Source organism: Polyodon spathula, chromosome 5 (assembly GCF_017654505.1).
Source record: "Polyodon spathula isolate WHYD16114869_AA chromosome 5, ASM1765450v1, whole genome shotgun sequence".
NCBI lineage: Eukaryota > Metazoa > Chordata > Actinopteri > Acipenseriformes > Polyodontidae > Polyodon > Polyodon spathula.
Window position 1 is genome coordinate 40,534,563 of NC_054538.1, and position 72,089 is coordinate 40,606,651.

The window sequence follows — 72,089 nt, forward strand, 5'->3', positions numbered from 1 at the left end:
CTGACATAACATACATTTCAATAAACCTGCTGAAGGAGAGAAGCTGAGAAAACTGAATTCTGTAACTTAAAAACTACAATCAGAAAAGAAACTGTCAATTTCAGTAAAATAAAAGCATGTTTCTTAATGTACTGTAAAGAAGCGGCCTGGCACAGTTACCTGATGTTCGCTATCCATCACTTTCTCACGAATCATTCATTGTGTGCAGTGATCTGGGAAGCTGAGAGTCACATCATGTAATGGTGAAATGATGCTACTTCAAACCTGTGCTCCAATTAGATAAACTCATATCATAACAGTAGGACAATTTGTATTTAAATTACCACTAAGGAACAGTGTGGGTACAAACAATCACATGACTTTGCGATTGTTTTTATATTTTTTATTGACATATCCTCGGTCATAAATCAGTTATGCATTGGGTCTTCCAGTCAATTTCTTCTGAATTCACAACATCAGCCAATAGGCATGCCGCTCCTAAAGTTCAGCATTCTGTCCTACCTACTCGCTCCAGGACATGTTCAGAGGGCTGGGAGCACATTTACAATACAGCTAATTAAAGACTGGAGTAACTGCTTTCAAAATATGTTCCTGTCCATTTCATTGTGACTTTGACAGCAGCTTAAAATGTCACAACTTAAATCTGATTGACAGGATGATAAATCCTTAATTAACATTACGTTAATGAACAGGCACTCAAACAAAAAAGTCTGAAGACATTTCAAAATGCTTGGGATGCCCTGATGTGTGTTTCAATGGACAATTTCTCTGGCAGTTTCCCTGGATTGAAATGCGAGTCGAATTGGCAGGAGAGCAGTGTCAGTGGGTTGCTATGATCACAGCCTCGTAAACAAAATAGCTGGATTTCTAGACATGTTGGAAGCACAAAATAGAATAGACGTAGGACTGATTTAACTTTAAGTGTTTTAAATAGCAATGACTCTTGCTGCCCTGAATTGCTTGAATGTAACAAGGAAACTACTACTTATATTTAGGAAGCAGTGTCACTATGCATATTAACACATGATGCCATATATCTCGCTAGAGTAAAAATATGCTGAGTCACAAAAGTTATAAATGTACCAGAATGTACTTTATATTCATCAACACCCCTGCACTAGCTTGAGTTTATTATATTTATTTTTATATATATATATATATTTTTTTTATATATATATATGGTTAACACAAGAGTGTGTAACTTTCATTTACAAAGGGTGCACTGAAAGTGCATACAGCTCACCCACACGTTTTGCTGAGGCAAAAGCCAGCAAAAATGCAGTCTTTAGAGACATGAAATTCAGATTCACAGTGTGGAGTGGCTCAAATGGGGCTTTTGTAAGGGCTTTCAGCAGCACATCAAGGCGCCACAAGGGGAGGCTAGATGTCCTGGGAGGACGCAGCCTCCTCGCACCCTTAAGAAACTGGGACGCCAAGAAATGGTTCCCAGGCGATAACCCATCTATGCGCATGTGACAAGCAGATAGGGGGCCTTCCATCATCTAATAGTTTCTGGAGAAACTGTAAGATAACTGCCATGGAGCAGGTAACTGGGTCCTGGCCCTGGGCCAGACACCAGTCTGGAAATAACTGCCACTTATACACATATTGTGACCTCTTAGAGGGAGCTCTCGTGTTCTGAATAGTGGCAATTGCCGATGACAGATCCACCCCCAGGGGGATCTGCCTCGGCTGGCTGTGCAGGAGTTGCACCAGGGTCGAAAACCAAGTCATTCGGGGCCACCGAGAAGCTACCAGAAGCACTGCAGCTTTCTCTAGGAACGCAGGAGCAGTAGTATCGGTGGGAAGGCATATAGGAGACAAGCAGGCCACTCGTGGGCCAGGGCGTCGACTCCTAAGGGACTATCGAGAACCAAAGAGAGCAGTGTGTAGATTCCCGCGAGGCGAACAGATCTACCTCTGCCCTGCCAAACCACTCACAGATGTGTTCCATCACCGCCCTGGGGTGGAGACGCATTCTGAGCCCAGGGGACCTCCTCTGGAGAGGAGATCCATGGCGTGGTTGAGTCAGCCCGGTAAGTGGACTGCTCGAAGAGAAGCCAGCTGGGGCTATGACCGCAGTAACAGTGAAGATGAAGGCTCAGAGATCTCAGGCCGCCCTGGCAGGACTGGGATATCACCAGCCTGCGATGTCTGTCTCGTTGCGGGTGAAGCGCAAACTAATTGAACCAGGCCTGGAAAAGGAGAAGGCCCAAAGGAAGGGCCTGCGAGGCAGCTGCCATCAACCCCAGCATGCGCTGACACAGCACCATGCTTACTGTTTCCCTCAGCTTGAGTAGGGAGAGGTAAGACTCTATCACGGTAACTGTCTGAGTTGTCAATGTGGTCTTCATAGACACCGAGTCTAGGTGAAGGCACAGGAAATCCGATTGCTGGTTGGCGTGAGGCGGCACTTCTACAGGTTCATCCTGAGACCGAGGCAATGGAGGTGGTCTGTGACCAATGCTGTATGTGCAGCGCAGACGAGCCAGTTTTCTAGGTAATTCATCAGTCGAACGCCCTGCACCCGCAGCTGAGTGCTTAAGGGGCAGTAGGGGAATACGAGAGCTAAAAGCAGGCACCAAACCAACCAAGCTCGGTGATTTTGCGACCCACGCTCATTGAACGTAAAACTAGAGATTCAGTGAAATAAACCCCGGGAAGGGGCAGCCGCCAGCTTCCTGTGCACAATTAAGGCAACGGAGGGTACAAACACTGAATTAAATAAATTAAGAAAGTCGTAAGAACAACTTTACAGTTACGTTCAATCCTGATCAAAGCTGAAAGCAAGAGAGGCTGAGCTTTCTATGCTCTGCAGTTATTCAGCACCCGAGGGGTGGGGTGCTGACATCAGAGCTACGTAGGCCTAAACGCAGCTTTTATATTACGCTCAGCGTAATCCTATCACCTGACGGCAATACCCATTAGGCTATTTTCAAATTGAAAGAGAACAAAATATTTCTCCCACTCTTTGATTGGTTTTATTTGTATAATATTTGGGGGTGGTAAAATGTATAAGGAAAGACTAAATTAGATGTTTGTTCATCAGGCTTGAGTGCTTCATTATTCATGCTTTTGAAAATCACCTGTGATGTTTGAAATGAAAGAGGAAAATTACCAAAGTGCCCTGTGACAGCTGGCTCTCCAAACAGACCTGCTTGGGTTCTTTTCCCTTCTCAAATCACAAATGACACACATGAGATTGAAAGAAATGTGCAGCAGCGCTATTTTTTAATAAACAGACATTAAAACAAACAAAAACGGAAACAAAAACCTAACTCCATTTTGGAGCACTAACTAAACATTCGTTACAAGTTCCTAACTAGCTCACAGGACGGATACGCCGTTTACCTGTCAAAAAAACACACAAAATACAAACTCACACAAGTTTCACAATACCTTAATATGACTGCTCACTCACACAGTCAGGCTCTTTTCAGCAGCCCTCAGCAGACTGGCTGCCTCTCTTAAATACCCTGCACCTGGCTAATTTACAATTACCACCAGGTGCAGGGAATAACTAAACAATAAAACAATCACTCAATTAAACAATTAAATAATTAAATTTAAAACCCTTAGCCCATTCACCCAAATGTGCATTCTCACAAGGTTTTTAAGCAGGGAGGATTTTAACCCCCTCCCTGCTATCTCACATGCCCCTAATCTCTTTTCTTACTATATGAACATATTTATTCTTGATACAACTAGTAACCTGATTCAGTCCTGGCTTTTATTTCCACAATTCTATTTTTTTTTTAATGTTTTGAAACTGACAAATCTTCTGTGTATGGTTTCTCATGTCAAAAAGCGTAATATTTTTTTTTTTTTTATTCTTATGCAGTTAAGTTCAACAGTGAAATTAAGTGAAAGTACTACCTGAAAACAGTACTTCCTCTTTTTGTTTGCTTTTTTAAAGATATGAAAGTATTATTTCTAATTACCTCAACTAATGTAACATTAATTAACTGGTTGGATAAAGAGGGCTAGGTGGCATAGCAGACTTAGAGTACCGTATTTTGTCTCTGGTGGCCTGGGTTAGAAATCACTGTACTTATTATGCCACACCACAAAACATGAGACCCAGGACTTCAGATCACGACTTGGGTGTAGCAGGGTAATGAGGAAGTGCTCTCATGATGCTTATAGATGTAAACAATTATTATGACCTTGTGCTTACTTTAACTATAGCCTAGCAAAATTGCCCATCGCAGGCTCTACCGAGTTTTAGTTGACTGCGACGGGAGTAATGCGTCCCAAGCCAAAGGCAATATCATGCGGTACAGCCTTCATCAAAAGGGTGCTATAACTATTAGAAAACTACTTTTCTCAATATTTTCTTTTAAAAAATGAAATAAATACACTTTAAAAGCTAGATTTACCTTGAAGTTGTAATGGTTCCTCTGAGAAGTTTTAGGAAAATACCAGGATCTCAATTTGAAAAAAAAAAAACAATCCAACAAATAACTTTACTAAACAAATAACTTTTTACTCTTCAAAGTTGCTTATAGTTTATTTGGACGGTACCAGATAAACTATATTACTGAATTGTCCGTGTCTCCGTTTGTTGTTGTTGTAAGATGCTGAGCTCCAGCTGACAGGCTGTGATTGGCTGATTTGGCAGTTGCAGGTACAGGATTGGTTGCTTTCGTTGGTGCAAAGTATTGATTGGCTGGTTTTGGTGGATAACAAAATAAATTGTGACTTTGTTTAGTATTTGTTGTACGGTAGCTTTCATTACGGAGAGTCAAAATGAAAAACTTGCACAGATTGATTTTGATTCACAGCTGAAGCTGTGAGGTTCCAGCAGGCATCTACCATCCGACAGAAGCTCGCTAGAACGGAAAGCTGATCGGCTGATGGTACTGAATTGTTTTCTAATAGATGTTATTATATATGGAGAGTTGTAATCTCCCATAGAGCTTGGTGAAGCTTACAGCTTATTATTACCATGTAACTGTGTGTAATTGATTACAGGCCATGGCAGTGATGTCATCACCCTGTCAGAATTCTAAACAAACTGAGAAAAAATTGCACTCAAGATTTCTAGCTGTCAGTGAGGCTGAGGTAGATATATATAATAAAGAATTAAAAATGATGTATACGTGTGTGTAATAAGCCTTTTAAGGGCTTCTCTGGGCTCTGGGACATCAGAGGCCACTCGACCTATGGTCTTGTGGCCTATGATGTCCCATAACCCCTCGAAGCCCTTAATAGGCTTATTATTCCCTATAGTTAATACTCTATTTTCCATACCTGTCAACTTTTGAAAATAGAAAATATGGAGGGGTTTTGGGGTATGGGGTGTGGGTGCAGTCTGTGATACCTTTTTTACTGTTTCCCCTGTAGATGGTCAATTGTGTGCGCTTGTCTTGTGCACTGAATGAATGTCTGGCACAGGGCTCCCCTGGGTTCTAAACCCTGCTAAGAAAAGACTGGGATTGCAGTAACACAGACCAGCCATGACTTTTTAAGAAATTAAAGGTTTAACATAAGGGGGTTTAACAGTATTTTGAGTAAAATGGGAGAAGTGTCCAAAAAATGGGAGCGTCCTGGCAAATAAGGGAGAGTTGACAGGTCTGGTTATTCTGATCTCAGGTCGCCATAACCCAGTGTCAAAATAGCACACGACTATACCAGCCCCGCACTACTGACCCTCACCTTTCATTGTCACTAAATTCACACAAAATATTTGGAAAAGGAAATTAAAATAGAAAAATAAATAAGGGATAGACTGATAACTAAGGGACTGATATTTAACATAAGATGAATAGAGAGACATTTTAAACTGTGGGTATACAATGTAGCTAATGGGACAGAATAGCTGATGATAAATACATTCTCACACCATTTCAAAACCAAGACAAAAGAGCACCAGGTCCATTTTCTGACAAAAGGGATATCAAATGGCTTTTGAATAGGAATACTGTAACTTCAACATCCCCAACACTTTGCTGAGTTAATAGTCAAGGGAGTTCGTAAAACATGGTTCAAAAAGTCAAAAGGAGTACTCGCGTTGAATAAACACCCAAGCAAACAACATTCCAGATTGCTGTGTGAAAGGTCATTGACTTTAGTGAATAAGACACATTTAAGATTTAGGCTAATTAAATATCAACATATCATTATACTAGACACTTTCAGGGTCATCAATCCCAAAGCCTCAAAGATCCATAACTATGGTATTAATTACTGTGGTTCTTGTTTGTCATACTGCTCTCTGACCACCTTCAAACAACTTACATTGATTGTTGTCCAAAAGGTTCAAAACGTCTCAGTAATTGTTCTGTGAATATCACCATGACACCATTAGCAAACTCCGATTATACATCTGACAAGCACTGGTTCAAACAACCAAATATTTCCACACAAGGGATCTGACAGGGATCTTCACAAACAGATAGTGATACTCCACCCTGTTAATGAACAGTAACACCAGAAAACATTTTTAATATTCAAGATTATAACAATCCCCTTACGGAAATATCCTATAGGAGAATAACAATGTGCAGTAACCTATTACAAACTGAGCAACTGTAGATGCAGCCATTTTAGTTGTTCAGATGTGATTAAAACAATGCGCCCCACATACATTTATCAAGCATGTAACATTTAAAAAAAAATAAAAACCTTTCACAGAAACATGGGGTGTTTATCAAATTGTTATGTCATAAATGAGTGTCCTCATAAAACGTTAACATATAACAAGGAGTTAAATCAAATATCTCAACTAGTCCAGCTCTCCTGAACTGTTTTCATCTGTTACACTTCAGGACTCTGAAGAGGACAAGGAAAAATAACACCACTCAAAATAATAATAATAATAATAATAATAATAATAATAAACCATATAAAAGTTATGAAACCATAATAATAATAAACCATATAAATCTTCAAATTACGGGGCTGAATTTATAATTGAAAAAAATGGACAGCCAATTACCACATTTTAATTGCAAAATATACGACTGACCAATGTCATGTACATTTGCAATACAAGGGTACTCAAACGTGTAATAGGTGAAACACATTACAAATATAATTTGTATTATCGACTGACTATTTTTTAAATTACTTTTCAATGTATTGTAGCGTTCTTATAGGAGGCAGAAAACACGAGAATAAAGGACAGACAACCAACAACCAACCAATCACGGGCAAGACACAAACGGCACCATACTCAAGCTGCATTGACACAGACACCGACCGGGGCAAATACGCCAGCAGCAGGAATAGTATCACGAACAGCGGGAAGGACAGACACACACAGCAGGAATTAGTGTACGGGTCGCTACAGTATTTAGTGCAATGTGTCCTTACAATATACAGCTTATCTAGCATATCAATTTGTGTTTGTTTGTTCCATCATTTACATATAGTATGTATGAACGTTTCTATCAAAGAATCGAGAACACATTTCTGTAAAACACTGTTAAACATCGTAACAACAACCTTTTCAGAGACTAGGGGACCACTTCATCTTACTGCACGATTACATCACATCCGGTGAGGGATATATTAAACTGGTAAATGTTATCACTTTCCCAGGATGGATAAGTAATCTTTTCGATTTTTCTGGAACGCAATGTTTCACTCAGATCGAAACAGCAAATTACCCATATTACTTTCCATTTGGTTGCACATGGTATTGAGTTTACATACGTTTCAGCCGTTTTAAATAAACACATTATCAGTTTGTAACAATCCCTTACAGTTGGGTGATGATGAAGCGCGTTTACTTCCCGACAAGATGGTGTTTGTTTCAGTGTTGGAATAGCGAAGTGCTGTGTTTCTTAAGGTAGTCACAATGCACTATACGAAATTCTCGCAAAATTCAATCATTACTAAATATTGAAAACAGACACATTTGCATTCGGTACAGACTCGAAAACCAGTGATTTACAAAACGCAAACAATAACATTTTACCTATCATATTTTTTTCCTAGGGATAGATAGCTACGTTGTCCTTAGGCAATGCAACAACGAATGGACTGTGGCAAAAGTTACATTCAAATAAGTATTGAATCTTGAGAATAAACCATAACCCTAACCATACCGATACGACCATTTGCTTTGTACCAAAAAATTATTCGAAACTTATTTCTTTAAATATGTTTTATTAAATGTCACATATATTATTATTATTATTATTATTATTAATAATAATACTTAGTGCGACGCTATATTGTAGGTTTTTGTACCTAAATCTTAATGTCCTAAATACTGTATCCATTTTAAACCAGCTTTGGTTTCGAGGTAACCTACAACTATAGCTTCAGTGCGATTTTTTAAATATAGGGCTTAACGGTTGAATAAGACCCCATTTACACAATTCAAACTTCTTATTGTTGGTATAATTTGTAGTTTGAAGCAGATAGGTACAGTAGTTGAACAAAGCTGAAATTAAATTGTCATCAGTTTCTGTTTCTAAGTATGGCATTAGATTTGTATTATTGTTTCCCAAATTGTGTATACAGTTTATTCACTGTAGTTATGCACTACTGTGTAAAATAGGTTTCATTGATCAAACTCAGCAGTAGAATACAATAACTTATTATACTTTAGATAGATACACCTTACACTTACTGGTAAGGTTATGTAAGAATTCTGTCTGCACAAAGAACTACCTAAGCAATTATTAATGCAAAAGACACAACTATTTGATTTATTGGCGGGTGTCACACGAGTCCAGTTCTGAACTTGGTATGGGCATTCTTTAGTTAAGGATAGCATAATCTTTTGAATGACTTCTGGCCATTGATTGTTTAGGCAAGGTTATATCTTTAGAACCACTTGCCCAACTTTGAGAGAATTATTATTACAAGTATGATAATGTAGGTGATAGTGACAAGAAATTAAAATGAATGTAGGTACCACACACTTGAATACGAGACAGAGCCTTCATGTTCTCTTTCCCGGCTCCACAAATTAATAAAATGCACTGGGTAGTGGGGCAGGCGTTCCAAAAGTTATAGGAATTTGTTTAGTTTTCTTTAATTGGTCAGTTTCATGTCAAATTGATATGAAGTGCAGTTATCTTAAATTGCCAAGTGTATGACATCATGTATAAGGACAACATAGACTTAACTGTCCATTCAGGATATTGTTGTGAGGAGAGACAGTTAACTGTTTGCTCTGTGGACTCACACAGAAATAGCTAACTACTTGGTAATGTATACAGTATACAGTAGTTAAATATATACTTTTTCTCACAGTGAAAGGATGTACAATAAAACAATGCAATATATTTTAAAGAACTAGTCATAAACCAAAGACAGGAGATGCAATAATTCATGTTTTAAGCTTCAATTAGCTGTAGGCCCTACTATATATATATATATATATCGATATATATATATATTATATATATATATATATATCTATATATAGATATATATAGATATATATATATATTATATACATATATAGGTTATGTCTTATTATAATATCGAAAGAATCGATATATATTGTAAAACAGATCATTGTTATGTATTACAAAAAGGTGTGGGAAAATTATATGCCCATTAAATAAAACAAGGAAATATCAAGTCATGTTTATTTTGATGATGACGGTAGATTGTTTACATGGGGACTTTAAGGAAACTGCATTGAACTGGGAAATGTCACTGCTTTTAAGCACAATAAAATGTGTATACTGTTTTGAAATTGTGCGCATTGTTAAGCTGAAATATAATTATTTCTTTAGAATTGTGACCATCTTGCCTAATAGTGAACAGAACCATGACAGCAACCAAGCGTGGGGAAAAACCAGAAATAATCACTACCAGAAATGATAATACTGATATAAAAAATATCCAAGAAGAGATTCAGTCATATGATAAATGTTAGTTTTTGTTATCAAGGTGTGTATTTTTAGCTTTAGGGGCCATCTAATGTACCTGTGATATAAAAACTGATTGGCTTACCTTAGAAGATCCAAAAGTTTGACAGTACCCTGAAAACATTTCAAATATATCTTGATCCTGTCTGGTTAACAAAGCATTATTAAAAATGTTAATATAATTGTTTCTATCAACAAAAAATACTGATATCAGTAATCAAGTGACATGTATATGGGGGTGTCTTTACATCTGTCCATCTGTACAGCGTGTCACTGTGGTAGTGTCCTGATATACTTGCCTCAGGCGGCAGAGGAGAACACACAAGAGACTGAGGTCGAGAAATTGACATTGTTACACTGACACAGGCACACAGGATTTAATTAATAAACGTAAACAAAAAGTAGACAATAGTCATGTGACGCTACCTGCAATGATAGCGCACAGAACGGTACAAGACTGTACAAACACTAAAAATAAAACACAATGCAACAAACTATAAATTAAAGCTGCCGTGAAAACGGCAGGCCTTGCAGCAGCCCCGATCCTAGGGATCGCCATGTTTTTATACTGACGGTCCGCTGAGACACGCCCACCTGCCTGCTGGAACAGCTGATTGCTTTCAGCTGTCAATTAATCTGTTTACACATATCCATATTTACAACAGTTAATCTCAAATACACATAATTCCCCATGTGCACCCTGTCACAGTCACACTTACATGTTTGTACATTTATCGAAAACTGCTTATTAAATTTGTGCTGAACCTTGTTCATATTGTAGTTTGGTTGTATTATTTGCTCTTTCTGTAAACTGTACTCTATTTAAATATCAAGTTTGCATTGTAACCCTGTAATGCCCTGTAACACCTGTAAATCACCTTGTATAAAGGCATCTGCCAAATAAATAAATAATAATTGCACATATATCTTAACACAAGAAGTTATTCTACATTGTGTAAATCAGTAATTATAACACACTACCATATTTACTGTATTCCTTATTTTGCTCTGATCTTATTTTCTACTGATTTTACTGTACTTTATAACTGCTCTTATCTGTAATGTGATATTCTGATTCTACAATATGACATTTTGTGATGTGATGCTTTGTACTGTCATATTTTGTAACAGTTGCAAGTCGCCCTGGATAAGGGTGTCTGCTAAGAAATAAATAATAATAATAATAATAATAATAATAATAATAATAATAATAATACAAACATAAAACTTGATTGTCATTTCTTATGTTATACTATTTTGTATTGTACATTGTAATTATACAATTTTCTGTCATACCGACAGCTCTTCTGAATTTACAGCTGTGGTGGGGGTGGGGGTTACTGAGCCCTTGCCATTTCTACATAGCTTGGTAGACTCCCGTAGCAATACATTTTAGGCATTGCCAAAAAATAAACAAGATATTTAGAAAGAAACCAAATAGAGCAAATAACATTTTACAGCACTAATAAAACCCCCTTCACACCCTTGTTATTTCTAATCTAGTTTTATCTTAGTCCCTGATGGAATTATAGCAGACTGGTGCTATGACTCCTCAGCTGTGGCCCTTGGTAACAGTCAGCACACAAGCAAATAAAACTTGAAGGGCAATGGGAACGGCTTTGACATAGGGAATTACACACCACAACCTAGATCCCTAGGGCACAAGTTCATATTTCACATATATTAGTGGAATGCAAGCAGAGCCTGCATGACAGTTGCTAAGTTATGGTACTTAGACTATAGACTGAAATTACTTTCACTAGCTAGAGACACTGTACTCCAAGAAGGTGATATCTGGCTCCTATTTAAGGATCAATATCATGGTGTAACCTTCATGGTGTTGTACATGCATTATTTTTCAATTCTAAACAATTTTTACTTTATCGAAAAAAGCTTTCATTCTGCGTTTTACCATTCCCTCGTTTTCTCATTTCGGAGTGACCTATCTCCTGTTGGTTTACCTGAGTGAACTTCCAATTTAGGTCCCAGAAAATATTCCATCCATCAAAGTGCTACATAAAAATAACATTGAATTGTTTTCAAAAGACTGCAAAAATCAAGGCTTACCTGCTGACTGCAACAGGAATAACCTGTCATACTGTTACCTTGTCAGTGGAAGAGAACACCTTAGCTTTTTTACAATGATTAGTAACTGTGACAGAGACAGAATGATTCTTGTGATAAATCTCTATCCCGACCTGTGAGGATGTTGTATAAAGGGAACAGACTGCCCTGGACAGGATGGCTTGACAATTCGTTGCCAGGGTTAGGTGGAAGTCGGCCATCTGGAAAGGGGGCTCAGCTGCGGTACATTAAGTCATCGCCCCAGAGGGAAAGCAACGTGGCCACGGTGGATTGGAGCAGAAACGTCTGCACTCGCTAACCAAGGGGACGTGACTGAAGGTAAAAATAGGGAATGTAGCTAGGTGATCTGTTCCTTTGTTTATGGTTAATAGAACGCTAAAGAACAAGCAAAGTATTACCATGAGTGTTTAGTGTTTGTTTTGTCGAGTCTTATTGTACCATTTGTTATTTATTAAGACGACTAACACGAACCGGAGCTGTCGCTTAAGGCCAGCACAAACCCGGACAACACTGCACCATTGTTCAGGGATTAAAATTGTATTTCACCACAAACACTGCAGCACTCACTCTGGACTTGTGACTGTGTCTGTGTTTTGTGTGTGTGTTTAACTGTGTATATTATTTCAGGACTGCAACCCGTTGTTTATTGAACTGTGCAATACACATCACTGTGTATTGCCAGCCCTCCATTTCTTTACTGTTGTCATCAGATTTTGGATTATAAAATAAACCTCCATTTCACCAGTACTTTGCTGTTTGTCATTCTCTTGAGCACTGCATCAGCTCTACACCTCCACACTGCAAACCACTTGCCATAGTAACACTGTACGTTGAATCAGATATGTTATAAATATTTGAAAGACCTGTGGTCCTGACCACAGTTGAGAAAAAAGGATTAATATTGGCAATATAAAAGATAATGTGTAGTCTACACTTACACCAGTCAAATTATTATGCTATAGCCCTAATAATAGTAAAAAACAATACATGATTATAAAAATAAAATGATGAGCAAATACAGTGTGTAAAAGTTAAAGGGAGCTCTTCTATCACAGTGCACTGCTACTACCTGAAAGAATGAAAATGCTAATTCTGAGACTGCAACCAGAAAAGCAAATACCACCAAGCTTTGGGACATTTGAATTGCAAGAAGCAGTTGATAATGTCAAAAAAGTACTGAAAGTTATTTCAAGTGATCCTGGAAGATACAGTAGTAATTGATGTGATACTGGCTCTTTAAAGATGACGTACATGGAACTACTTTTATGTCAGGATGAAAGGGAATGTACAGTATGAGCATTAATACTGAAAAGCAATGGGCACAGTCAACTGCCTAGACTCATCCCACTGGCTCTGATCTTTGGGTTTATCCACCTCCCCCTATTCAATAGAATAAGTAGGGTTAAACCTGGTTTCACCTCACAATGTAGTTATTAGCCAAGCAGCTTTCACAAATGTTAAGTAGGTATTGTAAATCAGGTCTCATTTGTTAACCAATGATTAGGATGTTATTTATATACTTGTATTAAGTGTATTGATGTGGAAGTACTTTAAAATATAAATCCTTTAGGTTTTCACTGTTAGGGGTAACAGCAAATATAACCCTAATACAGTATATCACTCAAGACTTTGGGCATGCTTACATAATGTGGGTTTACAAGAACAAAATTTTGAGTTGTCCTTAGCATATAACACAGCCTTTGGTAGGGTACACAGTGCAGCCTTTGCATGTGTGGAAGTCTGGTTTATAGAGATGTTGCTTAGCACTAGTCTTAGACTACCTTTGTTAAAATAAAATTATGTATTGTTTAGTCCAAGATTTGTGCTAATCATTTTCTTTGACAGTAGCAGGGATTACTCCATCAGAGAAGCAAAACTATACAAATAATTTAACATATTGCACCTCGTAGGTCAGGCAGTCATATCTATATTGCACCTTAAGACTCTGCAAATACAGATATACTATATACATGTATTCTAATTGTAATATGGAATATACTAGAATTGAATAAATTTGTGATGACCCTATGCATTTATAGGGGCCATAACGGCTTGCGACTTACAGAAGCAGATACTACTGCATCACTGTAATGGAAATATCAGTTTTGGTTGGAAATTTCCCTCCTGATCTGTGAGGACACAAAATAGCGAAAGGAAAAGTCTTGAAACAGGCTGGCCTGACAATTCATTTCCGGGGTCGGGAAGTCTGTCAGCCTGGATGAAGGAGAGACACTGCTGCAGGAACGTATTGACCTGGAGGGTTAACAAGGTAGAGAGCTGCAAGTAATAAAATCAGCTGCAATCGTTTGCCAAGGGGTCTTTTCCTTCACTTGGGTTTGCGCTTTAAACTTTAAGGACTGAGAGAGATGTAATAGTGACTGCTGGAGAAATTAAAAAGAGAAACATAAAAGAATATTTGTGAACGTTGTTTGTTTGTATTGTCTCTTAGTAACTGTCTGTGTTTATTGAACCATCAGATAGCTAACACATCTGGAGCTGTCGCCTTGGGCCAGCACAAGCTGGATAATCACTGCACCACTAGTCACGAAATAACATTGTTTATCACCCACCACGAGTACCACGCACCCAGGACTGGTGACCGTGTGCCGTATTATTGTGGGGCAGATACGCCTGTGATTATTGTTTGGGACTGTAACCCTGCAGTTTTCTCTTTGCAATACACATCGTTGTGTATTGCCGGGATTTATTATTTGGTCGCCCCGAACCGGATTATAATTAAAACCACTTTCCTACCGGATTACAGTTGTTTGTGATTACTTCTGCACTGCACCACTTCTACACCTGTTCACAATCACCAGCCACTTTGCCACAGTCAGCCAGCGGGAGCTGCTAGCAGTGGTGCATGTACTATGCCACTTTTGCCTCTATCTGTACGGCCGCCTATTCATCATACACACCAACCACACCTCACTACAATGGCACCCTCAGGTTCCCGAAACCCGAAAGACAGGTAGAGAGCTGGATTGAGGTGCTACAGAGGTTCGATATCCAGTTTGAGCACCAGGCTGCGTGGCCCCTGTGAAGTAGCCCAGTGCCGGTACTGTGCGTGGTTGGAGGAGAAGAAGGCACACTGCAGCTCTGTCAGCACGGGAGCCCTGTCCAGGATTTGGAAGCAGGGCTTTGACTAGATGCAGTTTGCAGATCCGGAGTTAGGGTTGGTGATCAACTGGCTCGCAGAGGGTCGTCGCCCCACCTGGACCGAGATATTGACATTCGCCCCGACGGTCAAGGTGCTCTTTGGGCAGTAGGACGCCTTGGGACTCCTGGAGGGGGTGCTGTGCCGGGCCTTGGTCCATCCGGTCACTGGCCAAAAGTGCTGGCAGTTGGTCGTTCCCCAGTTACTTTGGGAGTGGGTGTTGAGGGCCGTGCACGGGAGTCCAGGCATGGGGCATTTCGGGGTGGCCAAGACCCTGCATTGACTGAGGGACCATTTTACTGGGGGCGCTGTCGGCATGACGTAGAGACCTACTGCCGATGCTGCGACACCTGTACTGCATGGAAGAGCAGTTGCGTGCAATACTGCAGCAGCACCAGATGGGGGCCTCTCTGTGAAGCGTGTGGCCATTTACGTCTTTGGCCCCTTTCTGTGATCGAACCATGGCAAACAGCTCGTATTGGTGGCAATGGACTATTTCACAAAAAGTCCCAACGCTTAAGCCCTCCCGGACCAAACTGCTGCCATGGTATCTGACACCCTCCTGGAGGACATGTTCAGCTGGTCCGGTGTGCTCGAGCAGCACCACAGCGACCAGGGGCACTACGCCCTTACACCTAACTCGCACCAGCTGGACCAGAATGCCTGGGTTTGCCACCTACCCCTGGCATTGCTCGCCTACCGGACGGCTGTGCAGGAATCTACGGGGTGAACAGTCGTGTTGTTGATATTTGGTAGGGAGCTGCTGAGGGTGGCCCCAAAACAGTGGCTGACTTTGACTGTGTCCATGACTTGCAGGACAGGCTGGACCAGGCCCATCAATTGGAAGCAGAAACAGAAGTTAGATGTTAGAAGCCGGGGGCAGAACTTTCAACAAAGCGAGTGAGTGTGGGTTCACTGCCCCGAAGCAAGAAGGGCCTGAGCCTGAAGCTAGCCAGCCAGTGGATTCGAGGGCAGAAAGTCGTTCTCCACCGAAACCGGTTTGACCCATACCAACCTGGGGTTGACATGGACGGGACAACTAATATGGGGGGAAGGGGTTGGATACCCAACCATCACCAACCAGTCCACCGGTACCCCTCCACCGGACCCGCTGGCTGCCAAGGAAGCTGGGGGCCCATGTCCTGGACTAAGGCAGTAGACGTAGGGGAGTCTGTTGCCATGTTCATGGGGGTGGGGGAGGGGCGTTAAGGGAGGGCGAGTGAGTGCGAGTGTTGGGAGAGCCTGAATGGGGCTGCGGTCCCACGTTAGGTTGGGGTGGGGGTCTAGAGATTATAAAGGTCCAAGCAGGGCTGTAGTCCAGTTGTCTGAGAGAGAGAGAAAGTACAAGTGAGGTTACTAGTAAATGTTGACGTGTTCCAGAGCAATAGAGGAATTGTGCAGCCGGTTTTGTTATTTTGCTCCCAGTTTCCCTTCCCTTGCTTTTATTAATTTTATTTATTTGTAAAACAAAATTGGCTTGAGACTTAACGAATTCCACCTGCTTCAGCCTCCATCCTTTGAACCCTGAAAATGTTACATTATATACAATTATAGTGATGCCTAGGCATTTAAAAAATAGATAAATAAAACATGTAGTTTTATAATGTTGACATGTAATTGTTATGTTTAATTATTTATTATTTCTTTCATTCTTTCTCCGCTCTCTTGTTCTTCATTGCGAACACACCATCACTGTGAGCATGAAATACCGACTCTTTTATGCAGCTGTACAGAGACGCGATTGCTAAACAATAATTCACTTGAATGCTGACACAGTCTGCAAGTGAACTCATTTTGCACTCCCCGTGCCCCCATACAAATACCCACTTTAATCTGCATGTGAAGTGATTGTGCAATCCCTGTGCCTAAATACAAATATACATTTTAAATCATGCTACACAGCCCACCTTATACCCCTTGCACCAATACCCACACCAACAATAACACCCCTCATAAAACATAAAGTACGTACAGCGGTGGGACACCCTGCCACAAAGCCATATCTACTAAAGGAAAACACTAAGATTAAATATTGAAAATACGTATTTTTTAAAAATGCATAAAGAGGAGTAAACTTATTTACACAGCATATCTCAAATGTGTTTATTAAATAAGAATAACTAAATACTGTTAAAATAGTTTTGAGTCAGTGTACTGTAGTTTCGTAGTTTCCACTTCAACTTAAGTAAACTTCAATTCAAATCTTCAACTCCACAGTCCACATGCAATGTTAATTGTTGTTCCCATATAGCCCTGTAGCCCTCATCTGTCCAATCCTTATTTAGGATAATGTAAATTATTAATGCAGTTTTGCGGTCTTTATAGTTTTGTTTTGTCATTTTTTGCTTCACTGTTAAATACATTTTGATGCAAAATTATTATTTCACAGTAAGCTGAAAATAGTGTATTATCTTTATTATAACTGCATTGTTATATTACGTATACAATATATTCATTATGCTTTACTGCAGACTGGTTTGCTTATTTTTTTTACTTCCTTAACACATGTTTTTCAATAAAATACAGTACTCCATATAACTTGAAATAGGTTGTGAGTTGTGACAACCCATTTTAACACGATGTGCACAAAACTATACATAATCAAAAATTGGTTATTTTAAATGCTTACGTTAGCAGGTTATGCAACATCGTTAAAGTGCATTTTTCTTTTCTTAAATAATATTATCAACATACAGTATAACTTGTATTTATCATGTAATGTATAACTTTTATCACTGCTGGATGCTATTCACAGTCAAAATATTTAAAGTGATGTAGAAGACATTCCTGGAAAGCCAAGGAATGTTCTTGTACTTGTTAGGAAATTACACATTCAATCTGATGCCAAAGAATGTTCCTCCACCACATAGAATTGAAACAGTATGTTCAATACTAGCTCAGATTAAACATGTTTAAACCTGTTTTGTGCTGACACTGGCATTGAAGTAATTGCATGGGTAATCAAACTTTATATTTTCAGGTATTTAGATGACAACGGCTGGACTGAAAAACAATATGTAGGCTACTTAAACTCTTTCAACCCTACTGCACAACTCAAAATAAAACCAAAAGTAAGACACGCGGATTTATACATCAATGTTCCAGAACTTTCCAGCACATATTCAATAATTAACGGACCAACTCTTGCGTCACAAAAAAAAAAAACAGCCACGCCAATGCCTGTGTCATTTGGAAACTATATCCACTTTTCAAATATACCTCCATAAAAATAGGCTATGTTAGTATAATAAAACAACTTATTTTTTTATTAAGCGAGATATGGATATTTTGTAAGAGTACTGATCATAGTATGAAAGAAAAAACAACAACAATTTAATCAATTTCAACCTTAGATAAATTACTTTAAACATCGTTAATATTAGAAGTGGCAAATAATTGCAAAAAAACACATAAAAAACAACAACTAAAAAGAAATTGTGATGCGGGAATAAATGTTACTCGTATTTCTTACCATTATAAGGCAATATTGCTCACTTAACAATAACACACACACAAAATACAACAATAATAATAATAACATTATATAATATATAATATTATATATAATAATAATAATATTACTGGCTCATGTGTTAACATAAGGGGAACAATATTCTGTTGCCTACTGTTATTTCAAAACACACTTTAGTTATCTTGTATTTTTATTGACGTTACTAATACAAAACTGTAAGAACAGCAAAAAATTAAAAAGTATTTAAAACAAAATTAAAAAAAAAAAACACCCAGCACTTGTACTGTACTTTTACTTAAAAAACGAGATGTTAATCTTTCTGTATCTTTTACACCACTATTATTATTATTATTAGTAGTAGTAGTAGTAGTAGTATTACTCACAAGTTCTATATCGTTATGTACGGTTTTCTAGCCCAATACACAGTATATGTGTACATGCACTTCTCAAAAACAGAAAATGTACTCTCATCTCTTACTTTTCAAATTCTTGCCCTGATAATTCAGCCTCTCCGTTTGTACAACTACATTATCATCAGATGCCAGTGTTCACAAGTCATTAAACGGGTAAGTCTTTGTCGGAAATCACTTTTGGAATATCAGCTGTTCGTCGACTCCTGTTATGGTGTGAGGTGAGCGGACCAGGGTTTGCAGAGTTGCATCATCGTTCAGCAAGCTTCCCCAACGGTATTAATAGAATGACGTCACCTCCCTGACACGCTGTCCTAGTAAAATACCAGACTCAGAGCTTCCCATCTCGCACTATATAAAGGGGGTGATGCAACCTTTCAACGAGATCTGTAAGTTTTCTCTCAAAGTAAAGAGGCTCATAAGCTGGAGGAGAAGAAAAATATTAGATTGGAGAACGTTTTCTTGACTTACAGAGAGACAAAAGAAAGGTAGGCGAATCAATGGTTGTCGTTTTACAGTAGAAGTTGCGGATATGGTTCACAAGACTTTTTTCGGATGTGGTACAGTGTGTAGTAGTAGAGGTTGTAGTAGCGGCAATGGTTTCTTATTCCAGAAGGTATCCTTTCGTAAACACTGTTTGTTTTGTACCAGGTGTTTAAATCAGACTGTAATCTATTTATTTTGTACGGTAAAGTATGGGTATGGTGTATAAACAAGTTCCTCTTGATTTTACCTTACATTTAAATTGCCCTAAATTCAATCTTTCAAAATCATTTTAATATGTACTGTATCGTTAACGATTGTAATATATTGTATGCAAAGTTATTAGCGAGTCAAATAAAATAAATCTTTATACCCGGCCTAGTCGAATATATCCAGTTGATGTTTACATTCATGTGTTTAAAGTACATAATATACAACAAAAGACTGACTGTATATATTTTGCGAATTTTACATACTAGTTGCTTAGCCTGCATTTAATCAATTATTCTAAATAATAGTTTCAGAGCAGTTGCTTAACATTCTGTTGAATCACTAAGTCGTACATCTGGTGAGTTTCCTGTATCGCGCAGTAGAAGTTCAAAAGTCTGGGATCATGAACCCAAATGATGCAAAATAACTATTGTTTTATCAAGTACTGAAGACGTAACGCAACTGAGGTTAGTGTGGGTTGGATACTTTACGTACGGTACACTGTATCAACCTCGATTCATCATGGCTGTTCTATATTCAGAAAAGACGGGCTATTGAATTTAACGGTGACCATGGTAACTGTATTGTGGATTTTATACTCAGAGTGAAGCCAGTGTTACTTTAAAAGAAATGTTATGAAGGCCAGATTATATATTGCCAAAATGTAAAGGTTTAAATGGTTAGTTTATTTTTTCCCCCCATTTTTACTAGTAAAGAAGTTAGCTACATCAGAGTTCTCAAACTATGTTGGCTCAAGGCCCCCCATGACATTAGGTCTCCTGATTGAGGACCCCCCACCCGACATTTTGATTTTGATCCCTTTCATGAGAGAGGTTGGTTGTTTGTACTGCTAGACATGCCACTGCTTTCAATTATGTTAATTGTCATCATTTTGTCAGGGGGTCATTTGGGAGAAAACATGTTATGCGCTACCCTTCTGAAACCACACAGCAGCCCACCAGTTTGGGAACCCCTGAACTACATTACTAGTTGCTTTTAAGGTTGGAAGACATTTTAATGCATACCAGCTTGGACAGAATGCAGTGAATTTATGTCATGTTAAATTGCTGAGCTTATAAATAGTTGGATAGATTATTGCTCAAAGGGTTAAACGTTTCCAGGGCGAATCTGCTTTTATACGAAGGCTTATTTATATCTGTGAAGAGAATTAGTCAAGCCAACTGAGGTAGAGTAAACACTAAATTAACAAAAAACAAAACTGAAGACGGAATTATTTTAACTTCCTCCTATGAAGTAAACTATGCCATTCCCTGATAAATCCCCATTGCTGTTACTGGATCGTGTTCTGGGTTAACAAAATTAATATATTGGGTTGTCCCCAGGGAGTTATCCATGAGTCAAACAGATATTTTTCTAGTTGTGTAAAACATTAATGGCTGAAAAAAGGACTACTGTACTATATATCATGTGAGGGAAATTTTCAAAACACTTTTGGGAAATATACCTAGCTATTTCCTAGAATCTGTTCTGTAGTTATGTTCAAACCTGTCAGCAACTACATTCAGCAACATAAGAATGGGTTTGAGCTGTTATTGTGAGTAACTGAAGTATATCTAATTATACGAGTCTACAAATAGTCAGGTGGTTAATTTATTTGAAAAATAAAAGGGAAGAGTTACTGGTGCCATTTGACAAAATAAGTTTACCCATTACAAAGTCAGGTTGAAAAACATTTTCTTGTATTTTTTATTTTTTTTTCTATTGGGATAAAGATTGTCATAAAAGTAATTCTCCTGGAATATTTCCTAACGCTGGGTACATTTATAAAGTTGCCTGTTAGCCTTTGTGGGCAGTATGGAATGTATTTACTTTGCAAGATAGCATCACAGTTCACACTACATTATTATTATGTTTGCTCTTAGTACTATGATGCTTCAACACCCTGGTCTGGGTCCCTCAGAGATCAGCTGTTCTGCCGTGGTGCCTTGTTTGTCCCCTCCAGCGTCATTTGGCTTTGAAGAATTCGCAAACTTTACCCCTTTGGTAAAGGAAGAGCTGAGGTTCGCAATCCTTAATAAGTGTCTAGCAAACGAAATGAACTCGACAATGGAGTGCATTACCATGAACACCGAAAGACCCACAGAACATCCGCGTGTAAAGAAGGAGGTATTTACAGTTTCTTCACTTGAGAAATATACGGTTTCAGGACTTGTATTTGTCATGGTTGAATTAAGATTTTCTTTTAATGTTACTTACCTTCCACAAATGAATTGAGCCTCCTTAAGCCTATGTTTTGTCTAATAGAGCACTGAGTAACTGCTTAACTACCATTAATAACAAGAATTATCTTAAATATAAAATAATTCATATGATTTTCTGCTAGATTTTTTTTTTATTTTTGCCATAAAACTTTAGTTTGTGGCATGTTCAGACTCTGATAACACTTTCTCTCTTTATGGTAAATTAATTTTATGTTTGAAGTTGTGGAATGCACAATTAATTTTTACTTCTTATTAGTTACATTTTCATTATTAAGCAGTTACTTTGTAATTAGTGTTATTAGTGAACCATTCTATCCTATAAACCTTTCTCAACCAGGTCCAAAGAAGGATTGCTGTTTATTATTGTGGTTCAACACACATTCTAACCTTAGTAAAATAAAGTGAAATAAGTATGAGAATCAGACTGCTGCAGTGATGAAGCGTCATTGAGTTTCCTGATGTGGCTCATTTGATTTAGACAGGGCACTCTATAGTTTTTGATAGCAGGTTATAATGAACATTTAAATGATGTAAGTCACTGAGGGGTAGATGTACTAAGATGTTGCAGCGCAAACATACCAAAATATGCATTTTTGTAAAGTATACATTTTGTCGTATGTACGAAGAGAAAATATGTTCATGAAAAGAGCTGCAACATACAAATTTAAATGTTAGCTGCATAGTTCAGGGGGCGTGCAGCAGGGGGCTTCCAATTTCCTGTCAATTAGTACTTATTCTCTATTTAAGCCCTGATCACTTGCACCATCGCTGTCTAGTGTTTCGTTTTTGTAGCAAACGCTCAGATGCGGTCTTTTCGTTCTTCACCGCTAATCTTCGTTGCATTTCACTGGAGGTCACTTCTCTGTGCAGCGCTTCCAAGATATTATCAGTTATTTTCCTACCTGCTCCGGTGCTTCTTCTCATCATTCAGCTTCTCTATTCGGCTGCAGGAGCTCCAGCGTTAGTCTTTCCCGCTCCATCCAGCTTCCAGCCCAGCAACAGCAACAGACTAACTGTCCTAAAACATGTAACGAAGATATTCAAATCTAAACGAATACGCAATTGTTGTTCTATAATGACAAGGATTTTAATCACAATAACCAAATATATTCTACCCAGCTTCACTCAAGCCAATGGTTAATTCCAATCATAACTGCTAGATGGCAGTATAACACCACAAATTCTATACAGTCTTTAAGTTGGTTTGCTGTCACTGTGAAGCTCGCATGCTCCAGTTTTTCTATACATTCCTGCAGTTTGTTGTCACTCCGAGGGATTCTCAGGAGTCCCCCTACTCCTCAACCTTTTGTAGCAACTGACATTTTCCAATTTCAACTCTTCCCCTCTTCAAGGACCTGGTCATGAAGCAACCTTACTCAGCTGTTTTTGAGACGCTCAGTATCTACCATCACAGTAACGTCCAGCATCCCTGCATCAGGCATCAATTCCTGCGACTTATTCCTGTTCCCAGATTCGTATTTCCTCATCTAGCGCTGCTCTTCCAATCTGATCAGCTTCATCAAGGCACCTTATTCAACTTTCAAAGTCATCATTTCATCAATGTGAGCCGCCAGTCAGTCACGGAACCATGTCCTACAGGTTGTCAACGTTCTAGTCAATGTCCTCCTACCCAGTAGACAAACTGCTCCCGACCAATCAATAGGTTTTGCAGACAGCTCTGAGCAACACATTCTTCATCCTCTCAGGTTCTGCAGCGGTCAAATATCTCTGCATTTTTCATCTCTCCCAAAAGTAGCTCCATCTCTGGCTCCATCTAAATCTGCCTTAACACTGAAAGACCGATACCTACTGCATTCAGCAGATCCCTACTCTCTGCAGCAGACCACCGCACTCTACCGATGGTAGTCCTCCGTTCTCTATTGCAGATCTCTGCTTCAGCGGATCTCTGCTCTCTACAGCTGGGCCTCTGCACACTACTGACAGCACTCCATTTTCTTCCTCAGACCTCTGCTCTGTTCAGCAGAACCCGCCCTCTACTGTTAATCGCTCCTCACTACAGCAGATCTCCGCTCCCTCTTCAGATCTGCTCACTACTGCAGCATACAAAAGTTGCTCTAGTTTACTGTTTAAATCTGCAACTGCACTTCTCCAGAGCCTCCAATGCTCCAGCCTTCCTCCAATATGCAGATCGTGGCAGCATTCCCACAATCAAGGCTAATGCTAATCCCCATCTAATCAAAATACAGGGCACTTCCTCAGCAATCCTATTCATATCTCCGCTCATCCTCTCAAATGTTACAGCATTAATACTTGGTTTGAGACGTGGTACGTCCTGTATTAACTAACACGTAGAAAGGCGACATCTCATCTCTCTGCCCTCATTTCTAGAATATGGGCTGCAAAGGCGCCTAGCTTCCCCAGTATCCAATTCATATGTTTGTTCAGTCCAGCTGCCACCTCAGCCCTCAGCTCCCATTTGCTTCCACAACCCCCATCCAGAATCCCTAGCTTCTCCAGATGCTATTTGACTGAATCCTACTCTCAGTAACCTCCTTCATTCTGCTCAGCATTACTTGTCTGCAGCCCTCGTCCCTTGTTCAAGAGCTCCTATTCTACAGCATGCTCAGTGTCTTCAATCTTCTGTGCCCAAAATTGAATAATCATAGCCCTTCAATCAAAACCGGATCCTGGCTCTCATCGTCCATGCTAGGAATTTTCTCCATCTCCTTCCAGTCTTTCCATACCGGCAGTCTGCCTGACCCTCTGTGGGATTTTTAAGAGCTTTCCTCCTGCCTCACCTTCCTGTCTGTCTATATCAACATACATTCTTCATTTGCTAATTTCCACTCTTCAGAAAAGCCGCTTTTCTACCTACAAGGATGTACCCATGGAGATCAGCTGCCTCTCAGCCGCCTTCCATGCTTACTCCATCACTTGGCTGCATACCTCCTAGACGGACCAATACAGCGCGGTCGATCCACTCACCCATCAAGTGTCAAGTCCCCTATCCCCCTTTTCAAGGTATCTCCCAGCAGGAACCCCCACCACCCCCACCCCTCAGACCCTTTTTTCATTGATTCCTCTCACTCCTATCATCACTTGCCTCCACCCTCGCCTCCGAGCAGACCTCCCACCTTTCCTCCAAGCAGGCCTCCCACCTTTCCTCCAACCTTGCCTCCAAGCAGGCATCCCTCCTCTCCACCCTCACTTCCAGAGCAGGCCTCCCTCTCGACTCCAACCCTCCCACCTCCCTCCCCCATACTGATCACGAATGTGGGGGAGCTGGTCCTCCTCTGCAGTGGATCCATACATTCATTCATCCTTCTCCGATATAGTTGCTGCTCCTTCTATAATTGCTAGTATGCCCAAAGTGGGGGCTACCTGTCTGCCGTGGCCACTAGAGGTTTTCCCCTAATCCGCATCAGGGTTTTTTTCCTCTCCACTGAGCAGCAGGTATACACATAGTCACATCCTACTAAATTACTAACCATCCTTCTGTTTGTCCCGTTTTGTCCTTTTGGTCTTTTGTTTGTTATGCACTGGCATGTGCTGTCTTTTGTTTGTCTCATGGTGTGGGAGATTTCGTGAGGAGACGGGGGTCCATCCTTTGGGGGAAAAGTTAGTCTCACTTCCCTGACCTCAGGGCTAGGCATCAGCTTCCCTTTACCTTCAGGGGGATTCTCACTATGTGAGTCAGAGCGGACCCCCGGCCACACTCTGTCCTTTCGCAGCTCCTGCGCTTATCTTGCCTCACTCGAGGCTCTGTTCTATACTCTGCCTCAATTCGGGACGTGGCTACTCTGTGCTCGAGTCCCATACTAACCTCTATGCCTTGTTCTTATTTCAGGTCCCAGGAAGTGTGAAGTCTCGGCCAATTGGGGGTCTAACGAGCCCCCCTTTACAGAAGTCTCAAACGCTGGGTACCTCGCTATCTCCTTTCGTGTCCCGGTCTTCTGGGATAGTCTTCCTCCTGAGGGGAGGCCCCCCGAGTCAACCCTTGCATGTGTTTTCGGTTGCTGGGTCCTCTGCCCCTGGGATGTGTCGGCATCGCCGCCCTCAGTCAGTGACCACCTTCTATCCTAGCTTCCATGTCCAGCTTCACTGGTCTGCTACTAGAGTGGGTCTCGCCCACTCTTCTATCCTAGGTCCGGTCCTTTCTAGCCGGCACTCTGTCCTACTTACCGCTCCCTTGTGCTGCCCTATCCTTACACCCCCAGCTCACGCCCCGTGAAATATTTGTTGACTTCTCAGCAAGATCTCTAGCATTATGCATTGTGAGAGTTTTGCGACATTGTTCAAATAAATAGTGGGAGTTGAGTTGTGGTTTGCTGCAGCAGAGGGTGCCCGAAGGATAACGTCTATACATGCAAGGGTGCAAGAATCAAAATAACATTGTTTTTGTTAAATGTAAATGTCATCAATACAATGCATTCTGTTCCGTATTCATTTTACCAATTAATACTGTTATATATGTATAATAAATGAAAGACAGTTTAATCCCATCAGATTCTATGGTGGGGCCCCAGCTATCACCCACAAAAAGCTATTCATAATCATACGGTAGCCCCTCTCTAAACTAGACATGTTTGTCTGACATAAGGAGGTGTCGGGTTTAAAAACAATAAAATCGCACACACATACATTTACAGTTCTGGATGTATTTTAAATATAAATTATTGCGCTGAACTAACATGTTTTGGGTAGGCTAGACACTACATTATGTAAAAATATATATCTGTACAGTAGGCCTATACAGTACAGTAGTAAAAGCAAATGAATATCTAGCACCCTTTTTATTTTTATAATGGTAACACAAAATAGATCATGCTGCTGCATTGTACACATTGGTATACAATGCGAATAAAAGATTTTAAATTGAAACTAAATTAAGTTTTTTTTTTTTTCTTCCCATTATTAGTATTTTTAACTTGGCCTGCTTCGTAACCTAGACATTTAACACACAATACGTCATGGTCCTGTACAGATGCTCAAAACTGCTGCTGCATTGCAATCCCTAAAAAGTTGCTAACAGCATTGTTTATGTTTAGTACATTTCACCCTAGACTTCCGATGCATTTGCAACTGGTTTGCGACTATTGTGACAGGAGCAATACTTTACTACATTTACCCCTAAGTGTTTAAACATTAACCGAAATAGTATCTGAAGTTAAAGTTATTTGCATGTAGTACAGTTGCAAAATAAATATTTCCCTTTACCGCAGCTTTTGATGTAAGTGGATAAACTATTGATTAAGCATAAGCTATGGCCAAAAGTTTAGCATCACCTAGAATTTTATGATTGAGACATATTAAAAAAAAAAAATATTAAACTATACATGCATGAACATAATTGAGATATTTTATTTAACATGTAATAAAAGAAACTACGGAATACCACAAAAGTCTACTGGAAGTCATAATAGTAGTACAGTATTTAATGTTAGATTTTGAAATGTCACATTTAATTTGTCAGTCTTTCATTAAGTATATGGAAAACTGCAAAGTGGCATGTAATTCAGTAAGTTAACGCAACATTATTCAGCAGGTTTCATTCGACTTTATGAAGCTAAATTAGTTAATTCTGTAAATCCTGCAAAACTGTTGTCCATAGCTGTAAATGATCTCGCAGTGTAACCTTTTACTTATTTGGTAACTTTAAAATTACAATTTACAACTTCAAGTGGGATTAATTTAAACAGGATAGATCAACAGGCTATTTAACACCTACCTACATACCAGTATATCAACCACATAAATAGGTTTAATAGATGCACACACAAATTCTGTAAATAAAGAAAAGTAATTTCAACTTTAGAATGTTATACCACAGTTTCACAACTAAACCTGTACATCTTATTTGTGAGAAAAAAATGGCCTTATTCCTGTACAGGTGGGACAATGTTAAAATGTTGCTAAAAATAATATGAATGGGCTGAGAGAGGGAAATGTGTTCTCAATATTAGAGGAATAATAACATGAGAATCACCTTCTGAAGAAGAAATTCGCCATAACATTATCGGAATTTCTTTTTACGCATCTGCATTCAGTTATATAATGCATTGTTTCCTGTTAGGTTTTCTACAAAGTAATCCTTATTTATTTTCAGATTCCCCCTGAAGAAAATGAAAGGAGAAAACGACGAAGGGAAAGAAACAAAATAGCTGCCACCAAGTGCAGAAACAAAAAAAAGGAGAGGACAGACAGCTTACAGAAAGTGGGTAACACATGAGAAGTTGATATGACCTTCAAATAATATTTAGGAAGTGCTACTTCAGGGATCTTACCATAAGGAGACAGAGAAAAGTGGTCAGTAAAATGGGTTCAAACTTTTTGCATCAGCCCATAGAATAAACACAGTTTGCTTCATAAAGCAAAAAATCCCAAAATTCCAGGTGTTGTAAAACTTTTGGCCATAACTATAGGTTGCAGGTTGGTTGGAATTACTTCTCAGGATAGCTATGCAAAGACCTGTCTAAATTTTGACCAATTTATTTTCTAAAAATGAACAAATGTGTCAAAAGCATCACAAATTGCAAAAATACTAAGTACGTGCTTTTTTAATGACTAAACATACATGGCACAGTCTTTTGCATTTAGATTTTTCTGTCACATTCAGAAAAATGTGTTCAAGTTCAGTAACAATTTTTTAAAACTGAAAACTGCAACCGCGTCTAAATATTTAAACAGTTTAAGGCCAAATTTACATGTACAGGTTTTGTGTCATAGCCAGAATAGATAAGGATTTTGTTCAAGATTTCTGGTGTTAGTTTTCAAGGCATTGGCTACTTAATGAATTAAATTAATATGTAGCAGAAAAAGAAACAAAAAGAATATGGATTTGAGTCTATTTCAATATTGAAACGTAAACATTAAAATGCCATGCAGGTGATGTAAGCTGTACACTATGGTAAGGAAGGGTTATTACCACTTCCTGTATAAGCTTAGGTGAATGCTAAGACTCCAGCAGTACAGTGTATTGCTGATTCAAAACCAAACAGACAGCTTAAAAAGTTCAATATTCAAATTGCACAATTTGCGTCTCACTGTAGGAGTTGAAATGACAATGTGCTAACGATACTTTTCCAGGTGGGTTTGCTGTGTTTATTCACAGCCCTCCAGCAGTAATAGGATGCTCTATATATATATATATATATATATATATATATATATATATATATATATATATATATATATATATATATATATATTAAATGGTAAATTTCGTCACCACTTTCCCACCTAAAATACAGAAACCTAACACATAAACAAAAACATAAACAAAAACAAACTACCTTTCCCAGTACAGCTGGGCAATGTCGCTCGATCCTTTCTGTCTTGTATATCTGTTAGTGATTCATTCTGAATACTTTAAACCCGAATGGAGGCTTGTTTGTGGAATTTTAAGCTGTATTACAGTTTATACAGAGGATTTAAAACAGAATTGCAAATTGTAACGAAATGTAAAAAAAAAAAAAAAAAAAAAAATGCCTGCACACAAACTTTTGTGGAAGACAGCAAAGGAAAGAAGGTACAACTTAATTGTGCAAATACTGTCGAGTTACTGCTATACATGTTTTGAGAAAAAATGCGGCCAAGCACTTTGGAAAGTAACTGAAAACAGTCATTTCATACAGTATATTTAAAACGATAGTCTGCCCCCCCCCCCCCCTACACAGTCCAGTAAACTAAAAGATTATTTTTTACCTTGTTTAGGAATCAGAAAAACTGGAATCCATCAACGCTGACCTCAAAGCCCAAATTGAGGTGCTGAAGTCAGAGAAGCAACAGCTGGTCTACATGCTAAACCTGCACCGACCGACCTGCATTGTCCGAGCTCAGAACGGAAGGACCCCAGAGGATGAGAGGAATCTCTTCCTTCAGCAGATCGCTGATGGAACGCTGCAGGGCTAGACAACCCTATTCAAAAACACTAAAAGACAACTCGTGGATACCATTGTCTAACATCCTGATGATCTCATCATCGTCTGCTGTATTTGTCATACCTGCTGGCAAAGACATTAGGAAGAAGAATCTGCACACAAAGGATCACTTTGGCCCAGCAGGGACTGCTGTAAACTGTAAATATGGGTTGATGTACTGAACAGCCAGTGGCCTAAGTTAACTTAAGGTTGTATTTTACTATCTGGGGGAAATATAACAAACACTCTACTAATTACTCAATATTAGAGATATGTTATCTTCATGCCAGCCCAGCACCAATACCAATTGGTGCTACTACTAAGGGATAGATAACCTAAAGTGTATGGATAGATAATGTCTGTCTTTTCTGGTGAGGGGGCACTTCTAACTGTCCAATAGCTTACAAGTTGTGTGTTAAATCATTTTGCTGTAGTCAAGCTGTTTTTTGTGGTTGGAAACATAGGTTTGCCTTGATTTAAAATATAAATCCTGTTTTTGTTTCCATAAAGCTTAACATGGCTCATACTTTTTAAGCCCAATTGAGATCCGCGATCAAATCTGTTGCTTTCAAGTTTGCAAAGTGGTGTTACGGATGCATGATCGTACATAATGACTGCTAAACGCACAGTGTCCTTACAACCTTGTTATGCTTTTACACTGCATGGCAGACTCTTTTGATATTTATGGTAGTACCAACATTCATTTTAGATAAGCATGCAATAAATGAGAAGCAAACTATAATAATATTTTAAAAAGAAGCTTGTAATCAATTTAAGTGCTTTAAAGGGCAAATCCTATGTGTTCTAAATTTAAAAAAAAAGAAAACCTTGGAGTGAAATGTTAAATTGTGATTCAAGAGAAGTTAATATACAATAAGGGTCACTTAAGGTAATATACAGTAGCTGTTATAAGAAAGAATTATTAATGACGCAGGCGTCCTGCTTTTTTTGGCTTTTTTTTTATTATTGCATAGTATAGTTAATCTACCTATCAGCATGCTAGTCATGACTAAGGTACTACTGAGTATTTTAACAGAAAGGGAAGCTAAGCTGTTTGTGTGTCCATCTCTTTGTATGATTAAATTGTGTTAAACCATTGGTGGTATTATTCTGGGTTCAATCTGTCAAAACTTTAAGTGATAGGCTTAAGCACTTCATGGATGTAGTTAATTGAATCGCTACTGTGTTTAGGTAGCGCAAGATACTCTACAGAAATGCATTAAGGAGATATTTCTATACTGTATGTGAATTGTTTTTGCTACTTTAATAAAAAAACAAATTGTACATTAACAGTTTTTGATGTTTCTTTGTATATACAGTCGTACCTGTATTAAGTCACCAGTCTATTGTACATCTCATTTTGCTGTCTTTCGTGTGGCCCAATTAAAATGAAAACATGAGCAACCATTCTAAGCACCTTAAAAATGGTCTATTATGGTCAGCATACCTGAGAGGAATATAGAGATGTTTTTGAAAGTAATATATTACTGATTACTCTTACAGATAACTGATTACTTTCTTTTATAAGAAATGTCTCACTGTGGCAAATTGGTTTGCAGTGTGCAGGTGTAGAAGTGATGCAAGCGCTCATGACAAGGACAAACAACAAAGTACTGGTGAAATGATGGTTTATTTTGTAATCCCAAGTCTGACAACAGTACTAACAATAATATCAGTGTTGCGTATTGCTCCGTTTAATCCACGTGTTGGTCCCAAAATAATAGTCCAGATATTTTAAATATCCACACAACTCAAACACGATCACATGTCCACAGTGAGTGCTGTAGTGCTTGTGCTGCAAATACAGTTAATCATGACACAAGTGCAATGTTTTCCGGGTTTGGTGCTGGCCTTTAACGACAGCTCTGGATCATGTTAGCCATCTAATAACAACAAACAAGTGTATATTTAGACATGACAAAACAAACAAAACGTGTAACACGATTGTCCTTCCAGTTCAGCATTCACCATAACAAAGGAACAGATCACCTCACTATATATCGTCAATCACGCCCCCTTGGTTAATGATTGCAATCCACATCGTTTCCCTTCCAGGTCGATGATTTAGTGTACCGTAGCTCTGCCCCCTTTCTAGATGGTCGACTTCTGCCTAACCCTGAGAATGAATTGTCTGGCAATCCAGTCCAGGGCACTATTCCCTTTACACAGCGCCCTCACAGGTCAGGAGGGAGATTTATCACCAAGAATTGTTCTGTCTCTGTCACAATTATTGATTAACTAAGGCTACTATGGAGGTCTTTTCTTTGATTACCTTTCAAGAGCTGACAGCTCTGATTCAGCATATGAGAACTACAGCATGTTCTCTTGACCCCATTCCTACAAAATTATTAAAAAATGCTCTTGGAGTTGTTATTATTATCCACATTTTAGAAATTACAAATAGTTACCTTTCTTCCGGTATTGTTCCCTCAGCACTTAAGGTATCTATAGTAAAGCCAGTGCTCAAGAAACACAACTTAGATCCTAAACTCATTAATAACTACAGGCCCATCTCCAATCTTCCATTCTTAGACAACGTTTTAGAGATGGTTGCTGCAATTCAAGTATAATTGTTTTTAATAATTAATGGTGTATCAGATATTTCAGTCTGGATTTCGTGCTGCTGTGGTGGGAAAATTACAATGTTGCTACTGCTGTGATTGTTTAGGGTTTCCATGCTCAGGTTTAAATGCTATTACGGGTTAATAAGATTTAGGTACAATATAATAATAATGTATTATTATCGGTAGTTGTTTGTGAACGTACTTCCTCTTTCTTGCTGCAGGGCAGGTGGCCCATATAAGGGATGGAAAGATACTGACTACTAGCTAGAAAGAGGAAGTTGTCTTTATTCAGCAACCGCAAGCTGCATCCGTGACACTTCACAGAAATGTCACCGACTTACTTATTTTTTTAGCATGCTTGCAATTTAAATAAGTTTGTATTGTTGCATATGGTTGGTCTCATCTTAATCTTCTAAGTTGTTGCTATCTGCTAATACTGAGTTAAGCTTCTGTGACTCGCAATAACTGTAGGTTACAAGGTATATATTATGTTTATTGGCTCTGCGTAGTCAGAACATTGCTCGGTTTCCTAACACTTGCATGTGTTGAGTGTGTTCTCAGGTTTGCAAGCCTTGACTAATAAACATTGTTCGATTCAACCCTATTTGTCTCACTGAGTCTCTTTCAGAAGTTGAGAGAAAAACTTCTACCACATTGAACATAGTACAGAGACAGCCCTTGTCAAAGTTGTAAATGACCTACTGATAAGCTTTGACTTGGGCTTTCCATCAGTTCTAATTCTTCTTGATCTAAGTGCTGCTTTTGACACCGTAGACCACTCCATCTTATTAAATCAGCTCAAATGCTTAGTGGGACTGTCTGGCCTTGTCTTATCCTGGTTTCAATCTTATTTATCTGATACGTATCAATTTGAAGCAGCACCTAGCTATTTGCAGGAGCTACTGTCCGCATCCCTCCCAAATCGCACTCTTAAATCACAGGAAGCAGGGTTGCTCGTTGTTCCCAGGGTCAATAAAATCAATACGGGAGGAAGGGCTTTTTCTTTTAGAGCCTCTAAACTATGGAATGCACTATCGCCATGTGTTAGGGAAGCTGGGTCTGTGAGTATTTTAAAGTCTAAACTTAAAACACATTTTTATAAAATGGCATTTTTATCTTAGTGGTTTTAATGAAACATAATTGCTAGCTTTTAATGATTATTATTATTATTATTATTATTATTATTATTATTATTATTATTTGTATTTTATTGTATTCTTATATATTTATGTATAGTGCCTTGTGATACTTCAGTATGGAAGGTGCTATATAAATAAAATAAATAAATATTACTTTATAAGATAGCTAAGCTCGAGTGCAGATAATTAGAGGAGCAGAAATATTTTAAAATTATACTGGCCGGACATCTTGGTTTTAATGCTATCGGGTACATAACAGGTATAAAAAGATATATCAGGTAACTCCTGAGGAGCGTTATACAATATATATATATATATATATATATAATATATATATATATATATATATATATATATATATATATATATATATAGTGTTCAGCAGTTTATGACTAAACCAAAACAATTTTTTTTTACTTCGTACCATGAGTTTTCTGATGGGAAAATCAGGCCTGGAATTACCAGTGTTCAACTTCCCTATTTTATATGCCCATTCTACAAAAGAAATACTATTTACAAGTACCAAAACAATGACAAAAAAGTGAGAAGACTTTTTAGTACCTTTAGTGAAACATATGAAAAATGGGTGACTGATACTGTTGAAGTTTTAAGTTTACAATAAATAGATCCAGGGAAACAACAACAAACAATGCATCTAATATTGTTCTCTGGTTTGCTACTCTGGAAACCCTTCTTGCAATGGTTGTTGCTGGTTACCTTTGCTCCTGTGTTTCTTTCTCTTTGGCAAACTTCAGGAAAATGTATTATTTTGTATAGTACACTATAGGAGAATTTGTTGGGGGGGGATCTTGTCTTATCCATTATTTCTGCCTGGCAGCCATCTTGACAGCTTTGTGGTAACCACAAAATGTCTGAACGTATTCCACTGTACAACAGAATGGATTAAAAAGACTGGTGACTGATAAGGAAGACTATGGTTTTAGAAGAGTGTGACAAAAAAAGTAAATAACTACGAACAATAACCCAAACATTGAATATAGGTAATAAGCAAGCTGCAACGACCACAACAAGGACACACCTTTTATTCAACACTATCACCAAGACGGCTGCAGTGGGTGAAGTCAGACCAGAAACAGGAAATAAACAACAGAGAGAGATGGAATTTGGTGGAGCTGAGCGAATGGTTTTGCTCAGCATTTAATAAGTGAACAGACAGCCAGAAAATAAACGGTTGTAACAAACACACAAAAACACACGACACGGCACATTCGCCAGAACAAAAGAGACAAACAAAACGGACTAACACTACACAAAACACGGTGAGCAGATATTTTAACTTTACGTTATTATTTTATTATTTCTTACCTCTGTCTCCAATCCCGTTCTCCACTCACCGAACACACAACCCCGGGTGGGTGAAAACATGCAGCTTTTATGCAGCTGTACCAAGACTCGATTGCTAATCAATCATTCAGTTGGAGTCGCGGTACAACTGCACGTGAATTAATAAAGTGCAATTCCCCATGCTCACATATTATTACGTTTTACTTGCACGTGAAGTGCTGTGCAATCCTCGTGCCTAAATACACATATACATTTTAAACACTCGTGTTACACAGACCTGTTTATATCCCGTGTACCAATGACTATACACCGACATTAACACACAACACAAAATACATACAGGGGCGGGCACTTTGCCACAAACACCTATGACAGAACAGCCTAATAGTACTATAGAGAAAAGATTAATGACCACCCTGAAAGGTAGTATCACATTATTTCTCAAAAATCTTTAGATAAAATATGTATGATTGTGACAAAGTGCCCGCCCTTGTGTATATTATCTGTTATGTGTTGCGTGTGGTGTGTTTAAATGTTGGTGTATAGACATTGGTACACGGGATATAAATGGGTCTGTGTAACATGAGTGTTTCAAATGTATATGTGTATTTAGGCATGAGGATTGCACAGCACTTCACGTGCAAGTAAAATGTAGTAATATGTGAGCATGGGGAATTGCACTATTAATTCACGTGCTGGGATTCAAGTGAATAATTATTAGGTAATTGAATCCCAGCACAACAGTATATATAGATGCACGTTGTCACATATTCGGGGTTGTGTGTTCGGGAGTGGAGAACGGGGGAGAGAAAGAGAGAAAGAGATAAGCATAATTCTAAGTCTCAATTGTTTTGGTGTAGCGTTCGTCCACTCTGTGTTTTGTCAGTGTTCGTTTTGTTTGTCTATTTATTTTGGCCTCATGTGCCATGTCCTGTTTTTGTACTGTTACAAACCTTTTTTTTTCTGCCTGTTCATTATTAAACTGCGCATCAGCGCCTTCACTATTTCAACATCTGTGTGCAGAGTCAGTTCCTGTTTCTGGTCTGTTGCCGCCCATTTCGACCGTCTCTGTGACAACGATGCAGTAATAATCTTTATTTAGAGAAAGAATAGATAATACTAAAGACATAACTGGGGTCTGTTTAATTGATCTAAACAGTGGTGGACCTTTACACCATCAGCTTTGATATCAATAAAAAACGTAATCCCTGAAGTTGTATGTGCTTTTACAGAAAGAAATACAGTAAAGAATCTCACATGTATTGTTACAGATGCTCGTTGCTAACTGTGACTATTAAATATACACCAAACTTGTTCAGGGATTGAACAGTTTCATATTGCTTTGGTTAAAATTATGTTTTTCTTAAAAGCAAATTTCAGATTCACAATGTGCTAGACTTTCTGGTTAAGAAATGTATTTTCAAAAACTGCATCTTCAAGTTTGCAACTCAGTACCAGCCCTATGTAGCCTGAAACTTAATACATGTGTCACATTTTACTGAGAGCTTTGGTAAGACAAGCTTAAATTATTTTGTATTGCTAAAGAGGCTATTCAAATGTCAGCAACACGAGTTGACCAATAATTTGATTCTGTATGGTTGTGTAAGGTTAGAATATTTCCAGTGTGAATATTTGATTGTTACCACAGTAGTCTTAAACAGATATTGCATGATGGAACCAAGATCTTATAAAAGACATGGGATTGAAAATCACGTTGTGCAATATGCAGCTGTTCATTAACAGTAAAGTGTAAAAAAGTGAATGAGAATAGATCTACCTCCGGTAGATCTGAACTTCAAAGTTAAGAACACTCCAGGAAGGGAAGTTTTTAACTCACTAGAATGTCTGTAACTATTATTTCCAATGACTTAATATATGTGTACTGTACTGTGGGTCGGAAGAATAAATAGCCATAATATAGAAATGTATTTCATATCACCTTAGAGCTAAATATGTAAGTGTACAGCTAAAAAAAAAAAAAATTATGACTGCTCGCTTACTTTATTCCATGCAGTACAAGCTGCTCTTGTAATGCACTGTCGAGGATGGAGTTTGGTTTGGTTAGCAGGGTATATGAGCACTTCTGGTTCCTAATGACATGAGGACTCGAACACATATATTTCTTTTTCGCGTTTCAAGAGTTATGCAACAGAACATTACCCAACTCCCACATATCATTAGACACAGAAGAAGGAGAGTTCATTTGTGTTTAGCACTAAAGTCAAACTGCTGGGTTTTTAAGGTCCAACACCATTTTGGGTATTTTTGGTGTATAGTTGACAATTTGAATGCTTTGGTCATCAGCACTTATATATCAGATTTCCTAAATGAACAGTAATGCAATAGTGATTAGAACAATATAGGACAGGGAGCTATGAAGCTCTTGTACAGTATGCATCACATTATAATTTCCCTATCCAGTAATGTAGACGGACATACTGTAGATAGTGTAACTTGATTGTGACTTTGTAGAAAGAGAAGGAAAAATCCCTACAGACTGATTGATTTCCATTACATGAGAGTAGATGTTAAACTTCATGCTGATTTGAACTTGGCTCTCGCCAAGATAAGCACCAACTAGGACGTAACTTTGCAGTAAACTCCATCTGCATCTCCATCCATTTGCGTTGTTTTCCATCTGATGATGTAGATATCCTTCTGTCTGGTGTTGATTGCTGAATTGTAATGCTAGCTCCAGGGATCAGCTCATTTTGCGTCCCCAGCGCATCAGCACACACAACGGCTGCGATGCTGGATCCGTAGATCAACCCAGTGCAGTCTCCCCAGGGCATCAGCATGACAACTGTCTGGATTGAGCTAAGTAGGGTACATCTCTGGGGTCTTCAAGTGGGCACCTTCCATCCTCGGTGTTTCATCAACTAGCCCACAACACCTCAAGACGGCTCAACAGTGATTCTGGCGTCCCAGCATCACCCCCCTCCATCCCCCACTCAGCTCAGCCCAGCTTACTTACCTGTACATCAGAGTTGCTTTCTTTCTATTGTGCTTGAGATCCCCATCCAGAATCTTTCCGTCTCAACCACAGCCAGTTGCTGCTCCTTTCTGCTGCTTCAGATAAGTTCTTCACTGTGCGACGCAACTCTTGGCCACTGAACCCAAAATCTCTGAGAAACTTGGTTGTAGAGTGTGCCACAAATCCTCGACAACTCACCTCCACTGGGTAAACTCGGATTCTCCATCCTCGCTGTTCCGCTTCAGCAGCTAGTTGAGCATACCGAAGTCTCTTCCTCTCATACGCCTCATCCACAGCATCTTCCCATGGCACTGTTAACTGAACAAGGCGTGCTGATCCAGACCACAAAACAATGTCTGGTCGAAGGTGTGCTGGCAATCTCAGGTGGAAAAATAAGCTGTTGACCAACATCTGCCTGCATCTTCCAGTTGTCCTGGATGAGGCTTGGTTTTAACACCTTTTCTTGGTGGTTGCTCTCCTGGACGGAGGAATGTTGTCTTGTGTGTGTAATGCTTTGATGGAACTGGTGGCAACTTATTGGTCAGGTTACACTTGTCTTCCAATGCTAAGGCCAAACATTGCAGCACCTGGTGCCAAGTAGACCGTCCTTGGCTAATGTGCTTTAACGTTGCAGGTGATGAACACAAAGGACATGAGGGATCCTCACCCACTCAGAGATTTATGTTCTGTGGTGATGGGAGAACATCATATGCTGATCTGATGAGGAAACTGATCCTGCTCTGTCCAATTGTCCATAGGTTTTGCCAACCGATCTTGCGTTGTTCCACACTCTCCCATCTCATCCATTCTCCCTGCTTGGCCTGGGAAACGGCCTTTACACACCTGATCCTCTCCTCCTGCTTTTGCACCTCATTGACTACCAGCTTCCTCTGTTGAGCTGGGGTTGCCAACTGTGATCCATTGCATTATGGTTTAGATTAGAACACTTAACGGAAATGCATTTCACTTGTGACCTAAGCTGGACCGGAACCTATGTCTTCAGAGGTGAAATGCTTTTGTGTTTAAATGATAGCGGAGGTTTACAAGTGGCAAATGGTTTCAATAATAACACCAGTCTTTCCATTGTTAGAAAATTTATATTAAGCATACACTATATGATGCACAAATAACTACTTTTTAACTTGTTGAATATATGCTGTACATTGTTTTGTTGACTTTACCAGTGACCAACTCCATGACGTGTCTACATTACATGTTGCACACTCTGTATTTCCTGAGGTAGCATGAAAGTACAACTTTTTAGTAAAACAAAGAATAGTTCAAATCCGACACCTATCTCCTCTAACTAAGCTAGTCTATACTGGGCTAGTTTCGTTAAAAGTAGATGTTTTGGTATGGGAGTAAACTGCATTTGTTTACACACATACATTTTCAAATTTAACAGCCTTCTCTGGCACCTTTAGCTTTATCATGCTGTGTATTGCCTACTACAGCTTCTCATACTTGTTTTGCACCATGACTCATCCTTGCTGACTCATTCTAGAACATTCTAGGTTGTGGACTACCAGTAGATCAAGTTGGGATGAAAACTAGTGGCTCTGTCCTGAAGGTATGACTATATAAAGGTGTTTACTAATCCTGTTTGACACCCAAGATACTGGTTTTGTTTAAGATAAATGTCAAATTACATTAACAATGAGTAATTTTATTCATTGAAGTTGGAGAAGTATTTGTCTCGCCTCAATTTCTGAAATTTCCTTTGAAATTCCACAGGTGCAGCTCTTTAAAATTTGAGGTGGAGTTCAGTTCAATACGGTACGTTAGTGACATACAGTACTCCCCCTGTCACAGCCATGTAGACAATTTGTATGTATCCATTTTGTAAAAATGTAAGTGCGACTTATAGATAGATTCCTCAATAAATACCCAGATTCTGATATTGCCAATAACAAGTTGTATCACACTTGGATATGAAAATAAAACCAGCTGCAGTTTCTAAAGAAACCACAAGGTGTCACCGAAGTCACCCAACGCTTCAGGCCCATAAAGAGTTGTTGGTTTTGTCTGCTGAGTTGCACATCTGCTTATAAATGTCACCAGGCTGCTCTTGGAATAATGATGGAATTTTTTTATTATTATTATTTATTTCAGGTTATTTATTATTTATTACTGTTTCAGCATTCACAACTAATATTAGATGGACCTAAGAAGGTTTACATAGGTTTACACGTTTTCAATATTCATACTTTAACCAAGCATGGCTATCATTTATTATACTTTCACTAAACTATGCAGCCTGCGACTATGGTATACTGCCACAGTAACAAAGAAAGGTTCAGACTGCAAAAACTGCAGGCTCACTCTCAGTCTCGAATTCCTGCTGGTAACATCTTGAGCCATAGTGCTATCCTGTCACTGCTACTAAAACACAGACAACATAAAGCAATCAATTAAAATTCAAATAATCATAATCAAATGAATGTTATTCACTGCTTTGGACAGGTTTAAATAGTAATTAATTTCATTTCTTTTGCTTTACCTTTTATGTTTGCAATCATTCTGAGAAGTTCTTACTGCATTTACTCAAAGATTTATTTATTTATTTTTAAATTCAGGAGCTACTCTCTAGTTCCCATTGGCTGCCATAGATAGTCAAAGCACCATAACACAGAGTGATAAAAAAAATAAAAACACATATTTCAGTAATTGCAATAAGGACTGTTTGTAAAGGGGTGGCATTATTTGAAACATTACCCTTTCAAATATGCTTTAAGATGCATGCATGAGACATCTGAGAAGTAATTGTGCCTTAATGTCAGAAAGCAAGGAAATTCCAGAAACAAGATGCCTGATATACAACCACACTCTGGTTCACAGTAGTTTTTAATTTTGGGATTTTAAAAGTAGGTACATCATTAGACATAAGTATAATTACAATACAAGCCTCTAACAGAGAGAGATGCTGGATAAGAACATAAGTTTACAAACGAGAGGAGGCCATTCGGCCCATCTTGCTCGTTTGGTTGTTAGTAGCTTATTGATCCCAAAATCTCATCAAGCAGCTTCTTGAAGGACCCCAGGGTGTCAGCTTCAACAACATTACTGGGGAGTTGATTCCAGACCCTCACAATTCTCTGTGTAAAAAAGTGCCTCCTATTTTCTGTTCTGAATGCCCCTTTGTCTAATCTCCATTTGTGACCCCTGGTCCTTGTTTCATTTTTCAGGCTGAAAAAGTCCCTTGGGTCGACACTGTCAATACCTTTTAGAATTTTGAATGCTTGAATTAGGTCGCCACGTAGTCTTCTTTGTTCAAGACTGAACAGATTCAATTCTTTTAGCCTGTCTGCATATGACATGCCTTTTAAACCCGGAATAATTCTGGTCGCTCTTCTTTGCACTCTTTCTAGAGCAGCAATTACTTTTTTATAGCGAGGTGACCAGAACTGCACACAATATTCAAGATGAGGTCTTACTAGTGCATTGTACAGTTTTAACATTACTTCCCTTGATTTAAATTCAACACTTTTCACAATGTATCCGAGCATCTTGTTAGCCTTTTTTATAGCTTCCCCACATTGTCTAGATGAAGACATTTCTGAGTCAACAAAAACTCCTAGGTCTTTTTCATAGATTCCTTCTCCAATTTCAGTATCTCCCATATGATATTTATAATGTACATTTTTATTTCCTGCATGCAGTACCTTACACTTTTCTCTATTAAATGTAATTTGCCATCTGTCTGCCCAGTTCTGAATCTTGTCTAGATCATTTTGAATGACCTTTGCTGCTGCAACAGTGTTTGCCACTCCTCCTACTTTTGTGTCGTCTGCAAATTTAACAAGTTTGCTTACTATACCAGAATCTAAATCATTAATGTAGATTAGGAATAGCAGAGGACCTAATACTGATCCCTGTGGTACACCACTGGTTACCACACTCCATTCTGAGGTTTTTCCTCTAATAAGTACTTTCTGTTTTCTACATGTTAACCAATCCCTAATCCATGTACATGTGTTTCCTTGAATCCCAACTGCGTTCAGTTTGAGCATTAATCTTTTATGCGGGACTTTGTCAAAAGCTTTCTGGAAATCTAAATAAACCATGTCATATGCTTTGCAATTATCCATTATCGATGTTGCATCCTCAAAAAAATCAAGCAAGTTAGTTAGGCACGATCTCCCTTTCCTAAAACCATGTTGACTGTCTCCCAGTACCCTGTTACCATATAGGTAATTTTCCATTTTGGATCTTATTATAGTTTCCATAAGTTTGCATATAATAGAAGTCAGGCTTACTGGTCTGTAGTTACCTGGTTCAGTTTTGTTTCCCTTTTTGTGGATCGGTATTACGTTTGCGTTTTCCAGTCTGTCGGTACCACCCCTGTGTCAAGAGACTGCTGCATGATCTTGGTTAGCGGTTTGTAAATTACTTCTTTCATTTCTTTGAGTACTACTGGGAGGATCTCATCCGGCCCAGGGGATTTGTTTAGTTTAAGAGTTCCTAGTCCCTTTAACACTTCTGCCTCAGTTATGCTAAAGTTATTTAAAACTGGCTAGGAACTGGATGACATGTGGGGCATGTTGTCAGTATCTTCCTTTGTAAAAACTTGTGAAAAGTAATCATTTAATATATTTGCTATTTTTTTTTTCTTCATCTACGATTTTGCCATTTGTATCTCTTAAACATTTAATCTCCTCTTTGAATGTTCGCTTGCTGTTGTAATATTGGAAAAACATTTTGGAATTGGTTTAAGCTCCCTTAGCAATGTTCATTTCTATTTCTCTCTTGGCCTTTCTAACTTCCTTTTTGACATTCTTTTTGGTCCTTTTTTAATGCTCTGTAAAGTGCCTTTTTTCGCTGAATACTTTTTTAAATTGATCTATTAAACCATTTTGGCAATTTAGTTTTACATTTAGATTTGTCTACTTTAGGGATGTAATTGTTTTGCGCCTCTAGTACTACATTTTTGAAGAACAACCATCCTTCTTCTGTAGGTGTTTTCTTTATTTGGAAGCGACAGCGAGTGGGAGAAGTACAGGCGTGGAAAAGTACAGAGCAGTTTAGAAGCAGTTTGAAAGCAGGCTGACGGCTGCAGAAGAAACTAAACTTCAAAAGAAAAACCCTCAACATGGTCTTCAAGCCAGTAATCTGTGACACCTGCTTGATGTGGGAAATCCGAGAAAACCCAGCGGAGCTAAACCAAGTGTGCGTAAAGTGCCGCGCGATCCAGGATTTGCATAAACTAGTAAATATGCTAGAAATGGAGCTGGAAGAAGTGAGACAGCAACAGGATCTTGAGGAACTGGCACACCCACAATTCATGGACGTCTGCATCACCCCTAACAGACTGAAAGCCACCAAGGAGATAGAAGGTTAGAACAGCTGGGTTCAGGTAGGCAGAAGCAGGGAAAAAAAGAAACTTTGTCAAACACAACCACCAGAAATCAAAACAACCAACAAATTTGAGTCACTTCAGAATTTTGATGAGCAGAACCAACAACAAGAGAATGAAAGGAACAACATCCAGGACCCCATTGACAGTGGTGACCAGACAGCAAAAAGAAGGGAGGTCATGATTGTTGGGGACTCCATATTGAGAAACACAGCAAGTTCAATTCGCAGTTTGGACCCCCTTACTACAACAGTGTGCTGCCTTCCGGGAGCCTCGGTCAAGCACATCACTGAGAACGTGGACAGGCTCCTAGAACGAACTAGGAGACGACCCGGTAGTAGTCGTCCACATCGGTACAAACAACATTGGAAGAGACAGACCAAAATCCCTGCATTTATAGTGTGCACTGTGTAGGCCAAACACAAGTGAAAAAGACATCTAACCTAAAACAGAGAGGTCAAGGAGACAGAACAAAGGAGAGGGAGGTGGCATGAGCAGAGAGTAGAGAGTTTGTGATGGAGAGAAGAGCAGTTTCAGTGGAGTGTGCCGGGTGAAAGTCAGATTGGAGAGGGTCAAGCAGAGAATGTGCTGACAGGAAAGCAGAGAGCTGGCAGTGTGCCGCTGGCCCGAAGGTTTTTGAGAGGAACAGGAGGAGGGAGACAGGACGGTGGTTCTGGAGGGAGAGGGATCCAAGAAGGGTGTTTTTATTTTATTTATTTTTTTAAGATGGAGGTTATGCAGGCCTTTTTGAAGGCAAAGGGGAAGCAGAGAGCAGAGAGGTGTTGAGGAAAGAGGAAATAAAAGGAAATAGAGCAGGGGCAGCAGCCTGGGAGAGATTAGTAGGGAGGGGGCCCAGAGCACAAGTGGAGCACACAGGGAGCAGCGATTGGAGTCCAAGGGGCGAGAAGGAGGGTAGAATAATATGGATTGCAGAGGGTGGGGGGGGGGGGGGGAGCAGAGGACAGACGACAGGGTATGGGTGGGGAAGGAGGTGAGGTAGTGAAGAGTTTGTGGATGTCTGCGATTTTGGAGGAGGCAAAATCGTCAGCCATGATGGAGGAGGGTGGAAGAAGGGGAGAGGGCTAAGGAGAGAGAAGGTAGAGAAAAGTTTACAGGGATTGTTGATAGAAGACTGAATGATAGAGTGGAAGTAGGAGCATTTGGTAAAGGTGAGTGTAGAAGAGAAGGAAGCAAGGCACGAGAGACCCAAGGCAGCAGGGAGATTGGTTTTCTTCCATTTCTTTTCAGCAGAGCGCAGTTCGGTACGAGCCAAGTAGAGCATGGAGAAGAGCCAGGGCTGGGGTGAGCAGGTTGAGGGGTGAGAGGGAGTCAAGGCAGGAGGTCAGGGATGAGAAAAGGGTGGAGGTACCTGAGTCTACAGAGAGTTGGGAGGAGTCGATCGCCGGGAGGTGGGAGAGAGCAGCAGTGGAGACAGAGGGGGAGAGGGAATGGAGGTTTCGATTTAATAGTGATTCATTAAATGTAATGTTAAACTGCAGTTACAGTTTGATTTTACTGCAGTATGGTGTTACTGGTTCCAATGTGTATTATTATTCCTGAAGTTTATTGTTAAACTGCAGGAACAATAGGATTGTACTGCAGTGGGAGTTGGACTTCAGTTCCAATGGAATTTTGCTACATTGTGGTTTTAAACTGCAATTACAATTATTACTTCAGTCTAATGTAAAAATGCAATTACAATGTAACTGTATTACAGTCTAGTGTTAATCTGTAGTTACAATGTGATTCTATTACAGGATACTGTTAAACTACAGTAGCAACGTGTTTTTTACTGCTTTTTTTGGTGTTAAACTGGAGTTACAAAGTGATTCTAGTACATGTAATTTTAAAGTACACTTACAATGCGATTCTGCATTTCCTTTGAAAATGTCACAAAAAATTATGTCTGTTAAAAGAGGCCAACGTGTATTTTTTTTTAATTATAAAAGACACACTGCTCAGGTACCAGTGTTGCTAACAGAAAAAAATATAAATTCCTTTTCTACTATGATACCATTTTCAAATGTAAAGGATTTAACTGACAAAAAGCAAGAAAAACACAGCTTTACAAGTAAAGTTAGACAATCAACCCGGTGTTTAACCTGGAATTTTAATTCATGAAATGCAAGACAGTAATAAACCTCCTAATCAAAATAAATGTTTATTATCGATCCTCATTCAACAGAAACGAAAGCTTCACATATTGTTTGTTTTAAATTTGCAGGCTATAGATTCGGTTAAAAGCTGTCACATCACATCGAAGAAACTGTATCTGTGTAACATAAAGAAACTGGAAATACCGACCCAAGATTACCAGTAATAGCTTCTCGATGAGCAATCAAACACGAAATAACAGCAATCAGCAGCGTCCAATAGCATGCGGTTAAAAGTTTCACTGTTATTGCTGCCCTCACATTAAGTGGCACTCCGCAGACTTGGTGTGCAGTATATATTTAAATATTCACCTTGTATCATTGACTGACTTTTTAAAAAAAAATTTACTGATTAGTAAAATTGTCACAATGAGTGCGTTCACGGAGATCATTCTGCCCAAACTCTCTGCAGAATCTGACCAATTTAGCCAATGGTTGCGTTCACAGAGATCATTCCTAAAAGATCATTGGCTAAATTGATCAGATTCTACACAGAATCTAAGCAAAATGGCCTCCGCGAACGCACCCGTTGTTTTAAGAAAACAACACTTATCAAGCAGTTTGGTATGCATTATGAGAGCTGTAGTTTAAATGGGAGCACATGTCTATCTGATTGCATTGTTTACAGTTTCCCCCAGAACTACAGATCCCACAGTGGCCTGATGTCAGTTACATAGTTTTGCTGACTCGTTCAACAAAGAGCTTGTGTAACGTGCACATTCCTTCAGGGGTGGGATTCCTTGTTGAAAGAGTTTCAAAAAGTCCCGGATGCTAAACTGTTATATTTTTATTATTAATAACTCAGGAACCGTTTCCTATTTTTTCAGCAAACCTTAGAAAGGCTATACCACGGCACTGACCGTGTACATTACTCGGTTTGGTGCAGAAATGCAGTACTGTGTAGCCTGTACAGAAGAGAGCGTGCGCGCACATACATACACACACACACGCACGCACGCACGCACGCACGCACGTTTATCGGGGAAAAAAAGGGGAATTTTTACAACAACAACAACAAAAAACCCCAAGAAAAACGTGTATCCAGATCTCATTAAATACACAAGGTGGTGTCAAGTCAATGGAACATGCAAATGTGTAGGCAATTCCAACAAACACAAAGTTATTAAAGTGCAAAGTTAGAGGTTTAGTAATGAGCACCCAACTCAACCCTAGGCACAACTGTGCCACTATTATATATATATATATATATATATATATATATATATATATATATATATATCCCAATGGAAATTTATACAATTTTAGGAAAAATCTTTTGTAGAAAAAGTTTTGCTTTAGTGGATGAGGAAAAAAAAAAGTTACAATAGATGTCTTCAATTATTTGTTTCATTTTTTATTTTTTATTTTTTATTTATTTTAACAAAACTCCAAAAATGCTAACTCAAAAGTACCCTTTGATGCTATGACAGTATTGTCTACAGGGTGCTAGAAATTTCAATATGATAATGCAGAACCTAATTCTAGAAAAGTCTAGAAAATGATGGATTGTAGGTGGACATTCTTAGAGAGTTTAAAAGGGTTATGCATGGAATGATTGCTGTCATTACCAATAAGTCAATATGGAAACGCGAATTTAAGAGCTATCTGAAAACCTCAGGCAGAAAATTATTTATGGTCACAAAGCTGGAGAAGGATAGAAGAAGATTTCCAAGCATTTGAGTATCCTGATTTCAACTATTGTTTCTATTATTATGAAGTACAAGACTCATGGTACTGTCACAACGCTCCCTCGGTCTGAAAGAAAGAAGATTCCATGCTGATAATCGTTCCGTTTAGAGAAAGTCTGGTGAGGTGTACAAAGAAAACACCATAACTACTGTCAAGCATTGAGGTGGTAATATCCTTCTATGGGGCTGTTTTTTCTCTAATGGCACAGGAAATGTAGTCCCAATACGTGGTAAAATGGTTTCCATAGCATACCAAAAGATATTGGCCAATCATCTGAAACCAATCATCACAACTGGATATTCAAAACATGACAATGATCCAAAGCACACATCAAAATCTACTTCAGAATGGTTAAAGAAGAACAAAATCAAGGTTCTAGAACGGCCTCGTCAAAGTCCCAATCTAAATCTGATTGAGAATCTTTGGTATGAGTTGACGAAGGTTACGCACAAGAGAAGTCCTCAGAATTTGAATGAACTGGAACAATTCTGTGTTGAAGAATGGTCAGAAATCATTAAATAATCATACCAAAAGCTCATTGACAAATATTCTAATCATTTAAAATAGGTTATTATTGCGAAATGTGCCTTAACCAGCTATTAATTACATTTTCCTTGTCAGGGTATGAATACTTTTGAATGAGCATTTTTGGAGTTTTGCAAAAAATTGCTGAAATAAATAATTGTAGACATCTATTTCTTGTAACTTTTTTCCTTCATCCACAAAACCAAAATTCCATTGGGGCATGTAAACTTTTGACTACAATTGTATGTGTGTATATATTGCGATGGAAACATGAGCTCTGGTGATGAATCTTCCTCCCGAGGGCGCTAAAGAACGAGAGGAGAAGTATCTGGAAGGGCTGGCCTGACAGTTCATTTCCGGGTCAGGAAAGTGGGTCAGCCTGGAAAGAAGTGAGACTCTGTTGTAAGACCGTATTGATTTGAAAGGTAAACGAGAGGCAGCTGCAACCGTTTACCTAGATATCATGCGGGATTACATTTAGGGGCCAGGGTAACGCTGATCTTTTCCTTCGTTTGGGTAACATGAGAAGGACTGAGAGAGGAGCTCTCAGAGTGTATTACATGTTGTGTGTTGTCTTTGTTTGTTTATAATTGTCTGTCTTTTTCGCACCACTAGACAGTTAACGCACACCTCCGGAGCTGTCGCCACGTAAAGCACTATCCGGAGCACCACTGCACAGAGCACCTGCACGTTTGAATATCCCCCAGGACTGGTGACCGTGCCTTTGTTTGTGTTTGAGACTGTACTGTGTTCTTCACCATCCCCGCACCTTACACATTGTTGTGTACTGCTGGGGATTTATTATTTGATGGTCGCCAGACCTGGAAACAGCACAAATAAACACTTGTTCACTGAATCACTGTTGTCTGTTCCTCACTCCTGCACCGCATCACCACTACACCTGTTCCCCTTACCAACCACTTTGCCACAATATATATATATATATATATATATATATATATATATATATATATATATATATATATATATATATATATATATATATGGTTTGAGTGAGGGATCTTCAATCGCCACCACAATCCCTGGATCTCAATCAAATTGAGCACAGTTGAGGTGAAATTCCATGCAAAAACAATCATTTAAAAGAATTATATTTGAAAAGCTATAGAATGGTAAGGAATAGATGATTACAGTAGTGAAAATCTTTAAAACTTAAACTGGGAGCAGCGTGTAAGGGGAAAGGGTTTGTATATTTGTGATGCATTTTTATGTATTCTTTACACAATACCGCCATCGTTGTATCCAAAAAGGCTTGGTTACTAGCAAAGGGAAACAATATACCTATGTATGAAAATAAGTATGTATGTATGGTGGATTTTTACCAGGTAACCATGAAATTCCAACCCTAACCCTAAAGACCAGGGCCTTGAGTGTCTGAGTTTAGTGTTTCATCATAAGTAAACCTTCACTGTTGGAAAACATGGATCGAGAATTGACTAGAAGTTTGCTACGCATGTGGACTGGCAGAGCTATACTGGTGTTCTTTTCTGAAAAGAGACTAATATTGCAGATAGCAGACTGTATGGTTCAAATTGCATGTACTGCTAACCATTGACAGAGACATTGCGTCTACAAGCTCTTGCCCAACACTGACTGCAAGCTAACGAGATAACAATGCTGTGGACTACAATCAGCACAGGCTCTAAAGACTTCAAAGAGATCGAAAGAGATAATGCCACTAGGATCAAAGGGGGTCGCAAGAAGATAACAAAAGGCAGATGTATGGACCTTTTGTCTCCAGGAGTGTGAAGAATGCACTGAGTTCAGAGGTTGTCACACTAGCTACACTGTTTAGTAGCCTATTCTTACCTCTGTGCGTCAATTGGAAATTTTGAAACTGTTATTTTTGTAGTTAATAACGACAGTACGGTACAGTGCACCTCTGTGTTATATTTTCTGTAGCATGGGTGGAATGGAAGGAGGTCATATTAGTACTGTCTAAATGGGGTTTAGTAATCTTTCAGACAAATTCATATGTTACATGAAGGGGTAGTTGTGATACTTTGATACCAAGGGACACATTTTTCAGTTCTCTTCATTGCCACTGTTTTACTTTGAGAAATATGTTTACTGAATCATTAACAAAAAACATCAGTACTGGCATGTGTTTTTAATTTTGAGGGGGCTGAATGATACTGCCAGTTGAAACATACAACATAAACTTCACTCTTACCTATTTAGGAATGAATTACTGTACTGTTTAATCATGACACTAGGGTTGGTAATTTAAGGCTTCTGTTCACAATCCTAAAAAAGATACGTGCACATATATAGATATAAAGAACAATACACATCCAAAAACAGCCCCTATGGGCGGATATCCTTTGATACAATTGGCAAGTCAGGACTGAATGACAGAGAGGTCAGGTCAAGGTTGAGGTGTGATCATGGATTAGGAGAGATCGCTGTTTTCAGTTTGTTATTAATTTATCTACCCTACTTCGTGTTCCAGCTGCTTTTCATTTTAATATAATGATGTTAATCCAGATGGTTGTGCAAGACACCTACATAAAGTTTATTTTCATTGCCCCAGTGATTCTACTGTGGTTTTTTAATTTAAAAAGGGGAGGCCCCACATGGCACTGCTGTTTGATTGCTAGATGCGTCATGCAAGCGTCATTCAAATCCCACTCACACCAAATTGCAGAACTTGTCTTTGTTGGTCCCTACATCCGTTCTTCTGTATGTCACACTTGCATATCTGAATCTGGAGATTTGCTTATAAAATTGTGATTAAACATCTAATTGCTAACTATTATTCTAGACATTCTTCTTACTGCGAGCCCCTCTCAGACAAGCAAAGGGTTGCCATTCACAAAGATTCCAGTGCATCTTATTATGCCAAAAGTGTGCACAAGAACCTCACCGCAAGACTTTTGCAACTCTACATATTAACTTATATTTTAAACTCCTAGTGGTCTACCCTTGATGAAGAAAATAAAGTTTAATTCCAGCCTTATCCCACACGACATTAATCACTTGTCATGTAAAAAAAAATAATAATTGTACTTCTTAGTTAAAGTGCATTTGTTGTGTTGTTTTCAGCCATAAGATAGACATTTCCACCCAGAACACATTCTTTGTATCTTATCTCTACAGCAACATCTCTTCAGTAGTACCGAGTGCATTTACTCGCACACACGTTAGTCTATTATACAGTTAATAACTAAGGAACAGTGACCGTAATATTACTGTCCACTCTGTTTGAAATTAGTCTTGTAGTCTTAACCCCACATCACAAAACCCTAAAAGATCAGTTCAATCAGAACAACGATACCTGCCAATAAGGGTCTAATTGTAAATTGGCCTCAGTTTGTAGAATATTTAAATAACGGATGTATTCTCCCTTTCGGTATTTTGCTTTTCTGTCTATGTTCTACAGTCCTCCACCATGTGGTAGTGTAATGGGGTTGGTGGTGTGAGATTCCTTTGAGAAGAGCCGTAGTCTGCTTTGCTGCTTCATTGTCCTCAGAAGAGCCTTTTTGCTCAACCAGCTTTAAGCTTGAGATAATAGAAAAGGGAGTAGAGTTCACTGGCCATGGTGCTGGCTTCACAATGTCATTTTGCCTGAGCAAAGGAATACATCCATAATCATGTTGTCAACACTACTGTATGTGGGGGGTATGTGAGGACTTACTGAATTTTGTTTCACAAGGTCAGACACTTTCTCATTTCAAAAGCCCCCATCTACCTATCTATGATTGGTCTAACTGGTGAACTGGCTTTTGTCATTTTCCTTTCTGACTGAAGACCAATAAGCAAGACATCCAGAAGGCATCTGTAAATTAGTTTCGACATTTCTTTGATTCTTAAAAAAAAAGTTAAGCTGTGATGAAAGAGAATACGTTATCAACACATTAAAATAGCCTTTTTTTCTTTTTTTTTTAAATATTTAATTAAAATACACATTACAAAGTACCTAAGTTCACTATAAGATACAGTAAAAACAAAAACAAAAAAATTCAAATTTCAGGCAGTTAATAGCATTCAGTGACTGCTGACAGTTTAATACTACCCTTTGAAGTACAGTAAAACCTGCCTATTACAACCACTAGGGATTTAAAAAAAAGAATGGTGGTTACTCTGGGTAACATGAGATCTATAGATTCAGCACATAAGATTCATTCTGGGACACTATAGACAGATGGCCCTTTTTAGGTTTAATTATTTAACAATTGAGAAAATGCATAGTCTTTTTTTTTGTATCTAAATAGTGGACAATCTTAATAATGCCACCCTAAAACACGCAAACCTGCCAGTCGGATTAATACATAGATCAATAATATAGCCTCCTTTATAATCAAGTAGTAAAATAAATGAAAAACATTTTGTCATAGCTAGCTACATTTAAAATGTAAGTACGACTCATGAACACTCAACATCTGATAAATATTAAAGAAAACGGTTACTGTTTCACATTCGTAGAGACATAAAAGTTAATGTAGAAAGAAATCTAATTAAAATCATAGTACCCATTAACCCTTTAGTACCTAGTGCAAACAATCTTCCTACTCCATCAACAAACCCTACCATGTACAACAACAGATATCTATGAAAAGGTGTAAAATATACTTCCCGTAGCTCTCACTAGATGGCAGCATCAAGCATCATTGATCACTATTTCAAAATCAGGGCAAGGTAAACCTTAAGCCGATCAAATAAGGTGTTGCTAAGCTCTTGAACATATTTTAGACTAAGCAACTCATAATATGGCTAAACTTATTGGTTCTATAAAATTAAACCAGTTTAAAGAGGGAACTCAACAAAAAAAAACTGATTTTTGTATCTGTTATAAACACAAACCATAACTGAAACCACCAAGGACATGTTATTGAAACAGCATGGAGCAAGGCCACATTGGTAGATGCCAGATTATCAAAAACCCTGAGTTTTGTTTGGCTTTTAATGACCACACACCTGTAGGGACTGATAAAGCAGAACTGCCTATTGAACTCTCAATCCCTAATCAATTATATGTTTGGTATTTTTTAATACTTTTGCTATGGTTCACAAGAGAATTAACTAACCATAACTTAAGTTGCATTTTGGTACAAAGACCTCTATATATTTTGCCTATTCAGCAGTGCTATCTGCCCAGAACATAATATGTAAAACATAACAATGGTTCTGAAAGTTCTACAAAGGATTTGGATACAAAAATGAATGCTTATGGAACAGCTGTGGCTTCCAAACCAAGAAACGCTTTAAATTAAATTACTTTTGCCATATGTCCACCTGCTACTAGATTAAGAACAATTTGAAACCAGACTTGCTCAATTTGCAGACTTGCAAATTAATTTCAACTGGCACTCTGTGTGACCCTGTTAGGAAAGCAGGCTGGGAGAATTCAATCTCTCCAACTCGCACTGATGGAAGTTACCTAATGTTTTAAATCTTGTGCTGCAGGAAAAAATATATGAAGGCAGAACACGAGGAAGGTGAATATTGAATTAACTTACAAATAGAAATTACACAAAAATGGGATACATACAGGTGATCTTTTGACTTTTAATATCTTGTTGCAGATTGGATTGTAGACTGCAGATGGAAATGGCAGCAGCCCGAGTTTGATCCTGGAGCAAGATCAGATTGAGTTTTACAGACTGGTTTCATTGTGCAGATGGAAAAGTAGCACTTGAGTTGAGAAGGCTGCAACTATCTGCACCTGTTCACTTGAAAAGTTCCTGCATTTGGGTGAAACAAAACAGACCAATCTGTCTCTATCTTGGCATTATGACTTCTGGTCGGGGCACGGACATTAAGTTCATGGCACAGTGTATTAAGGGACATATCGGCTCATGGCATTTTAATGCCTCAGTCAAATGCCTCAACTCGTCGGTTAGCTTCTCCACATCTTTTTTCAGGGAGCAGTTCTCATACTCAAGGCACTTATACTCCTGTGAAAGTGATAACAAAGTCAGACAGTATTATCGCTTCAGATATTTGAACAAGCAGTGAATGATTACTAAGAAGTAGAGCCAGGGATCTGATGTCGTATGAAACTCAGTAAAGACTCACGTTTTTACTGTCTGTATCATTTTTGTTTTAAGCAGAAATTACTTTGCCGCTGCTTTACATCCAAACTTCCCTGTCGGAATTAGAAGTGGTAATCACTGAGTGATGAAAATTTATTCTAGAAAAATAGAAACACCTTGCAAGCACCTCGTCACATCTCATCAGTGTTCAATACCCAAAACAGTGTTAGGGTGTGTGTGGAGGGACCTGTAGGATGCCCAGTCACAACTTTCCGCATGAGCCCCAAGAGAGTGAAGAATACTATTAAAATCACTTTGGGGTAGAAAATCAGTTACATTTAAGGATGACCTAATGACCCTAATTTATCTTGTGGATTACAAATGTACATACTGGTACACTGAAGCTAGCCTGATATGTGAGTCTACAAAAATTGCTGAAAAGATTTGTGTGTGTTGCACAATCCAACTGCAAGCAAATCAGCATTTTCTAACACCTTGGATGGTGAAGCGCAATAATGTTTTAAAACCACTTTTTAAATCTAATTTGTAAAGAAAATGTTTAATTGAAGACGTAAGGTTGGTGGTCTCTATTGAAGATGCTAGTTCAGTTTTCAAAGGAGACTGTACACTACGATATTTACCTCATGGATTTTGTCTGCTTTCTGCATCTGCTTTTTGCGACTTCTCTGTGCAGCTACTCTGTTCTTCTCTCTTCTCTTTAACCTTTTACCATTGTCCTCGAAGCTCTAAGGTAAAAGGGTTTTTTTGCATTTACTTAAACAGAAGCATTTGTCATTGACATCAACCAAGGTAGCCCAAACTAAACAGTAACAGTTGTGGTACTGCCGAATAGCAGTTTATCAGAATGGTGGGACAAAGGCTCAGTGTTACGTGACTTGCCTGGCTCACGGGTTAGCAGAGGTGCAAAGAACTCAAGAGTATCTGCTGACTCCCTAGCTTTCATGTGTAAACAGACTGCAACAGTGTCGTTTTTAAATCTGTCTATGTAGTTAATTTACAGTTACAGTCTAACTGCACAGCTTCACTGTTTTGTTGTGTGGAAGGGAGAGAGAAAGAGAGAGAGAGAGACGGGCGGGTTGTTTTGCACAGCATAAAAGACAATGTTCTTTAAACGCTGAGATGACATTTCGTCAAATTAATGCTTTTTCATTATTCAAGTGTGGACACACTGAATACGATACATTTAACAAGAAAGTAAACCTTAGAAACGAGAAGTATTATTTTAGCATGCATTTGCGTACATTACCTCACATCCGTGGAACAAGTCGTTTTCCTCTTGTAAAAAGTCGCTTTCAGACATTCCACACCGTTGGACGGGACAGCACAACAACACATAAACCGGGGTTACTGGCGGAAGAAACACGCATTGGGATCTTGTTGAGCTACAGCCCGAGTATCTCTACTACATATAGACAAATGCAGAAACTAACCCCCGGGTTCTTCCTATTCTACACCACCTATTGGGGTAATCCGAAGTCTCGACGAGTGGTTTCACTTTTTACAGTCTAACCGCGTTCTTGAAATGTCCTTACATTTTCTTTTAAGTCACGTGCTCGGGGAATTTTTGTTTAAACTGTCAGTTCATTGCACTGAAAAGTTTTCAGTGTACAACGACTTACAAGTATTACTATTTGCATTTTGTTTTTTGTTCCCAGTTACTAGTAATATATTAAGTTATTAAGTACCAAGTATATCAGTACTTCAACTTTTTATTTTTAATATTGTGCATGAAAGTTTTTCATCACAACTGTGTGGAGTAATATACGTGAAAAAAAAAAAAAATCTATCTCGTGCGCACCAGACACTTGGTCTTTCTCAGTGGATAGGTTAGGAAACAATCACCGTATTTTCTTATGGCATAACAACTGTGCAAACCTGGTGTGTTATTATTTGAACGTAAATAAATTATTTATTTTTCTTACTGTCTGGAACATTTCTTCCAGTGTAGTGTTACAATGTGGTACGCGTACCAAATATTTGACCCGTGTAAAGTTGGAAAGTGGTACGCTATAGGGTTGGCAGTTCTCCGGGTTTGCTAGCTCCAGTAGCTCAGCTCCAGCTCCAACTCCAGAGTTGAAAGCTGTAATCTGTTTTTAAAGCTGTTTTATTTTCTTGTGCAACTTTTCTAGTATTTCAGTATTTACAACATAAAAAGACAAGTTTAACCGTTCAAACATAACAAAGTAGAAACTAGTACAGTAAATAAAGAGGAGCAAAAAACAGTGAACTATTGTTAAAAGTTAGGGGTAAGTAAAATATTAATTACTAGAGAAAGGAACACATGTATATGAGATTAACTGGAAATACCAACACAACATATTAAACAGAAACATGTTTTCCATTTAGTTGGATCTATTATTTTTGTGCACTCATGTTCAATTATGGTGCATATGGTTCAATGATTTGCTGTAGGCAGAGATGTAAGCTGCGTGCCAAACAAGAAAGCTGTTTCAACTTCAACAGACTGCATGCACGTACAGCACATACCACTTGTTTTAAGTTAAAGGAGTCCAGCACATTTTGCACAGAGGAGGCAATGTTCTCCCCAATATGGGACTCATCCGCAGAAATGCAGCCAATGCATTTTACAGTTAAATTCCACTCCTGGTCAACAGTGGCATGTCATGGCAAGAAACTGCTTGTGATTTTTGGTACAGGTCCACAGATCAAAAGTAATGGCAGCATGTGATGTAGACATTAGTTATTGTTTTAAAATACCCACAATGCTTGAGTATGTATTGGTCAACAGTGTTCCGGAAACTTTTTCTTGAGGGTGGTTGCACAAAGCAGGTCTTTCTGAAAAGATTAAAGTTCCAATCGCACACTTTCTACAAAATCTCTGATGCAAAATGAGTCAGAAAATTCTCCTTTTAAAAACAATGCTTTCAAGCTTTCAAAATTCTAAAAGGTATTGACAATGTCGACCCAAGGACTTTTTCGACCTCAATAAAGAAACAAGGACCACAGGTCACAAGTGGAGATTAGATAAAGGGGCACTCAGAACAGAAAATAGGAGGCACTTTTTTACACAGAGAATCGTGGGAATCTGGAACCAACTCCCCAGTAATGTTGTTGAAGCTTTCACCCTGGGATCCTTCAAGAAGCTGCTTGATGAGATTCTGTGATCAATAAACTACTAACAACCAAACGAGTAAGATGGGCCAAATGGCCTCCTCTCGTTTGTAAACTCTCATGTTCTTATAATTAACACATTATTCCAGCATGTGACCTTAACTACCTGGCAACCATCTTTTGGCCAGTCAAGTCAGGACATAATTTCTGAAAACAGATTGCTGTAAAATGAGATGAATTTAAACAGAGCAAGTGGTTAAAATTACATAATTTGAAAATACTTAAGAGTGTAGAGTCTAGAGTCAAAATACGGCGCCTTCTTTTGCACTGAGATTATAGAATCAGTTATGGAACTAAGGGAAGGTGTGATTAAAATAAACAAAAATAATATGTTATTTACTAATAGCTGATGTGAGAACTGCTTTTATTTCATCACCCCCAACACATAACAATACCTATGAAGTTACATATTCTGTTAATATAAAAATAAAGTAAACTGGACTTAATATATCAGTGTTTAATGTAAGGTAGGAGAGTGGAGCAGCTCCAGAACCTCAGCTTCAGGCTCCAGGCTCCGGAACACTCTGGTGAGCCTGAATCCAGAACCGTTCCGTTCTGCTCAGGAGCACACCTAAAGAAAACTGGCCAGTGCTGCTCAGGGTCTTGAAGCTGGCTCCAGACTCTGGAGCATGGCCAACCCTAGTATGCTGTCACATTGAAAGTGGTAGGCTGTGAGATTTTGGTACAGGTGCAATCAATTGTGATGTGTTGTGTTTTCCTATTGTCAGAGGTATATTTACCAATAATTATACATTATTTTTTGCAAACGATTAATTATACATTATAGGTGAAAGGAGTATTTTGAGTCATGTTTCAGGATTTGCGACTTAATTATCTCGATTTATTATGGACAATACACACATATATGCCCTTTACATTATACAGTAGGCTGCATCATACAATAGTTCATAGCTCCTGAAGACTAACTTGCAGGAGAAAGCTACTTTACCCCATGAAAGTCTTCATTATAAGGAGTAAATTGAGTCATTTGTGTCTCAGCGATTTGCAAGTTGTTATCGGGACCAACACATTGACGATCAAGCCCAATCTTGCTTTTGTTCTCAGAAAGTAGGCGCAACTGCAATGCAAAATGTCATCTCTGAAAATGACAGCATTGCAAAGTCAGAGAGAAATTACAAAAGAAGAGGAAATCAAATTAGGCTACCAGTCTCTTACAAGTATTAACTAACTTTAGCACACAAGATACTATTCTCTTTTTTTTTTAATTCACACTATGTCCCTTTAGGGGTTCTGTAGTATTAAGGTTGCTAAGTCCAAAATAATATTTTAAAGCTGCATGTTTTCACCCACTCTGTCTGGGTTGTGTGTTCGGTGAGTGGAGAAGGGGATTGGAGACTGAGGTTAAGAGAATAATAATAAAAAGAAGCTCACCGTGTTTTGTCTGTATAGTCAGTTTTATTTGTCTGTTTATTTTGGCTACCAGTGCCGTGTCCTGTGTATGTGTATATATATATATATATATATATATATATATATATATATATATATATATATATTATTATATTATATATATATATATATATATTTTAAATTTTAATTAATTAATAATAGGACCAATAAATAATAATAATAATAGAGACCCAATAATTAGTCATTAGGGACTGTTTGGTGTTTTTATTTCAGCACAAGGCTATTTACAAAATGGACAATGATTTTTAGCATATCTAAAATTTACAATAAAAACTATACAAAAAAGGAAAAACACAAAAACAAAAATATTACAGGAATATGTGAAGCAGACAAGATGTAATTTGTGGAAAACTGAAAACAACTGAATGCTATTTTGGGTACCCCCCCCCCCCCCCCCCCCCCCCCCCCAATGCCTACAAGTTAAAATGCCACATTTACATGAGGTCTGAAGAATAAAAACAAAAAACAGGATTGACAGATATTACAAAAAGGATTGCAGGTCTAAAAGATATATTTAAAAAAAGACAGCTTTAAAAGGTTTCTGTGCAAGAACATATACCAATTACTGTTATAAAAAAAAACATTTAACCCCTCCCCCAATAAAAAAAAAGTCTACATAATTTACATATAGCTTTATATATTTATGTACACGAAAGTGGTATAAAATTCCAAAATTAAAATTACAAGGCAATGCTTGGGAGTTGTGTAAAGCAATGAACACTACAGTTAATGTTGTTAATGGATATAGGACACCTTTATCCAAATAGCAGTGTACATTTTACTTTCCATTCTTGCCTTTTCTTCTTCAATCTCTGCAAAGGTTTAACCTGTATAGTTCAACGCAGAAAAGTAATTTTTAGCTTCCGCTAAGACTGATTTGTCTCTTTGATCTCAGGGGGTACATTGCCAGTGTTTCAGTTTCCACAGATTTTCTTTTCAATGGGCATCTAATCTTTGGAGAATTCTTTGCGACATTCTCTGTGGGAGTTACCTCCAGCAGACTGGCAAGACAGTTTGTGTTACTTTTCTCCTCTCTTTCCTCATGTCTGAAAACTGCTTGGTGTGCCTTGGAGAGCCCGACAAAAGGCTCCATTCTCATAACCTGGGACAACCCTTCCGCTTTCTGAAGCAAAGCTTGCAGCGACTTTATAAAAGAAAGAGAATCATGTCAGTGCTGTTGTTTTGATTGCAGAAAAAGTTGTTTTAACAAAAAGATGTCACTATACCCAATTTATAATTTAAAATGTCTGTTCTATGCAATCAACAATTGAATTATTGGTTCAATTCCCTAGGATCATTGTCAACAACTTTCAAAGTCCTATACTGTGTAAAGTTAAACCTCTTATTACAATAAAAGGAAGGAGTATGTTCTAAACGCTAAACAGTGTGCCTCAATGCTTGAAAAATAATATCATGAAGCTGATACAGCATTGCTGAAGTTAATGAAAATTTAGGTTTTCGCTTGATATGCAGTCAGTTCTTCCTTCTTTTTTCACAAGTCTGTATTTCAGTTAGGTCATTGTAAAACTGGATTTAAAGCAATACTATACATTAATAACGGGAAATGTATTACGTGTACTGAGCTCTCCTACCTTCATGACTGTGCTGGCCTGTTTGGCCATTCCAGGTGCAGAAGCCAACATATTTTTCATTCTGTCATCTAAAGAAAAAAAAAAAAAAAAAGGTAACTTGTATAATATGCATGGGTGTCCACCTTTAGGCCACTATTGCAGTTATCAGTCTGAACAAAGGAGCATTATTTATTACAAAAATATATTTAAAAAGTCTAATCCTTAATAGCTTTAGTGCTTTAACTGCTCCACTTTCAATTTGAATTTCTAAAGGTACTGTAAATAAGATATCGTTTCCGTTTGAATTCATTTGGATACAGAGTATATTTATCCCTGTTGGCGCTTTCATTCTGCCAGCAGCACACTTTGTTAAATAAACCTGTTTGACTTTGCCACAGACAATAAGTGATACTAAGAGAAGGGTTTTATAAAATGAATCTACCCTAGTGTTGATAGAGAAGGCATCGTCGCCATTGTGTTTTATTGTACCAGGACAGTTTCCCGGTTCAGTTCACTGGTAGGAGAGAATATAGCTGCAGTTGAAGTATAATGTACTCAGTCATGGTTAGCACTAAATTAAACAGGGATTATCAGTTATGAAACCCTTTTGTGTGGGAACTTAATGTCCCAGCCCAGTCTTACAGTTTCAGAAAGTAAGAACTGAGGAAATGAAAAAGAGAAATGAAAGAATATGTTAATTACAGTACTATGGTAAGTAAACTTCCCACGACAGAAGAATTTGTAGAATGCAAAGGTTGTCATACAAATAAGGTGATTAGCTTTTGAAATGTTCTAAAGTTTTGCTCCAACACCTACTATACTATATGCTGCTTTATTTGTATTCCAGTACTATGTATAGTTGCAAATTTGGATTTTTATCCTTGGCATTTCTTAAACACATTTTAAAGATAATTATATGAACACACAATCCTGCCAGAATAAGCATAGAAAGAATTTCCTGTTTACTATGCTTCAATAATAGCTGCGATTTGAGAGGTACTTTCATTTACCCAGAAGCACCCATCAATACGTTGGAGATTGGAAGCTGGGTTTGTCATCGAAACGTGAGTGATGGAAAGATAGAAATCACTACACAATGTTCACTGTAGTCCATATTTTGGAATTTTGTGCTGGAATCATTAGTGTTTCTCCCCCCCTCCACCCATCCCCAAGTCTGATGCACCCAGCAATTTGGCCAGGATTCTTGGTTGTTTACTCCCAATTAAAAATGGATTGGCATATTACAAGCTTCGCTAATTTTAGCCATGGTTGTATCCAAGAGAAGTATACAACGGTACCAGACTGTAACTGATGAATTGAACTAATCTAGTCACTAATATTTTTAGTTTTGTTGGCATTTGATGGACATCCATGACTTCCATTAAAACCAATACTAGTCTGTGCAATTTGATAGATAGGCAAACTATACCAATTCTAATGTTTCAAAAAACACTTCGGGTCAAAAACAATTAACTAATTTTAGTACAAAGGTTTTTTATTTTTTTTAGATCTAATGATTGAATGTTGAAAGATATCAATAAAGTCTGATGTTTAAATGCGAGTCATTTAGGGAACACCTTTGTTCTCTAATGAATCTGAAAGGAACACCACCATATTTGGTAAGCAGGAGCAAACATTTAGGTTTCTCCACATCACTTCAAACCTAAAAGTATACATTTGATACCCTTTGTTGGACTTACAATAATAAATAAATAAATAAAGACATTTTTAGCTGGGCCTATTTTCTGTATAAATGCATTTCAAAAAGACAGACATAAGATACCATAAGAAAGAACCCTGCACAGAAAGATGCAACTCCTGTCTTGAAAGATTAACATTTATGCATATTAATGCTTACTCCTGCAGATGTGTTTAAAAATAAACAAAAAACACTATGATGTGCCCTACCGATTTCTGAACTGTACAATAAAGCTATTGTACTTTAGGGGAAGGGAGCTGCAGTTCAGAAATGTATTTTAATATTACACATTTCATAATGGTATACAGTAGTCCCTCACTAATACACACTGGTTATGATAAGCCAGACACAACGTATGTCTCCCAGTAACAACCGATATAGTGTGATGCAAGAGACAATTAAAAAAGAAAAAAAAAAAACCATCAGTTATATTGACAGCAAAGACAGGACAGAAATAAACAATAAAAAGGGCTAATGACAGTAGATGAGGTTATATGTTGGCTGTTAGTGGTATGGCAGCAAGTCAATAACAAAATATTGGTTTCCGGTCTTGAATACATTGGTGTGGCTTTCATAAAAACTGATGCTATTTATATTTGGCGTCTTAAGTATGCTGTCATTGTTTATATAACAACTTCCTCAAAGGTGCAGATCTCACTGCTATCAAATCCCTCGGGCCACTGAGCTAGTGTTTTTACTCGACCAGGTGCAATTTTATCTGGCCCAATATATTTATATATTTTTTCATGATGGTTTTTATTTTCAGTATGTTTCTGTGTACGGTAACCAAAGAGAGTCCACGTCTCAAAAGAAAGTGACTAAACGAAGCCTTTCAATATATGTTACTTCAGCCATTTAACATGTATATAGCAAATGCTAAAAGTAATCCAAACTTGGGTAACATTGAAATTAGAAAGGTAATTTAACATTATGATGAATACAAAGACATACTAAATGTTAAGCAAAATAACGCAGTGACTAATAAGAAAATGCAAGATACTTGGAGTTGAAAAGGAGTTATTTTTTTTTAACTCTGGACTGTAGTTCAATGTAAAACATCTACTATTGACTTTCTCTGAATGGATGGAGAAACGGCAACATTTGCACTGAACATTAAAAAGTACAACCAGATGTCCTTGTTTTGAATTATTTACAGGTTATTAAATAAAGTAATTTGACTTAGATTCAGTACTTGATGGCTAATTGCAATTAGTAATGATTTGTTATTTTATTTTGAATACACTACAGCAAAAATTATTATTTGGTGGTTTGAGCAATATTATGCTACTGTTGCTTTAATTGGAAGAGATACACGCTGCTGCTGCTCATTGAGTTCTGTATTTTAATTCAGTAAACAAAAGAAAAAAAAACCTGTGCCTAAGGAAATAGGGTACCGGGGGAAGAAATCTCGTCTTGGACATTGTTTGTTCACTTTGTGAGCCCGGCTAAACTTTACCGGCTTACACCGTTATGCTGTCTGCATGTTGTGCACACGCATTTGCCTTTTACTCTTGGTAGCGTAAGGGACCAGAGTTCGGGTAATCAAATACACAAAAAGGTTGCAACTGGTGTATTCAAATAGGAAACTACTCAAAATTAACATCCCTAATCCTAATAATAAACACTATTAAAACAATATTCATAATACAAAATAATCATCCTATATAAAGCGTTGTCGCTTGTGTAGCCTCTCCCAAGTCAGTGCCAATCTTGCTGATACCAGCGAGTCCTGGAAAGATTCGGAACGGCATTTTTGACCTGAACACATCGGATCCCAAATCAAAAAGTTTGACAAGTCGATCTCGTATCTAGGTATTCGTCGGGACATCTTACTGTGAGACTGGATAGGATGTAAACGAAGTGTTGAATTCAGAACAAATAAAGCTTCTGTTATCTGCAAGTCTGGGAAACTGACGGCAAACAAGGCAGAGCGTTACTTTTTTTTCCTTTGACGTTAAGAAGACTCCACTCTAAATTATGTTCTTCATTTTTTTTTCATAATTACATTCTTTATGATTTATTGATTTCAGTGCTTTCCTTTGGCTGGTCGGTTTATTGTAGAAAACCCAATTTATAAAAGATTTGCCGCGGGAACAAGTACAACCAACAAAGCACTTCGGTACACAGTCTCAGATTCTGACTGTACAACAAATATGATGTTACGTGGGAAAATTAGGGTTGGTTTGTAGTTATGTTTTAACAAAATGGTTTGTAAATTAATTTTCAGCTTTTTGGCACATTTTTTGATTTTCCTGGATTCATGAAACGGCAGCCATATGCACTATATATATTAAACCAGTTAAATGTAACTGGCCCAGTCGGGCCTGTGGTGCTGCATAACTACCGGCCAAACTGTACTCTCTATCGGCCCCGGGCCACAAGGTCATGGTTAATGTCGAACCCTGATTACCAACGTATTTATTATTATACATTTTTTTAATTAGCTACAAGTTACATATGATTCTTGTCCAATCTTGTTAAATAACACATGGCTCTGTTGCTGGTGGATGTACTTGGTAAATACACTGCACAGTAACCCAACAAGCACTTTGGACATCAGGAATGTCAAACTACATTTCCATTGTCCAACATAGCTGTTCTCAGGTGCATGTTCAGAAGATTTATTTTTGAACATGGTTAATTATTAAGTTTACTTAAATATTCAAACAATCTCTAAACTATAGTATAAACAGTTAAGCCTTACAGTTCATAATTCTCCATCAAACCACAGGGTACATTTTTATCTCTCCCCTTTTCAAAAGAAGCTTATGAATTGGACCCTCAGTTCCTTTGCTGTGTTTTCCTGGTTTGTGCTCACTCAACCTGCCCCGAGTGTTTTACTAACCACTCTTGCTGAGAGCTGAATGAACTAGCTTGCACAGGGAGTGTTGTTCAAGTGCACACACTTGAAATTGTATGTGTCAGGATTACACCATGTAACATTTTTTGCCTCAAAAGTATAGAAAATGGCTATTATTCCCCACAAACTTTGCTTTTGTGACCAGGACAGTGATATTTTGAAATATCACTATTTCCAATGGGAAAACAGGCAAATGTGTGTCTTCGTTTTTTTGAGATTTATGATTATACTGTATTTACAGTATAATCGTAAATCTCGAAAAACTACTCACTTCTAAATCTTTTGTAGTCATTTTTGTATTACTTTAGTATAAATACATGTTAATTTGGATTCTTAGGTTTTTTTCTGAGTTTATGTGAACGAAAAGGCACACATTTGCCCGTTTTCCCTTTGGAAATAGTGATATTTTGAAATATCTCTGTCCTGGTCACAAAAGCAAAGTTCGTGGGGAATAATAGCCATTTTCTATACTTTTGAGGCATAAGCAATCAGGAAATAACACTTACTACCCAGGAACAAAAATTGTGTTACATAGTGTTATCACATCACATCACATGATACTGGCATTCCAGAACCAATGGTCATGATTTCCATGTAGCAACTTGTTTGAAATACACTATCTCATTCTTACCTTGTTCTGGATCGCTTCTTATTTTTTGTGGTGTAACTACTTGCTGGTACAATCCCTGAAAACATGAACAAAATCTTGTAAGAAAAAAAAAACAAACATATTACAAAAACATTATCGTGGATTTAGTTACATTTTTAAAATTGCACTGGGTGGAAAGTTATTTGATGCCAAATCATCAGCACCAAGTTTATTATATCAGAATGACACATCTTATGAATATGTCCATCATTCTTTAATCCACAAAAATTAGTTTCCTACTCTTGTAAGAGTCAACGCAGCTTGCAGATAATAGCATCATGATAGATATATATTTTATAGCAATGGCCAAAAGTTCAGCATCACATAGAATTGTAGGATTGAGAATTAAATTAAAAAAAAAAAAAGTGTGTGTGTGTGTATATATATATATATATATATATATATATATATATATATATATATATATATATATACACATATATAATTTTGATCTTTTATTTAACATCATGTAATCAAAGAAACTCCAAAATGATATTACTATAAGCCACAATATTAGTTACAGTATTTCATATTAGATTTCAAAATGTCACGTTTTTCAATTGGTCAGTTTTAGTATATGGAAAACAACAAAGATATGCAATTCAATATGTTAACGTAACATTATTCAGTATAAGGAATTCTCGTTTTTCTAGGAAAGCGGTACAACTGGAGATGGGGAGTTTGTTGCCAGATAACTTCACTCAGACTGCTTTTCTAGTAAATATATTGGTATCCCTGAATCTTTAAAAATATGCAAGAGACTTTAATGAACACTCTCTCCCACAAGTGTTGTGGTACCACAAATATGATCCACTTATTACCAGTGTGGAATGACTGGGTATGCCATTTTTTCATCTTTTTACCCTCAATGGTAGGTTTCTGGCCATGGATTGGCAAGGACAACACTACATTTAATAATGTACCAGTGCTGGCTGTTACCACTCAGGAAAAATCCTTTTTTGGGTAAATGAGAGAACACATACTCCACCCAGTCATTCAGCATTGTTAGTAAATTAATCATATTTAGGGCACCACTGAACTTAGCGACAGATTGTTCATTAAAGTTAACATACCAAGGTATTTAGTGAGCAAGTAGTCAGAGTGAAGTTATCTGGCAACAAACTTCCCATCCCCAGCTGTACTGCTTTCCTAGAAAAATAACATTTCAGGGTGCCACGATTCTACTTGCGAGATGTCTTTAAAATATTTAGCATATTTTTTTAAGAAAGGTCTTTTCAGGGATACCGAGATGTTTAGTTAGTAAAGGCTCTAGGTGAGGAAAAATAGGCAATACAATCCCCACCCCTAGTTTTGTTGTAAATCACTTGTTGGCAATATAACCCGACACAGAGGGCATTACCAGGCATGTTTGGGTAACGGCGCCCGAGACAAAGTCGATTTGGGAGTGTTTTAGCAGTTCAGAGACTGGAGACATTGATGTGATTGAAGCTCGAATAAATGCAACCATGTATCACTTTGTATCGTACAAAGTTCAATGATACCATCTGCTCGTAGGCTGACTGGCAGACAGTTTATCTTCCAACACAACAACCCAAAGCATACAAGGAAGACAACTCTGGAAATCTTGAAGAAAACAAAGACCGTAAAATCGCCAGAGCTCAATCCAACAGAAATGCTTTGGACTGATGTCAAAAAAGCTGTAGCCAAGCATTGTGTATCCAGTCTGTCTGAGCTGAAGGAAATATGCTTGACAGAATAGGCCCAGATTTCACCAACAAGATGTAGCATACTGGTTAAGAATGATCCTAAACGTCTGAAAGCCATAATAAATGCTAAAGGAGGACACAGAAAACACTAAAAGCAGGGGTGCCAATACTTTTGTCAGGAACAAATATTTGAAATTGGTTAAGTGCTTTTGCTTTTTTATAAAGACTGTTAAACTACCAGAAACTGTGTATTTTGGTCTTTGTCATAATAATTAATGGCAAATGTTTACTAAATACTTGTACTTAACAAGTTTTCTTGAATGATCTTATATGACGTGTAAGGTGCTAATTCTTTTGTCTGCGACTGTGTGTGTGCACGTATATACATACATACATAAAATGTTTTAATTCTCGTTAATACAAATTTTAAGGGACCAGCAAAAAATTGTATTTTCAGTAATTCTTATTATCAGGAGTTAGGCCAAATGCATACTGTCAGTTTTTATTGAAGTTAAAAAAACTCTGAATCACTGGATTACACAGAGAAGAATACACACCATCATTTCCCGTTCAGCTTTCAACCTCCTGACTATATAGGGAAGGATCTTTTTTGGATTGTGTTTGCGTCTGAGAACAGTCTCCAAAATGTGTTCGTCCAGCAGGTCATCAAGAGACTTGTTGTCAGCATCTGAAAATGCATAAAAGCGACAAAAACACACATTAACAGACATGCTAATCGGGAAGAATTCAAAGCAACCCACAAAATACATTTATTCCAGGTGGTCACATGACAAACATTTCCAATTACAATTAATCTTGTACATCCCATAGATGATGTTGCCAAACAATATGCCAGTATATTTGCAGGCAGTTCGATATTCTTCTTTTCTAATTCGATCAATTGTACAATGATAGTGTATTCAAAACGAAAACAGGACTCAATGTAGAAAAAAAATTAATACCTCCACCTTGTGGCCAAATTGATTTCTCAACCCTGTACTGTACAACATGTCATTGGAGGTTAGCCTACACAAGACAAACTCAATATGTTGGCTTTGAAGGCTGCTGCAACGAAGGGTACATTTGACCTTTGAAGGTTTGGAACACATTACTGAAGGAAGGTTCAAACCATCGATGGTACTAATTTGCATAAAATTTACTGGTGACGTCACCATAGCTACTAATATACTTGATTGAAAATTCTATTGTTTTACAGATAATCCATATAAATGGAATAAAACATTCCCATGTAGTTTAAAAACACGTTATATAGAACAGTAAACATGTTTTTGTAATTTAAAGAAAAATGCACGTTGTTTATTTACACGGAACTGATGCTGCTTGCGAGGAAGCTTGCATTGCAGCAGCACGAACTGCAGTGGACTTAGGCAAAACAAACTTAATTTAACAGTCACCATTCCAAGTAGGTCAGTCACAGTCACATTTTACTACTACTAAAATTATTATTATTAATAATAATAATAATAATAACAACAACTTACGATTGTAAAGTGACCCCAGAGATTGGATGTGCCTCTATGACATATCAACAGTCGCTTGCACAGTTTGCATTCAACTTTTTTTTTGGTCGTCTGGGGCATTTAACAAAAACAAAATCCCAAACAGCAGAGGGGTTTCGAGACATTTCTTTCAATACAGCTTACGCTATACAACGCTTTGCTGTCGAGACGGCGAATGAAGAAATTTGCCTCTGGTTAACACAAGCTGGAGGGGGGGAGGTACGGGCGGTGCTCAGTTTTTTCAAAATTAAAATTAGTTTTCGCGTATATTTTGTATGTTTCAAACACATTCTACCATAACACTTCTCTTACCCTGTCTTGTACACTAGGCATTCAGTACATTGGCATAATATAACCTCCTTTAAACATTAGAGCGAAGCCATATAGAGTTGTTATGTATAACAATTTAGTAGTGGATTTTAACACAAACAACTTTTGTTTAAATAATATGCATTATACAAATCAAAAGATCAAATTTTGCATGCAAGCGACATTTAATGTGTGATTTATAGTATTCACACATTGACAAACGATTTCTGTTAACAGAAAAAAAAAAAACATACAGTGCATGAATGGTGTCTGACGAACCTTCGAAGGTTTAAAATAATCTTTGAATTCCTGGCTAGCAAACAAATCTTCTAATACAGCCCTAAAAAATGTGGGAATGATCATCTTCTTACCAAAGTAATGTAATATAATTTGTGATTTGGTCCACTATAGAAAATCTGTTGCATGGCACATGGCATTGCTCTTCCAGTAACAACTGGGAGGCCGTTTTGGTGGACATCCTGGTCAGTGCAGTCAGCACATTGAGAGATGAGACAGTTACTATTGCTCTCCTTCTAAGATCAGAGATCCATCTGCCGTCTCATAACTGACACTGTGCTTATTCAGAGAGAAGCAAACAAAAAAGGAAACCTCCTACCATTTTGGGGCTGCTCTTCTGAAGCTGTCTCCCAAGTGTCTCCATTGATGGTAATATTCTCTTGAACAGCAGCATCAAAGTGCTGTAAAAATAAACAAGAAAACGATTCAGGAAATTATGTACTATTTACTGTTAAATAGCATACCTGTAGGCCCGACCCCTTTCAGCAGATCCTTTCACTCTAAGGTTGTTTTTGTACAGATTATATTTTTTGTCAGAAATGAAAGTTCCTAGATTCTATACGTTTCAATCAAATATATTATTAAACTTAGTGTATCATTTACAGCTGGTTTCACAGACCGTAATTAGTACTGGTCTTGGACTGCCCAATGTTACATTAGGTAAGGTAGTCCAAGATTACTGCCAATTGGGATATGTGAAACCAGCCGATTGTCTATAAAAAATTGTCTGGGTGAGTAGTCAAATGTTTACAAATACTTGCAAAAAACAAACATTAATATGCTGGCCAGTGTTACCATATTCACACTGGCACTGTGCACGAAAGCAATACTCAACCAGTTTTGCTAACACTTGACTTAATGCCTCAGAGTGCAACTGACTACAGGTATGTTATTGTCTTCACAGAGTACCTGACAAGGTGGGTAGAAGATAAATATGTTGACGGTGTTCACCGATTCCTTATGAAGCTGGTTTTCCTCTTTGGAGCACGTGAGGACTTTCTTCATGACCAAAGTCGCGAGATGTGCAACAGTTTGGTTCGCACTTTGTGTAAAATGAAGGTCATTTGTCAGTCAACAATGTCAGGCTACCACCCGCAAAGCAATGCTCTCACAGAACAGTTCAACCAGACCAAGAATACTCAGCTAATGAAGCATGTCAACAAACAAGCAGACGGCTGGGACAATTTCATTCAACCTGCAGCACTTGCTTCCTGGACAAACAAACAAACAGCTTTCCATAACCCATACACCATTTTAAATTATGCATGGTGTGAAGACTTGTTTGCCAGTTGATCTGGATGCGAACATTGCATGCAGTGAGGCAGATTGGGAAACTGACTCAAAAGCTGTGGTGAGCAGGATGAAGATGCTCATGGAGTCAGTGACTGATTCATGTCAACGCAAAAAGAAATCTCCGGCAGCACAGAATAAACAGGAGAAGTATGACTTCAAGCATCGGGCACCAACATTTTTGTTAAGAATTATACAGGTATTGTTAAGTGCAATTTAACATTTATAAGTCTTACATACTTTTCTACAGTTTTTTTTTTGTATTACTAGCAAAAGCCACATATTTATAGGTTTGTCCAATACTAATCAGTTTGGAAAACTAATTGGGGCAGATGGGGGTCTTTATAAATCTGCAATATTGTTTAGCTATGACAACTATTTGGTATCCCATTAACTCTTTCTACACTGTCAAGATCTACAGCTACACCAGCCTTCCCTTTCCCTCATTTTGAACTTGTGATTTATATTGGATTGTAAATTATATTTGAAAATGGACACTTTAAACGTTAAACGTATAAACTCTATAGTGGTTAAACGTTGAATAATATGCTAGACGTATAAGCAGTCACGTGACAAATTTCACCAAACGCATATTTTTTTAATGTATTAATTTTAGTAATTTATCATCATATACAGCAGTCCGTCGCGTATCAGCCTGCTTTGGTGCCACATAAGGGTGGATATTATAAAAAGGAAGGGGGTTGGCAATTGTCATTGGAGCACTATTTTCATGCAGTAGTAGGCGTGGTATGGTTTGTTTTGTATTTTGAATACAATCTCTTTGTTTAGTTGAGGAACATAACGAGAAAATCATGGTATGTAAATAATAATGTCAAACAAAATCACAAAAACACGTTCAATGATTCATAATTTGGAATGAAAACATTCAGAAATTACTGATGGCAGTAAAAAGCAAACATCCATAATAAACAGAACGCCCCAGCTGGCGATCTGCATTTATTCAGCTTTACATCCTTTTAAATCCGTGTTATTGTATTCACAGGGAAGGTTTTTTTTTTTTTTTTTTTTTTGTCAATATTAATTAAGAGAACGCATAAGTATATATAAATTACGTAGAAGGTTTCATTTTCCAGTACACTTTACTCAAATCGTTTGTTTAAAAAAAAGTTCTTGATATCTACGTAATTTGTCCAAAAAAAAAAAAAAAAAAAAAGATTTTCTGTTTGTTTTTAAAGCAGCAAATGATGTATGCATGAACTAAATTCAATGCCAACTGGAACTTATATAAAACATAGCATGCAAGTTGTTTGCATTGTTTTTAATCAAGTAAATTAGGGAAGTGTACATTTGACAAACGACAATACTCTACTTACATTTGAATGTTGTGTTCTGCAGCTGCTTAAAACCTTTATTTATTTATTTATTTGTTTGTTTGTTTGTTTTCAAAACACTCACCGACTGCAGGTTCTGGAGTAAATCATCACTGGATAACTGCACTTTTCGGTCTAGCTCTCTCTTCAGCAGCTCCCGGTATTTTTCAAGGAGCTCTGTAACCGCGCGCTTCGAGTAACACTGGAGCTTGTGATCCCGCTCTTCTGGTTCCCCATCATCGGCTGGAGGTCCTGTATTAATATCCCCTTCGCTCAAATTCGGTCCCAAATCACAGTTTATTTCAGTTACACTGGGATCCCCAGCTCCTTGAATTAGCGCCATTTTCTAAAATTTCTTAACATAGGTCCGGAAGCGGAAATTAATCAAAGAAACACTACCGAATCGTTCGGGGGACAACAGCATTTCCTTATGTATAGTTCCGATGTCGAGAGGAAATATTTGTATAGCTCTTAAACTGTTGCTGTGAATACTTTGTTAAAAGTTGGGTTGTTTAACTGTAAAAATGACTGCGGTAAAGTGAGCACGCTGTTCTAATTTCGGGTTGAAATACTTTTCACGTATTTGGATTGCGGCATGATCACACACAAGATAAATTACGATAACATTTTACAATAAGATTATGAACAGGCATTATAAGTTTTCTGCACTAATTGCTTGTGTTTATGTTTTATTGTTTTCTGCACTGATGTCTAATATTTTTTTTGGTTGTTTTGTTTTGTTTCTAGGGAATATTTTTAACATTGTGTAGGCTGCTATTTCACGAACTTGGTACATTGCATCGGCATGTTGCTTTTTCTCAGGTATCATCACACACTACAGCTGCTGCAACGCACC

At 38.0% G+C, this 72,089-nt stretch overlaps 3 protein-coding genes across 4 annotated transcripts; 1 reads left to right on the plus strand and 2 right to left on the minus strand.

The window, feature by feature from the left end:
- The first annotated feature begins 19,347 nt into the window (after nucleotides 1–19,347).
- Nucleotides 19,348–31,162, plus strand: LOC121315961 (cyclic AMP-dependent transcription factor ATF-3-like). 2 transcript variants are annotated; one of them, XM_041250600.1, is made up of 4 exons: nucleotides 19,348–19,451; nucleotides 21,540–21,783; nucleotides 27,946–28,053; nucleotides 29,553–31,162. In XM_041250600.1, exons 2-4 carry the CDS (start codon nucleotides 21,544–21,546, stop codon nucleotides 29,748–29,750), a joined length of 546 nt encoding a protein of 181 aa, XP_041106534.1. In that variant the 5' UTR covers nucleotides 19,348–19,451; nucleotides 21,540–21,543; the 3' UTR covers nucleotides 29,751–31,162. The 2 variants fall into 2 exon arrangements, with proteins under 2 accessions (XP_041106534.1, XP_041106535.1); XM_041250601.1 differs by lacking the exon at nucleotides 19,348–19,451 and adding an exon at nucleotides 20,634–20,657.
- A 20,243-nt stretch (nucleotides 31,163–51,405) lies between these two features.
- LOC121315964 (basic leucine zipper transcriptional factor ATF-like 3) lies at nucleotides 51,406–55,014 on the minus strand. The gene is made up of 3 exons (XM_041250603.1): nucleotides 54,724–55,014; nucleotides 54,098–54,202; nucleotides 51,406–53,378 (listed from the first exon to the last, which is right to left on the minus strand). Exons 1-3 carry the CDS (start codon nucleotides 54,775–54,777, stop codon nucleotides 53,202–53,204), a joined length of 336 nt encoding a protein of 111 aa, XP_041106537.1. The 5' UTR covers nucleotides 54,778–55,014; the 3' UTR covers nucleotides 51,406–53,201.
- Nucleotides 55,015–58,560: 3,546 nt separating this feature from the next.
- Nucleotides 58,561–71,611, minus strand: LOC121315965 (kinetochore-associated protein NSL1 homolog). The gene is made up of 6 exons (XM_041250604.1): nucleotides 71,319–71,611; nucleotides 68,932–69,013; nucleotides 67,044–67,174; nucleotides 64,802–64,856; nucleotides 59,633–59,700; nucleotides 58,561–59,184 (listed from the first exon to the last, which is right to left on the minus strand). Exons 1-6 carry the CDS (start codon nucleotides 71,574–71,576, stop codon nucleotides 58,897–58,899), a joined length of 882 nt encoding a protein of 293 aa, XP_041106538.1. The 5' UTR covers nucleotides 71,577–71,611; the 3' UTR covers nucleotides 58,561–58,896.
- Nucleotides 71,612–72,089: the final 478 nt, after the last annotated feature.

Bases quoted from the DNA above. Each gene is read 5' to 3' on its own strand.
- LOC121315961 (XM_041250600.1), top strand. From the start codon at position 21,544: ATGATGCTTCAACACCCTGGTCTGGGTCCCTCAGAGATCAGCTGTTCT. The intron at 21,784-27,945 runs GTATTTACAGTT...ATTTATTTTCAG, and splicing joins ATCCGCGTGTAAAGAAGGAG to ATTCCCCCTGAAGAAAATGA. The intron at 28,054-29,552 runs GTGGGTAACACA...TACCTTGTTTAG, and splicing joins GGACAGACAGCTTACAGAAA to GAATCAGAAAAACTGGAATC.
- LOC121315965 (XM_041250604.1), bottom strand. From the start codon at position 71,576: ATGGCGCTAATTCAAGGAGCTGGGGATCCCAGTGTAACTGAAATAAAC. The intron at 67,175-68,931 runs GTAGGAGGTTTC...ATGCATTTTCAG, and splicing joins AGAAGAGCAGCCCCAAAATG to ATGCTGACAACAAGTCTCTT. The intron at 59,701-64,801 runs GTAAGAATGAGA...TTTTTTCTTTAG, and splicing joins AAGAAGCGATCCAGAACAAG to ATGACAGAATGAAAAATATG.
- LOC121315964 (XM_041250603.1), bottom strand. From the start codon at position 54,777: ATGTCTGAAAGCGACTTTTTACAAGAGGAAAACGACTTGTTCCACGGA. The intron at 54,203-54,723 runs GTAATGTACGCA...CTTTTACCTTAG, and splicing joins ACTTGTTCCACGGATGTGAG to AGCTTCGAGGACAATGGTAA. The intron at 53,379-54,097 runs GTAAATATCGTA...TCACTTTCACAG, and splicing joins AAGCAGACAAAATCCATGAG to GAGTATAAGTGCCTTGAGTA.